Source organism: Pituophis catenifer, unplaced genomic scaffold (genome assembly GCF_029215685.1).
Source record: "Pituophis catenifer annectens isolate HBS135680 unplaced genomic scaffold, rPitCat1.0.hap2 SCAF_1, whole genome shotgun sequence".
In the NCBI taxonomy this organism is placed as follows: Eukaryota; Metazoa; Chordata; class Lepidosauria; order Squamata; family Colubridae; genus Pituophis; species Pituophis catenifer.
This window is the reverse complement of record NW_027256881.1, coordinates 274,882,528-274,949,476: the sequence shown is the minus strand read 5'-3', so window position 1 is coordinate 274,949,476 and position 66,949 is coordinate 274,882,528. Positions and strand designations below refer to the sequence as shown.

At 38.3% G+C, this 66,949-nt stretch overlaps 2 protein-coding genes across 2 annotated transcripts; both read right to left on the bottom strand.

Annotated features, from left to right (window-relative positions):
• Positions 1-18,113: 18,113 nt before the first annotated feature.
• On the bottom strand, positions 18,114-51,433 carry CRY2 (cryptochrome circadian regulator 2). The gene is made up of 12 exons (XM_070931227.1): positions 51,203-51,433; positions 45,845-45,953; positions 38,816-38,958; positions 32,471-32,655; positions 30,570-30,658; positions 28,796-28,936; positions 27,398-27,709; positions 25,427-25,578; positions 24,953-25,155; positions 24,179-24,268; positions 23,710-23,843; positions 18,114-18,317 (listed from the first exon to the last, which is right to left on the bottom strand). Exons 1-12 carry the CDS (start codon positions 51,394-51,396, stop codon positions 18,300-18,302), a joined length of 1,770 nt encoding a protein of 589 aa, XP_070787328.1. The 5' UTR covers positions 51,397-51,433; the 3' UTR covers positions 18,114-18,299.
• Positions 51,434-62,569: 11,136 nt separating this feature from the next.
• SLC35C1 (solute carrier family 35 member C1) lies at positions 62,570-66,331 on the bottom strand. The gene is made up of 2 exons (XM_070931226.1): positions 65,577-66,331; positions 62,570-64,068 (listed from the first exon to the last, which is right to left on the bottom strand). Exons 1-2 carry the CDS (start codon positions 66,160-66,162, stop codon positions 63,509-63,511), a joined length of 1,146 nt encoding a protein of 381 aa, XP_070787327.1. The 5' UTR covers positions 66,163-66,331; the 3' UTR covers positions 62,570-63,508.
• Between the last annotated feature and the right edge of the window lie 618 nt (positions 66,332-66,949).

Here is a 66,949-nt window from a genome sequence, read left to right as displayed (position 1 = left end):
ACTACTAGCAGTGGAATAGCTGGGGTAAAATGATTTAAGTCAGCCTTGCTCAATGTTGTGTCTCCAGATACCATGAGTTATCTTACAATTACCATAATTTTCAGGAAGCTGAAAGTTATTGTCCCAAAATATTTGGAGGTACCATATTGGGGAAGACTGGCTTAGAGACAAATGATTACCAGCTTTTAAAATCAAAGTATGTCCCAAAACACAACCCCAAGAATTTTGCAACAGATTTAATCTTAATTAACCTAAAAAAAATACTTTGACTACAGTATTTTACTTACCTGAGTTCTGCCCAAACAAAAGTAAATATTTTATTACATTTGCCTTTTGACATTGCGTCCCTGTATTTCTGCCTTATCTCTGTTAATGAAGCTTGGTATGCTTTTCTAAATAACTTCCATGTATTTGATATATTATATTTTCTATTCCTGTCTGTTTTTCATTTTCAGTCTTGCTTTTCCCATCAGAGCTGCCAGTTTGGATAAGGCCCATAGACTTTCTAGTTCAATCTGACAGCAGCCAAAGCTCGGGCTCTTCAAAAAAGGATGCCAAACTCTTGAATATAACAGGATGGGATAGCTGTCTCCTCTATGCCCAGATTGTAAGTTTCCCAGCGGCTTCCCTTGCCCAGCATTGGAGATAGTATAGTGGATCAAATAGGCAATTAGACTGATCCAGTAAAACAGGAATGGGCTGACTTCAGGCTTGTGGGATCTGTTTTATTTTCCATAGAACATAAAGCTCCATCAACAGAGTCAAGTATATAAGAGTAGCCACAGAGACAGCGGCAGATGCAAATAGGGTTTGGAGTAGAACCAATTATTTCCAGCAAGCCCCCTTCTATGCACTAAAATAACTTACACAAGCGGTACAAATCTATATCTGATGTTCTGTAAATCTTAAAGTCTAACACAAAACTCTAATAATCAGCTATCAAAAATCCTCAAAGAGCAATTCAGTTTTAGGTGCTCAAATACTTAATATTACATATAAGCAATATTAACACTAAGAAATAAATATAAAAATATCAATCATCCTTAATACTTTTTTTTACAAATTGAGTTTACTTATTGTTGTTCTATTCTCATAATGTATTCTAGATCATTCAGAAACCTACTAAGAAACCCTGATCTACTTTCTGCTGTCAAACTCATGAGCAGGGTGTACTGTTATTTTCCTTTCATGAAGCTAAATTAGCTAGAAGAGCGTGCACACATACCCCAAAATTATCATTGTCCCTAGGTATGTTTTATCATTTCGCATATCCATCACAACAATGGCTTTGCCATTACTTCCGACATTGAATTACATTGGACAAATAGACTTTCCAAACTCAGATGTCAGGCCCAAGCAACACAACACATAACCTCTCTGGTGTTGCTGTTATATAGATGTTGATTTTACTAAGTTTACTATAAGACAGTAAGTAAACATTTCTCTCCCTTGTTCAACATGTATTCCACTGACTACTTGATACTGTACTGTAATTACAAAAGAATGCATACAGCTCAACTAGGGGAACCCTGAAGCCAAGGCTAACAAATATCAGAGCAGGAGGCTTTTTTATCCTGAAGGACTAGCAATAACCTATGACTAGAGAACACTCCTGCTCATCATTGACCAGCAAAGATAATCCTCTGGCCAAAGAAATATTGTTATCCCAGCTGCAGCATTATCTCACACCCCACAGGCTGTTGCTTACATGCAGCCTGCCCTGCTGCTGCTGTTTCAATAGAGACTAGATCATGCACACTCAGTATTTTCTTCTTGCTATTGATTGTGACAAAGCATTTGCAGAGATTGCCAGTTGCACAATCAGCAAGATTGCTGATGTACATACAGGTTTGTTGTTGTTTTTTTACAGTAGGAAAGGTTTCTTCATTTCCATATCTATCAGTTGCAGGTACTTCTTATAGTCCTTGATGGAGTTTGGGGTACATGATTGCGGTTCATTTGAGATCACTTCAAAAAAGTGTCATTGCCTAAAACTGATGCTAATTCTCAAACCGTTTGGCCATAGGAGTTTCTAACCCAAACCCCAGCCTATGATGTTTACTGGCTAAAAAACAACTCACTTTGGATCTTCCTTGGTCCTTTAGTTCCCACAAGGATTCACAATGGTTTGGAAAAAGCTATTAGAAATCTCCAGGGAATACAAGCCCCTTTTTATAGCAGGGACCTCCGTATGTGCAACAGATAGACAATAAGGGCTCTTCCAGTAAATGATAGGACTCCTGCCGGTTGGAGTAATCAACTCATTACTTTACAAGCATAGTCCCAATAGATCTGCATGCAGCAGATGTTTCTAGTCTGAAATATTGCGCTGAGGACAAGGGTGACAAAAGACAAATGTTATATTTTCTCCTCCAGTCATTCCTCTCTCCTTTATAATGTTTTAAAAAATAGTTCACAAATTCCTCATTAAATTAAGATGTTTATTTAGCTCAAATGCCTGAAATAAAACTTGAACTCTGTCTGATTGAAGCTTCTGAACTGACTACAATAATAATTTTGTGGGGAAAAATATTTAAGATTTAAGCTGACTTCATTAGCCTAACCTGCTTCCTGAGAAAATTTTCCCAGCACGAATTACTCTGTTCAGTCTGTCATTTCCAGCTGTCACCTTGCCTTCCTGATAAGAAAGGCAAACTCAAAAACTTAGGAAAAATAATTGCTTTCTGGCCTTAATATTGCTATATTAAAACCTCCTTAAATCAGAGTTTTAATCCCTTTTTCTGCATGACTTTGGAATTGCACCAATGTTGAAATGTGTGTATGTGTGTGTATACACACATATATACAGGCAGTATATTTATATATATACTGTCTGTATATATTCCTTCCTTTAGATCTGTATTAGAAAAAAAAATAGGGTATATTGAGATGAAAGAGAGAGAGAGGGGGGGGAGGGGAAATAGCTCATTTTCAGAAATTCATGCAGAAGCATGAAAAAGAACATACCAGTAGTGGTAGATTGGCTTGAGCTAATACACGTCAGCATCACTATAACAAAGTAATGTAAAGAAAATTGCTATATTGGCAATATAGTACGTCACAGATGCATTTGCAGGAAAAGGAAATATAGTGTGACTGAGTACCCAAAATCTTCTTTTGCATTATCCCTTCCAAAATCATCCAAGGGTCCTTTAAGGGAAAAGTGTTTTAATGGCAGGAAAGTAAAAGTTCTGCTGTTATTTGGTATTTTTATTTTTATTATTACTATTTTATTTTACTCTCTGAACCCCTGCAGTTTAGTGTGGGGGGGGGTTTTACAACAACTCAGAGTGGGGACCATAATAGAGTAGAGGAAAATACCAAATGTCATAACTTAAGTCTTACACATTTTCATTGAAAAAAAGACAGGCAACAGTCAATACCAATTAAAACATTATGAGGCAAGAACACTGTAACCTGAGGATTTGGGCAAAGATTTAAGATCACATTATACCCCTGATCTTGCATTTTTACCTTTGTGTTTTTATTTTCAGAATTCAAATCTCCTGGTTTGTGACATCAGCCAAATGTGTTTCATCATTGCTATAAAATGGACATCACTGGTTATAGACTCAGTATTATATATGGGCTGGATTCACAATTGTACAGAGCCTGTGTTAAACTAATGACACCTAATGATTCCCCCCCAAAATTATTATATCTGCTTTGTTATATCTGTCTCGTCTGGTTTTGGAAATCTGACCATGATATTGTTTCTTGCATTTCTAGATACTGTTCTTTTCATTAACATGCAAGGAATCCCAGGAGACAAATAGTGTATCCAGGAGAGTGATTTGGGGCCAGGCAAAGACTATCATGGGAATGGCTGAGCATTGCTCAGAGCCCCAGTGGCACAGTGGTTAGAGTGCAGTACTGCAGGCTACTTCTGCTGACAACCAGCTGCCTGCAATTTGGCAAATCGAATCTCACCAGGCTCAAGGTTGACTCAGCCTTCCATCCTTCCGAGGTGGGTAAAATGAGGACCCAGATTGTTGGGGGAAATATGCTGACTCTGTAAACCACTTAGAGAGGGCTGTAAAAGCACTGTAAAGCGGTATATAAGTCTAAGTGCTATTGCTCCTTGTCTGACTTAACTAGTTTTGAGAGTAACTTTCTGCTTTCTTATTTGTATTTTTAATGGCAACTTTAACTGCAGACCTTACAAGATTCTTTCCTCTTCTTTAATTTCAACTGCAAAGAACTTTGTAACAAATGTAACTAGCAGCTTTAGAACTACAAGTGAGAATACAGAAAGCTATCATCCACATGTGATACTACTTATTAAAAAAAAACCTTTGCAGAGGTTTTAAAGAATTCCCATGCCTTCTATAATTTCCAAGTATAGTTTAAAACAAACACATATTGAATTGCTGAGCTACAAGGTTAATTATGGGGATTTATTAAGCTCTGAATTTGGAATCTATATCTTCTGTGTAATAAAGTCTCTGTTACTCTTCCTGGGTCATCTTTTTTCTAAATTCTTCTTTTCATTTAAAACAGATAGAAAATTAGCAGCCCCCAGAGCAAGCCTTAAACGTGACATACATTTCCCATTATGTTTCTGAATGCCACTTGGCACATTTCTGGGAAATAAAATGGTAGGCCCTGCACTATCTTTTAGCCAGAAAACAAATATCAAAGGTTAACTGGGATCATAGTGAATATCCTGGATCGTAGTGGGGATATCTCCATCATAGCAACCATTTTGCAGGAATACCCGTCATTGCTCTTAAATTCCAAAAAATTGGAATTTTGGATTGCCCTCCAATCCAAAAAAGTTAGGCATAACTGTTTTAGGAAGACAACATATCCTTAATGTTTTCTAGAGGAATCATATTGGCCTTCAAAAGAGAATAATAGGAATGCAAGCTAAGCACATCACATATACACATGGATTTATATCCCGTTAGCATGTGGAAACCCATTGCACAAAGAGAAGATTATTGAGCTGACAATAATACATCAAATACAAATATTATGCTAAATTTGACTTGAAAAATTAAAGGGCAACCAAGATAAATGGCAAGATTCATGAATTACAGTTTCCCTCAGTCTGGTGCCTCCAAAAGACTGGAACTACAGCTTCCAGAATTCTCAGCCGGGAAAGCTAAGAATTCTGGGTGATGTGATGCTAGGATATTTGGGCACATACCAGCTTGGTACAGCCTAATGTAGCATATTAGCAGTAGTTCATAATAATAGATCAGCTCTGTCTTTCAAAGGTTAAATATATGGGCATGGGAAAATTAAAGCCAACCTTTGGGAATACTGATGCTTAGACCCCTACTTTTGCAAAGTATTTAATTAGTTTTAAAGAATTTAATTAGTCATTGTATAAAGAAAAAGGTTACAAATTACAGGGCCATTAGCCATATATAGAGAATGAAAAAACACATTTTATTCTCCTTCCTTTTAATGTCATCCCAATAAGCAGTTAATTTGGGAGAGGATTTGGAAGCACTAGAGTATGTCCTACTAATGCAAACTTTATGGTCACATTAAGGACAAGTTTAAAACAATGTCAAGTTAAACTTCAAATGTGAGTGCTTCTTGTTAAGGAAAACTATATAGCCTCACATTCAGACCATGACATTTATTATTAAGAAAATGTAATTTCTACTTTCCCTGTAGACTTAAAGCAAGATGATTGAACAAGAATGTGGTTTATAAAACAATGCATAATATGGAAATTCCCTCCCCCCCTTATATTGTAAGAAAACAAATCATCTAATGAAAGTTATTGAAGGGTAATTCAGTGCAAACAAAATGTACTTTTCACACAGCAGATATTTATAGAACGTGCTGCCTCAAGATACATGTTGTAAGACACCTAGAGTTGTCCAAGTCGACAGCATATAAAAAATTAAGCAAAATCTGAAAACATAGGATAGCTGATTATTTAGATGGCTTGAAAATGGAATTAGACAAATAAGAAATGTGTTGCTAAATAGAACCTGCAGATATATGGACAGTGTCAATTTATGCACAATATTAATAATGTTCCAGTGTGAATGCTAAAACTTCACAGTCAAAATGGTTTCATTCATAAATAGGATAATTGATATTATCATGCCTGGAAAACCCCCAATAATTTTAGAAATATATAATATTTCTGTCATAATGGGCTGAAAAGGGTCATCCAAATAGTTCAATGAGGATCAGAGAATGTTTGGTGATCCCAAAATGTTCAATGTCTGATTGGGATAGAGGATCAGAACAATCACGAGAGAAATATAACACAAGATAATACAGCTGATGGGGTGGCATCTAAAACGAAATGGCTACTTGAAAATGATGGGAAAATAGACTAGCAGGATATAATTCCTTGATTTAAATAATATACAGATTTTGAAAGGCCAAATACTGCAGATATGGAAAAAATCCAAGAAAAGTTTAAAACTTCCATTTTTAGTTTTGAAAAACGTAGCATGGGATAAAGGGAAGAAAGAGTTTAGTTCTACTTTTGTTTTGTACTATATTATTGATGAGCTGCAAAAATAACTTCTGAAATTGAACATAATTTCAGTTTACTACATAAGGACAATAAAAAAGAAACAGAGTAAAATGACTACTGAGTGTTAATATTAGAACTCTCTCTCTCTCACACACACACACACACACATATATATATACAGTTAAATATGCCAACAATATTTTCAGGACCACTGAAAGAAAAGTACTTCTCAAGTCACACATAAAATTTTTCATAACTCAGGGTTACCAGATGTAGAAATCTTGTTAATAGAGAAGTAGACTGTTTTATGGAGGATAGGTTTACTACTAATTGTAAGTGGAGCCAATGAGACAGAAAAAAACAAAGGTTGAAAACCAGGTTCATATTCCTATTTAGTCACAGAGTCCCTAGGTGATGTTGAGCCAATCACACACTCTTGCCCTTACAAAATTATTATAAGAAAAAAATGGATGGTAAGTATTATGTATTCTTTACAGTTTCCGAAGGAACCACAGGAACATGTACAGATGTACTCCCTCAAGTCAAGTTTATCCATAGGTTTCTTGATAAAGATATAGAAGTACTTTGTGACTGATTTCTTCAAAGGTTTTATTTCAACTTCTCAGTTGAAATCCATTTGATTCTCTAGTATTCTCCTAACCAAGTACTAATTGGGTCCAGCCTTGTGTACATTTTTTTTTTTAAAAAAACAGGATATAAATTAAATATATCTCCATGTTCAACAACAACTTTCCTTAAAAAACTCTGGCATTGTTATTGGACTGTCAAATTAGAACTAAGGAGATCTGAATTCAAATCACTCAATCACCAAGAAGATAGAGTTTGTTTAGGCTAACCTATTTCATATGATTATTCTGAGAAGAAATATATAGTATATATTGTATATATACAGACGTACATATACAGACATACATTCACACTCCCTTGAATTCCTGTCAGGAAAATCAAGTGAAAAGTGCAATATAACTGTATAGAAAGATTGTAACAGGACATTGGATAGAAGATGTTTATTGTTTTCATGTGCTCCTCTGGTTGGTCAATCTTGGAAGTAGGAAACTAGATTAAATTAAGTCCATCTAGGAAGATGGTTCATATGTTGAGCAGAGAAACGTGATAGTAAAGATTGCTCTGCTTATTCTCAAAACAATTTGCCATTTGATAAATTTCTATCCTACTTCGTAAATCTAAATAATGATATGGGCTGCCTTTTTTTATCTCAGATCTCAGTACTTCTTTTGTTATTTAAAACCACAAATAAGAAACATACTGATACAACATGCATGGCTAGTTCTTAACAGCAAAGTTCTTAGATGAAGATAGAATATGGAGAAGCTTAGTAAAACTTCTAAGCATCCTTTGGTCATCTGAAAAGATAAAAGATCTTGAGATCTTGAGAACAAGTTAATTTTCTGAGATTTTCTAACACAAATATTCCTTTGCTGCTACTGTTGTTGTTGTTGTTGTTGCTGTTGTTGTTGTTTGTTGTTATTATTATTATCCTCAGAACCAGTGACTAGATAACTGAATCTACTGGAATCATTGGAATCATAGAATCCTTTTCTTTGGCCTGATCCACCTGGTTATTGTAATCAGTTTAAGTTAAAGATATTGTAAAATCAAGCAGTATGATTTATCTTTCACAATCTTTTCAGCCCGGAAACCATTTCTCTCTCCAGTGCACACCAATCTGGAAATGCATCTAACATCTACAAGCCATTCTCATAAAGACAACATCCAGATCCATAAAATAGTTTAAAGCAGACATCCATTTAAAAAAAAAACCAGTTACAATTACAAACAGTTACAGAGGCAAACATTGAGGTGCTGACCAAATGCAACATGTAATTTCAGGAAAAAATGTCTTGGAGGCAGGTACTTCTTCTATTCAATTTTAGATAAATGGTTTAAGATCTGACTGTATTACCTGCTGAAGCAACTGCTAATTCCTTTCAAGCATTATGTTCATATCTGGCATTATCTCAAATATTGTAGTTCCTTTTAACTAGCATTCCATTTGCCTCCAAACCTGAAGACGACTTAATTTAAGTATTTAAACCGAAGAATTTTCTGAAGAACGGTAATATTTCTCTGGGGTAAGAAATGATGAGTGCTTATGAGAGTGAGAAAGATTTGTAGCAAACGGCAGGAGAGAAATGTGTGGAAAGGGAAGGCCAGAGCAGTGCAAGAAACAGTTATATGCATATTTTCAGGAATACGTGTGTAACGGTGTGGGATGGCAACAGTGTGGGGAGGAGAGGTTGTGCTCACGAGTTCATTGAAGCAAGTCTATGCAGAGCCATTTAAATGTCAGTTATATTCAGAGGAAGGTGAAGAAGGAGCCTTCCTCTTCCTCTTCTTCCCACAAAACAAATCAGCAGGATAACCATGATCACTATCTCTTTCTGCCACCCCAATTACTCATGGCTCCTCTTCCAAAGGCAGCTGGGCTGCTTTCACTTCCTTCAAGGAGTCCTGTGTGCTGGCCAATCGGGGACCCCCACCTGTTCGGAAGGAAGAGGGGAGACATGGTGCTGGCACCCACTTGCTTGTTAATGCCTGGCAAGGCTCAAGCTGGAGTGGCGAGAAAGAAAGGGGAGGTCAGCTGCACATCCCCACTGGCCTTCCGATTCGGCTCTCCGGACCCCCAAATCTTCTACCCTCCCTACCCCTGCTGAGGTATGAATGAACTAGCAGGGAGCGGGAAATCTCCAAACGCCTTCCCTTTTCATCTTATGGATTGGAGCATGGGTGAGGAGAAGCCTCATTCATCTCATCCCCTATAATAAACATCAAGGCAATAGATAACAGGGATGGGGCGGGAACCTCTCTCTCTCTCTCTCTCCCTCCCCCCCTCTCTCAGCAGCCCCACAGAATGAAGGGGAACGGGATGCCCGGGGGGGGGGGAAGGTAAATCATGGAAAAACGGGTTAGAAAAGAGATGGCAGAGTAGAGGCTGTTGCTTCCTTCCTCCCCCACCCCACTTCCCACCTTTCCTGCCGCTACAGCATCTCCTTTCCCAAAGGCTCCCCCGGGGATGGCTGAGATGGGGTGGGGGGACGACTCCAGTACCTGAAACTGGGGGGCGAGGCGAGGTGCAGCCCCAAGAACGGGGAGGATCCGGTCGGGGACGTGGCTCCTTTCTCTCTCTCCGCCATTCTCCCTCTCCATGCAAGCGGGGGTTGGGGGGTGGGTGGGGGAGGAAGAGAGGCGGAGGGGAGGATGCTGATGCTGGCTGGCAGGCCGGTAGGCGGGCAGGGCGAAGGGAGTGTTCGCAGCCAGACGGCGATTAGTTACCGGAGCGGGCGCGGATGGTGGCGGTGCTGGCGCGGTGGCGAGAAATGGGGTGGGAGGGAAGAGGGTCAACAACGGTTCGGAGCGGGAGGGCGGGAGAGCGGGGGGGGGGGGACGGAGAGGGGCAGGCAGTGGTGACCACGAGCAACTGCAACAAGACGGAAGGTCGCCCCCACTGCCAGGCTGGAACACAGCAGCCCCGTCCTCCCCCCCTCTCTCCTTCCTCTTGCCAAGAGCAGGTGAAGCTATTGCTTCCCCCCCCGCCCCCAAACCTCGGCCAAGCGGGTAGTCTGCAAGGTTGGGGGCGGGTGTGTGTGAAGAGAGTAGAGAAGAAGCACCTGTGAAGGAGAGGCAGAAAGGTGGGAAGCTGCTGTGGGGGCCTGAATGGCTGGCGAAGGTGAGTGGGTGGGTGAGGAGAGGAGGAATCCGTGTCAGAGAAACAGGTGGGGGAGAATTGCGCGAGGCAAGTGGGTTGAGGACCCAAGCAAGGTGAGAGGAGACCCCTAGCAGTGGTGACGGTGGTGGTAGTGGTGGCAGGGAAGAGGCCTTAAAATAAATTGTTTTAATTGTATGCTGCCCAGAGTCGTTTTTCAGAGTGAGATGGTGGTATATAAATTTAATAAACAAATCAAAAGCTTCCAATGCTAATAGCAAGAGTATAATAAATGCCTATGATCAAGTCATCATCACCATCCAACAGCACAGACCAACCTTGAATCAACAGTAAGAAGGAAATCACCCATGCTTGCCTCCCCCTAAAAAGACACAGCTCTGCTTCCATGAAATTTACAGAATTAGTACAGGGGAGAAAAGGCCAATGTGCAAACATGCAGCAAGAAGGAAATAGGGAATATCATCTCTAACATCTATTTATTTTTTAGATATAGATCTCACTGGTCCTTTAGAAGCTCAAGGCGGTGTACAAATGCTTCCTCCTCCAGGTTTTGCCTCAGTCTTCTGAAAGAAGGACGGGTCCAAAGTTTGAACCTGGCTCTTTTCAGTGTAGTCTAGCACCTTAATCCACTATACCATGATCCAGCCCTCTTATCAAGGCAACACACAACACTCTACTATCCTACATTGACCACACCACAACCTTTTAATTACACCACGAGGCTGAGATTAAGCAAAGAATTGGAGTTCAGCCCCAGATCACCCATATCTTTATGATCTGGGTAAATCAGAAAGTTGACTCTACCATCTCAGTGTTGCATTCTATATGGTTCTAATTGACCAGAAGGATCATTGATGTACCAATGATTTTTTTTCCATTGCTGGATTGATATTGTCTATAAAGGTAAATGTAAAAGTTCCCCTCGCACATATGTGCTAGTCATTCCCAACTCTAGGGGGCGGTGCTCATCTCTGTTTCAAAGCTGAAGAGCCAGCACTGTCTGGAGATTTCTCCGTGGTCATGTGGCTGGAATGACTAAACGCCAAAGGTGCATGAAATGCTGTTACCTTCCCACCAAAGGCGGTCCCTATTTTTCTACTTGCATTTTTTACGTGCTTTCGAACTGCTAGGTTGGCAGAAGCTGGGACAAGTAATGGGAGCTCACCCCGTTACGCGGCACTAGGGATTCGAACTGCTGAACTGCCGACCTTTCAATTGATTAGCCACTGAGCCACTGTGTCCCTGATATTGTCTATACCCATCTTTAAATTGGCAGAAAACTATAGCAGCATAGAAAGCGCCATCCCTGTTGCCGGTTCTAATCTTACCTTTACTGCCTATGCCTCAATAAATAAATGAACAAGTATAATTTTTGACTAATGTCTTTAATTGGGTTCTTTCAGGGAGTCAGATGTTTAGACTGGATTTGGCATTTTTATCCACTTATTGAGTCCTTCCCAGGAACCTGGGATAGGCAGATGCTGTTGTTTGATAGTCTTAAAGGTATCATCACAGGTTGTAAAATATTCCAAGTAAGGCTGCGTCTTTGCAGTTGACTGAAGGAGATTTTGTCAATGCCGATGATGTTCAAGTGATGTTCAAGTTCAATTCCAAGTGTTTTGGAATTGCATCCAAGGCACCTATTACTGTTAATACTATCTTCACTTTCTTTTACCAGAGTCATTCTACTTCTATGTGCAGGTCTTTGTATTTTGTGATTTTCTCCAGTTTTTCCTCTTCTCTTTTGCTGTCTCCAGGTATTACAATGTTCTCTGTGCAGACTTTTTGTCTTTCTTATCAACAGTTAAGTATATAGTATTGTGTGACAGATGCTAATATTATTACGAGTTTCCCAAGTGGTTAATATAACCCATTTCTCCCAAAGTCTCCTGCAAATGATCTTAGTATCTAAAAGCTACATTAAATGTATTTCTTTTATTTCAGGCTAAACCTATTCTGAAAATCATAGAAAGTATCTGAAGTGCTAATGCAGTTTTTAATTTCTTTTTGCACAAATCCTATGATTTTAATATCAATGTAACAGTGCTCTCATCATTTGAGGCTTCTGGACTCATTTGACATTTTAAGAACATGTGAATTGCCCTTGTTGGACAATCTTTACTCATTCACGAAATGGAAGCCGTAGCGAACCTAATAACTAAGAAGCAGTAATTTACCATCTCCTAGCACTGGATTTTTCTTTTCACCTTTGTTCTTTGTCTAGGCAAGTGGGCACAATTCCAACAATATACTAAACTACACCCACTCATCATTTTCATTGTTTAAGAAAGGTTACATGGCTCAGAAGCATTATTGGAAATAAAACTACAGGTAGTTCTCCACTTATGATCACAATAGAGCCCAGATTTTTTGTTGCTAAATGAAACATTCGTTAAGTGAATTTTGCCCCATTTTACGACCTTCCTTGCCCCAGTTGTTAAGTGAATCATTGCAATTGTTGTTAGTAACATAGTTTTAAAGTGAACCTGGCTTCCCCATTGACATTGCTTGTAAGGTTGCAAAAGGTGACCACATGTCCCCAGAACACGGCAAACGTCATGAATAAGAGTCAGTTGCCAAGTGTCTGGATTTTGATCATGTGACCATGGGGATGCTGCAACAATTGTGTGAAAAATTGTCATAAATCACTCTTCATTGCCATTGTAACTTCGAATGGTCACTAAATGAACTGTTGTAAGTCAAGGACTACCTGTACCACTGTACACTGAATCTTTGTAGCCAGCTCTCCATTTTTCTTAATTTAAAATATTTTTAAATGTTCGAAGTCAGATGAGTGAATTTATCAGGCACCAAAGGATGTGTCTCTGGCAACATTTATGCTCCTGTGTGCCATGTTGGGCCATCTATCATTTCATATATCAATATTTCAACTTTTATTTAACGTATTACCTTCTCCTGGAACACATGTTTTGACTTCTGACTAGCTGATTTACTTACTGGAAGTACCGGTACCAACAATTTAAAGCTTAGGAAGTTTCAAGTCATTATTCTTTGACTTGTATGAACCCAGCAAGCAATTTCAAAAATCATTGAAAATTACTCCAAAGCCTTGGTTGCTCATGACAATTTCTTTGCAAATATTTGCTCCATTCCTGATTATTTCAAGACAGTCAAGAAAGGTTGTTACTCTTGACTTAAAAATAATAATTCTGGGATTCCATTAATAAATTCTGTGGTAAAAAGATAAATGCAGTAAGAATGTAAAAAATAATCCAAGCTTTCAGCTATTTTTAAAATTTGCTCTGAAAGTATAAGAGTTTGGGCATTCTTCAAAATTTTAGCTCACCATAGCAGCTGCGAAGCAACTTAATTGCATGGTATAATCTGAAGAATTTAGCACTGTTCAAAAGATGGAAAACAAAGTTGGATGATGGATATGACGAAGGCTTGGGCAGAAACAAAGTGATTAGTCAAGACAAAACAATCTTTAATTTCAGAGTATTTTTAAAACCGGTTATTCAAGCTACTTCTAGCAGTGAAAAGCATTTTTGCGTAGCTATATTGTGTTCTCAGTTATCCATTTCTTTTATTTCCCACAGTTCAAATTTCAGCTCAAATACAAATTCCATTTGAGATACTTCCTCCTCAGGGGTGGGTTCTACTTACCTCCGGTTCGCAACGGGAGCACGCTTCTGCACATGTGCAGATCGTTCATGATGGCATCCGGGTGGGTGGGCAGAGCCTCCCGCTGCCATTACTACCGGTTCGCAAGAACCGGACCGAACAGGGAGCAACCCATCACTGTTCCTCCTGTATTCTTTAAGTTTGTGTTTCTCAATCTTGGCAACTGTAAGATGTGTGGGCTTCAACTCCCAGAATTTTCCAGTCAACATGATGGCAGGGGGATTTTGGGAGTTGAAGCCTACATATATTAAGTTGTCAAGGTTGAGAAACAATGATGTAAGCCATCATGTTTGTGATAACCTTTGAGTAATTTAGAGATTAGGAAGATTTTTTGGCCTTCATGGAGACCAGTGGGGCACAGGTACTGATTGTGATGTCACTTGAGTAAGCAACAACATTGGGTGAATTTAATGGACAAAAAGGATCCTTCTTAAGCCTCTTATGCCTTAAATTCCCACAGCAGGACAACTGGCCCAATTTTGGAAGGATTAAGGGTTTTGTAAGAAGTTACTAGGGGTCCCTCAGTTTGGTACAGTTTATTGACAATAAATACAAACAACATTGATTCATCCACTGAATTCATTGTAGAGAATAAAACATGTATAATATAGTTACTGTACAACATCTGTAAAAAGCGACAAAACATTTTGAGCCGAAACTGAAAATTTAAATTTATATTGTAGAACATGCATCTCCTTCCAAGTAGTTGTAAGAAACAGGAATATATTTTCAGGAGACGGCATCAAATAATGCAGATTAATTATCCTCTATGAAAGTCAGAAATGATAGTTTAGCAATTAATAATAGCAACATGAGGTCAGATGAGATATTTTGACCTATGCAATTTTATCCAAGGATTATACTGGATACATAGTATTAAAATGGTTTGTAAAATTGTTGATGTTGTTCAATCACTTGTGTCTCTGACCTGATGGACTCAATTTTGCCAGGATTGTCTACAGTAACTTTGAGTTTTTGTAAACTCTTGTTTGCATCATTATATATTTTTGGGTCATGGTGATCTCTAACTATGCCTTTGATTATTCATTATTGCCTTTGATTTTTCCAAGCATAAGGGTCTTCTCCAATTATTCTTGCCTTTACATTCTGTATTCACAATATTATATTTTAGTGTCATTATTAGTGTTTTCAATGAGCAGATTTTACTTCATCTAGCATGATTTTATTTCTGGCAATCCAAATCAACTATTTTCTCCAGCACAGTACATTTTTCTTCATTCAGTCTTTCTGATAGTCCACCTTTCACAAATGTATGAAAACTGATATCTCTGCATGTCAAAAATTATGTCAACCTGTTAGACATTCTCCCAAGTAGCAGCTACTTATTTCATGGCAACAGTCACTATCTCTCTGAATTTTTGAGCCTAGGGAAAAAACTTGGTTACTCTCTCAATTTCTTCTCTACAGTATTGGCATTGGGTCAACATTACCTGACATATTCTTAAAATTTTTGTTTTTATTTAATATTCAGTTGGCTTTTGGCTTCGATTGGCTTTTCCAGTCTCCTTTCATCTTCAATAATCAAAGAGGAATTATCAAATTAATCCAATTAAGGTGACAAGGTTTACAACCTTGGTACACTTTCTCAATTTTGAAACATTTTGAAACATTTTGTTGCTCTATATTTTAGTTGCTGCTTCTTGGTTATCATACAGATTCCTCAATAGGGAGATGGGATGCCTCAATATACCAGTTTCAAAGGGGTATGCACCTTGTGCTGTATTCTACACAGTCAAAAGCAGTAGTGTAATCAATACAGTAAAAATTAATGCCTTTTTGGAATTCCCTTCCTTCTTTAATTATGCATTGGATATTAGAAAGAGGAACTCTTCTTATGTATGTAAGGTTTCAGTTGATATCAAATGAATCCTTTAACTCTTCCACTGCAATGTTCAGTGACCCAAAACTCCCAATTTTGACAGCTAAGTCCCTTAGAAGCTCTCTGCTAACGAGATTGAAATGGAGGATACTACTGACATGGCTCCAGATCCGTGAACCAATTTCATATTTTCAAGGATAGAGATACTGAGATGCTGTAGGAGGCAACAATCCTGCTAAGGCTACACTAAAAATAAATATGCAGAATTTTTGAAGGAATTATGATGTTTCTGTCCAACAAAGGGAAGTTGGGGCTGGCTGGGGAATTCTGGGCGTTGAAGTCCACGCATCTTAAAGCAGCCAAGGTTGAGAAACATTGCGTATGGCATATAGGCCTTCATAAGCAATTTATTCACAATGAGAAATGATGACAAAATCAAAATAGAGACCTTTCAGTTTCCCAACATCACAGTAATTCCATGCAACTCAGCATCAAATTGGGTCAATCCATGCCACAAACTTCTTAAAGAGAAAGAGGAATTTTATGGCAAAATTCCAAAGGTCAAAAAACTCTTCCAAAGCCAAACAGAACTTTGAAGAAGCTCACTTAGGATAGAGGAGTTCACAATTTATTCAATTCCGAAAAGTTATGGAGGAAGACAAGAAACTACACAAGCCAGTGAAGCCATACATTTTGATCTCAAGAAATCTTACTCAGCAAATGACCTGCTTTTGCTTTCAAATAGTTGTTTTTTCAACCAGAAGAGGTAGAAACATGCTTTAGAATATATTTAAAGCCAGGATTGTATATATGAGTAGAATACTGTGACTAATACTATTTTTTATGTTTTTGAAATCTATTGTTCTTTTCATAGCAAAATTACAGTCATGTGAAAAAGAAAGTACAGGTAGTCCTCGACTTACAACAGTCCACTTAGTGACCGTTCAAAGTTACAATGGCAGTGAAAAAAAAATGACTTATTTTCCACACTTATGACCGCTGCAGCATCCCCATGGTCACATGATCAAAATTCGGACAGTTGGCAACTGACTCATATTTATGACAGACACAGTATCCCAGGGTCTGGCAATCACCTTCTGTGACCTTCTGACAAACAAAGTCAATGGGGAAACCAGATTCATTAACAACTGTTACAAGTAATTTGTAAAATGGGGCAAAACTAGCTTATTTGAGTCGACTTACGACCACAATTGACCCCAAATTTCTACTGTTAAATGAGATTGTGGTCGTAAGTCAAGGACTATCTGTACACCCTCTTTGAATTATATTGTTTTACCCATCAGGATATAGTAAAAATAATCCGGTTCTTAGCAGTTTTTAAAAGTTGGTAAAGCATATCAGCACAAACATCTAGTAACAACTGTTAAGTAGAGTAGTGGAGGGATGATGATTTGGGCTTCTTTTGCAGCCACAAGTTTCAGGCACTTTGCAGTCATTGAGTCGACTATCAAGTCCTCCACATACCAAAGTACTCCAGAATCAAATGTGAGGTCATCTGTCCAATAGCTAAAGCTTGGCTGATATTGGATCATGCAACAGGACAATGATCCTAAACTCACCAGCAAATCTACAACAGATTGGCTGTAAAAGAAAAGGATCAAGGTGTTGCAGTGGCCTAATCAAAGTTCAGACCTCAACTTGATTGAAATGCTGTGGCGGGACCTCATGAGAGCTGTGCATAAAGAAATCCCCACAAACCTCAATGAACTGAAGCAATGTTGTAAAAAAGAGCGGGCCAAAATTCTTCTAACAACGATGTGAGACTGATATTGCTGTTAAAGGTGGTTCTACAAGCTATTGAATCATAAGGTGCACTTAAGTTTTTCACACATGGCTTCTTCATTTGGGCTTTCTTTTTTGTAAAATAAATGATGACATGATGGTAATATGTCATGTGTTGTTGTTCATCTGAGGTAGTATTTACTTACTTTTAAGAACTGCTAAGGACCAGGTGATTTTTACTATGTCCTGACGCATAAAACCATAGAACTCAAAGCAAATATACTTTTTTTCACATGGCTATAGGTGTTCAATATATCTTTTTTGTTTCAGAATAACATGATTGGAAGATAAACACACTAGTAAACATTCAATTTACTATTTTTAGTACCTTCAAATTGGTCACTGTTGTTCCAGTACTGTGCTTTTATAGAAACAATAAATACTGGTTTAATGATATTTTTGCAGATGTGATTCCATCTATATCATCTGTACACATGTTTAGTGGTTGCATGGAGTGTTTAAATGGAATTACTAGGAGCACCATGAAATATTTTGCACGGTTCATCCAAGTTCTTCCTAATAATGACAACAGAAGTAAGGATGTGCTAAATGAAGCAAAAAAGGATATACCATCTGCAGTACCTTGAATAAACTTGCAAATGAGCAAGTCTTAGCTCCAGATTTTCCTTAAACCAATTCCCTAATCTCAAGAAAGGCACGTATTTGTTCACTGAGATTTTGTTTATTGACCAAACTTTTTCACTGCCTCTTTCAAAAGAGATTTAGAGTCCTTGTGTATTGTGCATTCAACATGCTCAACAAATGAAATTGCTGTTCAGTGTTGTGATTCTTCATACGAAAATACTTCCCTATTACTCCATTAGCCATTCTGTGACATTATTTTTGTCTTGTCAGTTTCCATATTCAGTCTGAAAAGAAATGAGAAATCCAAGGTTATTTAGCAGTTTGCTCACAAGCTGAGAATGTAAGCAGAGAATACAATGAAAACATCTTTATCTACATATATTTATCACTATCTGATAAATAATAGATAAAAACTGTGATCCAAATGAACTTGTTCATTTATGGAAAGGACTCACCAGCTGAAAACTATGTAGAATTGACTGTACCTGCAGTCAATTCTCTTTATTTGAGGATTATATATTTGCAAATTTGCTACTCACTAAATATATTTGTTACTATAAAATCAATAGAGTACCTGCAGCGCTTTCATTTGTGACTATGCAGAGTGGTCAAACAAATGAGTCATCCAATGCACAAGTTCCCAAGTGAGGTTTCAATATTCACTAATTCAGTGTTTGCAATGACTTTATAAAACACAACTCCAGGTATAGTCCTCATTCAGCAATCGTTTGAAATTACCACAGACCTGAATGGGAGGACTTATGACCATTCTTCATAGTTGCATCCATTGCAAGAGGTCACATGATTGTGATTTGAGTGGTTGACAACTGGCTCACTATTACAATGGTTACAATGTCCCATGGTCCCATGATTACTATTTATGACCCTAATTCCAACAAGCAAAGTCAATATGGAGAAGCTGGCAGGAGGTCGTAAATGCCAATCACATGATCAGAGGATGCTGTGACTGTGTGAAATTCTCCTATCAATAGCAACAGATACTGCCCGTGACATTATGTTTTACAATCACATCCATTTAGCAATGGAATTGCCGGTCTCAATTACCCTTATTAAGCGAGGGCTACCTCTACCATGAATAACGAGCATCCTCTCTATTTTGAAAAGTTTCAAATATGTAAAAATAAACAGCCCTATCCACAAATGTACATTCTATATAAGTCAAAACAGAAAAGAAGACGAGATGAAAGTTAAAATATTTGGCAGAGATTTTAAGATGTACAAAGAGGAAGTAGTAATATGGATGTCCCAAAGGTACTTTTTCAGGAGGCAACTATACTTTCTCGTTTTTTTCTTTTGAAGACATTTCGCTTCTCATCCAAGAAGCTTCTTCAACTCTGACAGGATAGTGGGGAATGGAAGGATTTATATTCCTTGCAGACAGCTGATAATTTGCATCCTTTAGAGGGTCGTTGAAGCACTTGGAGGTTTATCTGTGTCCTCAGGATCACCTGAGTAGTGCTCCTGGTTCCTGTAGTTTGCAATTTTTTCCTCTGGAAATCCACTCCTACTCCCACACCATTCAAAGGGTGTTGTATAGCTTAAAGTCTGTAGAGATTCTCAGTCATCAAAACATCATCAAAAAAGCTCAACAAAGAACATTCCTTCTGCGCCAACTCAGAAAGCTCAAACTGCCCAAGGAGCTGCTGATTCAGTTCTAGAGAGAAATTATTGAGTCTGTCATCTACACCTCTATAACTGTCTAGTTTGGCTCTGCAACCCAACAAGACAGACACAGACTTCAGAGGATAATTAGAACTGCAGAAAAAACAATTACTACCAACTTGTCTTCCATTGAGGACCTGTATACTGCAAGAGTCAAAAAGAGGGCTGTGAAAATATTTACAGATCCCTCGCATTCCTGGACATAAATTGTTTCAACTCCTAACCTCAAAACAACACTATAGAGCACTGCACACCAGAACAACTAGACACAAGAACAGTTTTTTCCTGAATGCCATCACTCTGCTAAACAAATAATTCCCTCTGTTTACTAAGAGGGAACTATTACTAAGTCTGCACTACTATTAATCTTCTCATCGTTCCCACCACCTATCTCCTTCCACTTATGACTGAATGACAGTAATTTTGTTGCTTGCATCCTTATGATTTATATTGATATTGTTTCCTGATTGCTTATTTGTACCCTATGACTATCATTAAATGTTGTACCTTCTGATTCTTGATGAACATATCTTTTCTTTTATGTACATTGAGAGCATATGCACCAAGACAAATTCCTTGTGTGTCCAATCACACTTGGCCAATAAAAAAATCCTATCCTATCCTATCCTATCCTATCCTATCCTATCCTATCCTATCCTATCCTATCCTATCCTATCCTATCCTATCCTATCCTATCCTATCCTATCCTATGGTTTTTTCTTTTGAAGACGTTTTGCTTCTCATCCAAGAAGCTTCTTCAGCTCTGACAGGATAGTGGGAAATGGAATGATTTATATTCTTCTAGTCTTCAAAAGAAAAAAAAAAGGAAAGATTTCCAGAGGAAAAATTGCAGACTACAGGAACCAGGAGCACTACTCTGGTGATCCTGAGGACACAGATAAACCTCCAAGTGCTTCAATGACCCTCTAAAAGGATGCAAATTACCAGCTTTCTGCAAGGAATATAAATCCTTCCATTCCCCACTATCCTTTCAGAGCTGAAGAAGCTTCTTGGATGAGAAGCAAAACGTCTTCATAAGAAAAACAAGTCCAGTTGCCTCCTGAAAAAGCACCTTTGGGACAACCATGACCTGGATGACTGAGAATCTCTACAGACTTTTAGTAATATGGATGTCACAAAGCAGTGATTAACAGTCTAATGCAACCAAGAAGTTATTTATTGGAAATCTGAAAAGTAGGAGATAAGAAAGAAAGCTGGAGCTAAATAAGGAGCCTAATGGCAAAGAGAGTTTCTGAAGACAATTATAAAGAATGTATAATGAGAAACGTGATGTGGCAAAACCCAGAAAAGCAAGAAATGAATAAATAACAATGACAATATTCAATCCTTGCAGTAGAGGGCAATAAAACCACAGCAATTTTGTAAGAATGAGCATGTCAAGGCTGCTAAAAGTATAGAATCACTGAAAACATTCCAAAATCTCAGGGAGAAGGAGCAATGAAAGCATTCCCTAGGAGAAAAATGTAATATTTATTCTAAATTATAGCACAATAATCTAGGATAGTATCCATTCCCCTCTCCCATTTTAAAAAGGAAAACAAGAAGGAAAAGAAAATGTGACTGCATAGAAAGATTACAAAAGAAGGGAAAACAACAAGAATGTTTAAAAATGAGAGAACACAAAGAAAGGATGTCCTATGCATCCTTCAAAAATATTTGTAGAATATCTTTGTCAAATCACTGATTCTCTGCCCAATTTATACATGTAATATCACTGTAAGGATAAAACAAAGTAAGCTCCATGTAAACCGTTTTGAGATCCTTAGAGGAAGGCAATATTTACATTCTCTGAATGAATGAATGCTTTATTTGGCAATCAAAAGGTAAAGACTACGCTGCTAGTATATAATCATATTTCTGCTTCAAAAAAGGAAAATCAGAAACTAACTCTCAACAGAAATATATTGGCATCAAAGAACCAAATTTGAAACAGAGGTGCCTTCTGCAGACTCCTTTTAAGTCCCAACTTGTCAAGATTTCTAACAAATATTTTTAAAACAAAAGGAATCACCTAAACCAGAGGTGGGGCACTATTTGTTTATTATTATTTATTAGTCATATTTCTATGCCGCCCACTCTCCAAGGACTCTGGGCAGCTCACACCAAAGACAGTATACTAAATAGCATATTGCCCCCTAACAATCTGGGTCCTCATTTTACCCACCTCGGAAGGATGGAAAGCTGAGTCAACCTTGAGCCGGTGAGATTTGATCCGCTGATCTGCTGAACTACCAGTCAGCTGAAGTAGCTGCAGTACTGCACCCTAACCACTGTGCCACCTCGGCTCTATGGCCCCTTTATGACTTGTGAACTTCAACTCCCAGAATTCCTGAGCCAATGTTTCTTAAAGTGGTGTTCAAGGACCCCCTAAGGGTCTCCCAAGATCCTCTCAAGAGTCCATGAAATCAAAATTATTTGCCAGCCTATGTTACAATACAATATTAAAATCCCATCAAACAATTATGAGAAGCAGTGGCAGCAGCACTGAATCCAATTTTTAATATTGTAAATATTCAAAAACATAACCCATATAAACAAAAGCTCTTTTATAGTCCTCCATAATCTTTAAAAATGGGAAGGGGTCCTGAAAGGATAACCTTAAGAAAGTTTAAGAAAGAAAGTGACCTAAGCAAATTAAAGAAAGGTTTGTCTCAGTATCCATGCTATTATTAAAAAGGCAATAGAGCCCTGAGGAAGATAGGTGGTTTAGAAATATGAAATATAAATAAACTTATTGTTTTAATGATCAAAGTGGCTATAATTGACATTTTCAAAATGAGATAGTATATAATGAAAATTAAATAATAAAATTTCAGATCATTACAAAAAATGCTCATCCCAAGTAGGCTAGTAGACTAAAAGAAAAAGGATATCAGCTGAATCAACTAACCTATAACAATGTGTCTATTTTTTAATAATAACTGCAATTAAAGAAACACAAAACAAAAACTTTCAAATGCTAGTAGAAGTCATATTTTTCAATATTTTATATGGAACACCAACTCTCTTAACTTCTAGTATTATGTTGATATCGGTATTAATTTACATTCAGATGTTAGGAAATCTAAGAAAAACCAATAGTTCCTCAGATTTTCCCTTTATATTTTCTATATTCTTTGTAATGTCTAAAATAGAACAGTCACAACTATTCCTGTGCCAGCTCTCAACAGGAGGAAAAATGTTGACTCTGAATGTTGCAAATAAACAAGAAAGATCAATATATAAGGCCTTTGCTCTTTCTGATTATTTTGTGCTTCAGACTGTTCACAAAATTGTCACTTCTGATTGAGTTTTTAGAAAAATGAAATAGAAGTATTTCTTCCTGACAAGCAATTCTGATTGCACAAGGCATAAATGTACTAAGAAAAGAAATAAATTTAGACTCAATATTTAATAGTGGAAAGACGACAATCCTGCAAATTTTCAAAGACCCTACTTCGTAACCCTGAGGGTAAATCTAATGCAAAGGTAGCAATCTGTGGACTAGGTGCAACTTTCCTCTTCAAGCCTCATTTTGTAGTTTCCATGTGCCTGAATTTCTGCAGAAAAATGCAGAATTTGAATGGATAATTTAATTGCTGAGCACATTGTAAGCCGCCCTGAGTCTTCGGAGAAGGGCGGCATATAAATCAAATTAAAAAAAAAAAAAAAAAAAAAATTGAGCCCACACATAGAAACCAGAGCCATTAAATTCTGTTTATGAAGTAATGCACTTATTTTCTCTCAAAACAACATTCCAAAAACTAAGGAGGCTCAAAATTTTACCTTCCTCCTCAATCCTTTGGGCTGTCCCCTTTATCATCTTTACACTGTTGTCCCAAAGCAGTAAAGGAATAGAAATCGAAATTATTTGACTGGGTCATTGCATACCCCAAATATCTAACATTCACAGAACAACAGAATAACAGAGTTGGAAGGTACCTTGGAGGTCTTCTAGTCCAACCCCCTGCTCAGGCTTCTATAGCTACTCACTTGCAAAAGTTCTTGTTGTGGGTTCTTTGATCCCTGATGTACCATCATCCTTGCTCTTTTGTGGAGCTCTTCACTGTTTTCTTCCCTAGCATAACATTTTCGTTTTGGAGATGTACACTGGGACTGCCTTAATACTGTAAAAAGACAAGTAGAAGAGGTGCCATTAGACCTCTCCTCATCTTCTAGAATCTCAAAAGTTGTCATTTAGGCTTTCAAGTTTTTACCGTGCTAGATAGAAGGTACATATCCCAAACTATATGGGAGAAAGTGCTTTAATTGTAGATTTCTGTTTACCATTTTGCTTCAGAGTTTCTCACTGAAGGTGGTACCATGTTATTTCTCTTTCACTTTTAAGCCACTATTAGAATACACAAATCATTCCAAGAGGTTTATTGAAGCTATATTAAAAGTGAAAGTGTGGTCTAATGCCACTGAAAAGTTGCATAATTTGTGGAAAGCACTTGCTCACTTGTATTGCTGCAGCTTCCATGGGCTGAAGGAAGGTCTGTGGTTATATTACTGAAGTCTTCTATACAGGATGGGACAGAGGCCAATAAACCTGAAAAAAAAAAGGACATCTCTATTAAAGAGCAGGCCTACATTTTCACTGTGTCTTAAAGTACATTCACATACACACACACACACATTAATGAAAGACAAAATTTATAGCTCAAGGTTGAACTCTGGGGTCCTTGGTATTCTCTGAGCTTAGTTGCTTTCTTGCAGATGTTTCATTACCAAACTAGGTAAACATCATCAGTGCTAACAGAGAGTGGGCATTGTTATTTCTTGATTTTTTTAAAAAAATTGATTTATATGCTGCCCTTCTCCGGGGACTCAGGGCGGCTTACAATGCGTTAAGCAATAGCCTTCATACTTTTGTATATTTATACAAAGTCAGCTTATTGCCCCCACAAACTGGGTCCTCAATTTACTTACCTTAGAAAGGATGGAAGGCTGAGTCAACCTTGAGCCTGGTGAGATTCGAACTTACAGTAATTGCAGACAGCTGGTGTTAATCACAATGCTATCAGTCTGCTGAGCCACCAGGCTCTTTTGCTGGTCCAGTGTTAATCTTGGTGTTAATCTCTGCTCATCGGGGTGTTGATATCAAATAAAAAAAATCCACTCCCTTTTAGCACTAGTGATATTACCTAGTTTTGTGTGTGTGTGTCCCAGGGCTGATGAGTCTTGAGCAACATACAAATGTAATAAATTATTACAAATTATTAAATATACATACAAAGGCCTCTGTAGCGTGAGAGCTGCTGATAAATCTGCTTCATGCGTTCAATGTTTAGTCGACTGGTCTCTGCGTGGTTCACCATGGGTTTGGGATAGTCTACCCCAATTATACATTTTGCTGCTTTTTGAACCGAACCAGGCGCATTCCAGGGCTCGTAGATATAGCGTGATGGAAAACCTTTCAATTGGGGTAGATACCGCCTATAGAATAAATCAATAAGGACTATCATTAATTATTGTAAATAGTTTATGTATGATGCCAGCTAGCCCAATTATGTAAAAAGATGAGCTTGTATTCTTATTTAATAGATGTTTTACTCTACTTATGCAAGACAGCCCCTGTTTGGGAACTGACAATCAAAAACTGTGCTACCAAAGGGGAAAAAAGGGGATAACAGGGAAAAGGAAGAGTAAATTTTCATTTTGGCTTTAGTGTGACAAAAGCTGTGGTGACTTCAGCCCATATGCTCACCTAATGTAGTCACCACTGGGATCTGTACGACGCCCAAACCCAACAGGACAGTAGCAGTGAAAAAACTGCTGGAAGAAAGCACTGCAGGAAAGCCACATCCAGCTACCTGCATTCACACTGAAATCTGCATCCAGAAGCAGCTCATCAAATACCTGTGGAAAGAGAAAGAGAGAAAATGTGAGGGAAGACTTTCACGGGAAGCTTGAGTGGTCTGAATCAAAGACTCTCTTCAGTGGCTGGTACAATTTTGATGTGAGGGAAAGAAACAGAATTTTAGACCGTGGATGTATCATGTTTGTTGTTGATCTTATGTCAACTGTTTTGGAAGCCTTGTCAGCTGTACAAAGTTCTGATGTTTAGTGACCCTGATCCTGGAGAATGAATCCAATTAACTGCTGTACATTTTATGTTGTATATTTTATTTTTATATTACTCTCCTCCCAATGAAGCCAAGAGCAATGTGTGCCTTGTCGAAGTATTAACACACATTTTCCATAAAATTTCTTGATAAAAACAATCTGTGTTAAACCAACCTCCATAAAATAATAAAACATTATTATTTATAGCAAATAACAAGCATATTTATAACAAATTTAGATTCAAGACAGTCTAAAAAAAACAGCCTGATCTTGGGGCAGTTGTTACCTTGCACACATATATTGAAATGATATTTTGAATAGGACAGAGGAGAGGTGAACAAAGAAGTCTTTAAATGACAGAATAGAATGAGCTGAGGCAACTAAACTTGTTCTAGGAAAAAAATCCATAACTGAGGTGCCACCATCACTGAGGCCCCATTTCTATCCACCATTCTGCAAGCTAGGCCCACTTCTACTGCTGATCTTAGTGCAGGGTTGGGAAGCAGGCCTTTAAATACCTATATTCTGAACTTCTTAGTAAGACTATGCTATCCTTTGAATTTGAAGGCACAAAATGCTTCAGAAGCACTCATGTACCGTAATGTCTGTTTGCAACTCCTTAAAATAGTTGTCCCTTCCCTAAAATTGTATCGCTCGGATTGCAGTATGATGTGGTTTAAAGTGTTTAAATATTTAGGGAGTTGCGGATAGATACATTAGTGTCCCACACATTTCAAAGGATATTTTTGTTACTGAATCTGAAGCCCTGCACTGCTCTACTACTTACATCTTAATTGACTTAATGTCAACACAACCGGACAGTGCAGCATATACATCAGTAGTATACATTCACAATTAACTACCCCAGTAGTTAATTGATCAGCTGATTTCTGCAACTCGTGGACTATTTTCAACGGTAGACCATGATGCAGTAATTCAGTCATGGAACTGATACAGCCTGATTCCTGAAAATAAGCTACTGTATTAGGCTCCAGTTAGGCAGAGTTCGCACAGCAATGGAAAATGGATATTATATATATATGTGTGTGTGTAATTAGAGCCATGGTGGCACAGTAGTTAGAATGCAGTATTGCGGCAAACTCTGCCCACAGCCAAGAGTTCGATCCTCACTGGCTCAAGGCTGACTCAGCCTTCCATCCTTTTGAGGTCAGTAAAATGAGGACCCAGATTGTTGGGGCCAATATGCTAACTCTGTAAACTGGTTAAAAAGGGCTGTAAAGCACAATGAAGTCCTATATAAGTCTTAAGTGCTATTTCTATATTAACACCATGAACTAAGTATCTATAGAAACACAGAAACTATATATAAAAAAGCCTAATGCCACTAAACTATATTCCAGTTGAATTTGATTTCTGGGAATTTGCCCAGAAAATGTTCCTATCATTTCTGCTAAGATACTATTTTCAAATCTTTCATTCACGCTTTCATTCCTTAAAAGAGACTTTTTATCAACAGGATTCTTTAAGAGAATACTTTTCCTTTATAAGGGAACAACTGTTTCAATTCCATATGGGCTATATAACCATCCTTTCTTAAATCATCATCATCATCATCCTTCAGTATTTTTTATCACTTTCTGACATGACTCACCCTCACTCCAGATTCCCAGCTGATCCAAAGGTCACCTCTGGTTAGAAAGCAGGCTACCGCATGCCGGGCCAGGTGGTGAATCCAACCTTCCTGTCTCAGTTGAGTCATAACTGCATCAATCCAAGGGAAACCTGTCTTGCCTTCTGCCCACTTTGCCAAAGCTTCAGGATTCCTGTCCCATGGGATTTGGATGCAAATAGGATTGCCTTCCATGCGATCAAATTTAGGATTATTTGTGGCAGCTGTGTAAAAAAATTCCCTCCAGAGTAATTGGCCATAGAGCGACAGAGGTGGAGTGTTGTTCCGCTTTACCTAAAGAGGGAAAAAAGATTATGTCATATTGGATGCATTTCTGTCAGTCACCAAATCAATTCTGAGGTAATTTTGGTTCCAAATTAAACCTACCCAGGGAATAAAGTTTTAGGAACCTTTTAATTGGAGAGCCAAGTATTTTGAGGCAGCAAGCCACTGAACGCTTTACCACATATTTGATAATCTGATAAGAAGATTTGCTTAAATCATTTTTTTGTCTACTGGAAAGCAGGACATTCAGAATAATAAAAGCAAAGCACTTTAAAATATCTGATGCAAAAGGTAATCCTATGAATGCATGTCTAGAAAGTATGAACTGAATAATTAATTGCATTTAAAATCCATTGTTTTAGATTTTATGTTGCTGTTGTGTACATATTTCCTTATTTTCTAAAGGGACAAAATACACACATAATTTTAAAAGAATATAATTTTAAATGTGGTTTTGTTGCATTCATTCATTCATTCATTCATTCATTCATTCATTCATTCATTCATTCATTCATTTTCCCTGTGACAACAACCCTGTGAGTTGGGCTAAGTGAATGACTGGTCCCAAGATCACCCAGCCAGCTTTCATGGCTACAGCGGAACTAGAACTCACAGTCTCCCATTTTCTAGACTACTGACTTAACCACTAGACCAAACTGGCTGTCATTCCATCATTGTACACATCATTGGTGGGTTGCTCCCGGTTCTGTCCGGTTCTTTAGAACCGGTAGTAAAAGCGGCGGGAGGCACCGCCCACCCACCCGGATGTCATAATTGACGATCTGTGCATGTGTAGAAGCTCCCGTTGTGAACTGGTAGTAAAGGTAAGTAGAACCCACCCCTGGTACACATACTTGTAATTTCTTTATTTTACTTATAACTCAATCATATACTGTAACTTAAAAGCAGCCTAAAAGATATGAATACTCCCAGGTAAGGCTCAACATTATAGTAAAGTAGAAATAAATCTAAGGAACATAATACCTGGAAGGTGTGCATTGTTACAAGTAGAAATAAATTGGGAATTAATATATTCTACAAATCATTTCATTTCCATGTGTCCACAAATCTTCTTTCCAATTCGCATTTCCTCACCTTTTTGTAAAGTTCCCAAAGCCGATAATAGAATAAGCGGCAAGACAAGCAGCCAAACCGAAGAAAGGGACTCAACCCTGTGGGGCTGGCCAATAACGAACTGGCATTCATCCTTGGCCGTTCATAGTTTGCAACCCATGCCTTGAAGACATCAGGACAGAATAAAATAGAAGTGAAAATAAAGAAACAAAAAAGAAAATAAAATATAAGAAATTTATATAATTGATAAAGAGGATTCGGTATTTCTTGATTAAAAATGTTGCTTGCTTTTACGACCAAGCTTATAAATATCTTCAAATATTTATGCATGGGACTAGGAAAGACATTTTAGCAATTCAAAAATAATGTCAGAGCCTGTAGCAATATTTGGCATACAATATCTGACTCAAATTTTTTTTAATATAGGCCCCATGTTTCATCACAGAACTAAATTAATCCCTATGGTTATCTAATAGAACACGATTTCTTGCAACACAACCAACTAAGATCAAATTAAATACAGAATAAAGGTTGAGCTAAATTGCGAGGAAAAAAAATATATGAAAGATTAGTTTTATAAAGGCATCAAATGGATACTCCAGAGTCTTGGGTTTTACTTTTACCACATACTGAGGCATAGCTTGAATCTTGCTCAGATGTAATATACAATTTAATCAAATTTTCAGGGAGGTAGCAAGATTTATACTGAATTAGAATCATTGCCTGCAAATTATATTCACTTGCAAAGACCTCCGGACTTTTCGTCGGGCCCTGAAAACACATCTATTCCATCTAGCTGGGCTGGCTTGACCCCATCCTTACGGTTTTAAATTTATAATTGGTTTTAATTGGGTTATTTTAAATTGACGGCCAAAAGTATTTAATGTTTTTTAAATAGTTTTTAAATTTTATATGTTGTGTTTTTACTGTTGGAGAAGGGCGGTATACAAATTAAATAAATAAATAAATAAATAAATAAATAAATAAACAAACAAACAAACAAACAAACAAACAATTTGCAAATAATAATAATAATAATAATAATAATAATAATAATAATAATAATAATGATAATAATATTAATAATACTTGGTTGATAACCACTCAGGCTTTTGAGCACATGGCAATAAGGCCAAGTGCTTATTTTAGGGTTCAAAAAAATATAAGACAGGGTCTTATTTTCGGGAAAACATGGTAGGATGCTGGCAGCAACCCGTATCTACCATTAGCACCAGTCAACGGTATTTGTGACACATTTTTAAATGATCAGTTGACTGAGTTTCATGTTTAATGAATAAAAGAGATGATAATAATAATAATAATAATAATAATAATAATAATAATAATAATAATGAGACTCCAGTTAAATATCTATAATAGAAACATTATGGAAAAAGGATTTGAGGGGAGGAAAGCACAAATATTATTTTGGATTACGATATTTCTCTTACGATATATCTCAGCCATTAAAGCAAAAGGATTCTATGCATATTCATTAGTACATGACACATTTACATCTCAAAAATATAAGGCAATGCAGCTTGTTCTAAAGCCAAATGACTTGGAACAGTGGTTCTCAATCTGGGGTACACAATACCATCACAAGGGATCCGTGAAGGTTTGAAGAAATGTTATGATTTAAATTTTAAGTCAAGTCTTGGCCGTCAATGGCCATGGTCTGTGACTACAAAAGGTACTTAAAAGGAGTCCATTGTGAAGAAAAGGTTGGCAACCAATGACTTAGAAAACATAATCCTTCCCTGAAAGGTAATTTTGCAAAGATAGAGATGGTTACCTTTCTTTCCAAATGCTTATCCAGACGAGTTAAGGCTTCAGTCTCCCCTCCCTGCCAAACAGCTGGAGCAAGTCCCTCAGTGGGAAAGCCTGAGTGAAAAAGGAATGCATCTATTAACTTAAAATTCAGGCAGCATGATTAATATCTCAAGTTGTCTCAGAACTGTTTGCCGCCATGTTTGCTAAATCACATGCAGAACTGTTTAACTTAAAATGAATAACTGGAACTATCAGAGTACATCTTTAGAAAATAAACCCCTCATCTGATACATGAATGCAGAAGCTGCAGTTTATGCTATTAAAACAGAGAAATATCTTGCTCTTTTTGAAAATCCTTTTATTATAGGGTTTTTTTAAAAAAGCTCTTATTGAAAAAAAGATAGGGGGTTCCGAATCGAAATGGCAACAGTCCCATAAAAAATCCTGATTTAATAATGGTAATTAGGGACTGCAAAAATAGCCAGAAATTATCTGGGTGCAAATACATACAATAATAAAAATAATTTTAAAGATCAACTTTCAACTGAAACCAAATCTTTTTTTGCTGGATTAATGAACAGCCAATTCATTTCCTAGCAGAGAGGGAAAATTAATTTGTTTCCAGAAAGATCAACAGCTACATTTATCAGTGACTGGAAAAAGAGAAAAATGTACTTGTGATTTATGGCTTGGAAGATTAGAAAAGGATTAGAATTGGAATTCGAATTAGAAATGAAAAGAAGGAAATTATGATGTAAGTTTAAAGAAATAGGATAAAATATAAATGCATTTATAACTAGGGTAACATACATCAGAAGCTACTTTATAATCAGAGAATACATTTTAACCATCTGCTGATTGCGATATAATATTATACTGTATGGTATTCTATTCTCAACATTTATATAGATCCAAATATAATGGAAAGATAATAAAACTTAAGAGAAGATTTTATTAATAACAGCAATGGTTGCTGAACCATACCATTTTTTGGACTATGGTCAAAAGATTAGCAGACAATTAACTACCTTGTGAATTTCAAATAAAAAGGAATGATAGTTAAAGCCAGTCAAACACGCTAGAAACTTCTGGCTTCCTAAATAAAGTTTTATCAACTGGGGAACATAGTAATATTAAAAGTTTTTTGAAATGTTATATAATCACAAAATGGAAATCAGAGCAACACAAAATTGTTTTAAACATTGCATACTAAACTTAATTGCAAATACTGCTTATATTTTATTTCCCCTGACCTATCAATTTATTCATTTTTCACTACCTAAAAATTATGCTGCACTTTCACACAATTCTGGGTTTAAGATATTATTCCGTTTGTCACTGTCATTTTATTATATTTTTATTTTCTGTTGCAAATTTCTCAAGCCTTCTTTTGAATGCTGGGATAAAAAAATCACTAATAAACACTGTTTTGCTCAATTATATAAAAACAATGTCTAGTCACTGAATTATTAAAATGTATAATAAAATATAATATTAAAAATATAATATAATGTAGAGTAGAGTAGAGTATAATTGAGTTTTTTTACTCTTTGTTCAACACAAATAATTGTGATGACCTAATGGAGGATATTCATGTAGCTGTCTATAATTGCAGAAAAGTGAGATGAGTGGCTATATAAACAGAATGAATGAATGAACAGAATAATATGGGCACCACTTGAAGACCTGAAGGGATGGGTTAGGGACAGATCATCCTGGAAAAGGGCTATCCATGCAAGAGTTAACACTGATTATATCTCATGGCATATAATCAATTAATCAATGAACAGCTGATCAGTTCATTTTCTAAACTTCAGAATGTATAGATAATGCAAAGATTGCTTTGAAACCAAAACAAGATCAGATTAAATATGGAAGGCACTACAGCCCATCTAGGAAGTGTTCCAAACCCACCAAAATTACCTAGTTCCTCTAGAGATGGTACTCCATAGGTTTCATCGTGGTTCTTTTGGATCTCTGTCTTGCACATTTCCATTTGTTGGCTTGTTATGGTGCTGACTGGCTTTTTCGGCAGGTCCATGCGACTAATGATGGCCTGAAAACGTTTGTAAGTGAGGGGTGGTTTGTGTCCATTCAGCTCAATAATCCTGCAGGATAAAGAAAAAATGAAAGAACAGTTTTGTTTAGAAATTTGTTTTCTATTATTTGCTTATTTGCTATTACAGATCCAGTCTAATGAGAAAAGGATAACCAAAAATGCAGCAGTTCTGGAAAAAACAACATCCAGAATCAGAACTAACAGAATAAGAGGTAGAATACCAATACTGATTTATAATACAAAATAAAGTATTCACAGAAGTAAAATTGGAAGATCACAAAGGTCTACCCAGGGCAAAGAAATCAAAGCTACTTTGCCAGAAGTAGCTCGGATTATAGAAGCAAATCAAGGTGAATCCAGAATTCCTACAGAACCATTCTCATTCTCAACTCAATGAAAGTTGAGACTGGCATGACTTTATCTATGTATTTGGTGTTTGACTCAGGGTATTAAAACTGGAATGGTGAAAAGTTTACAATGTCAGTCTTTATTAAACACAAAGCACGAAACGTCTTGGAGTGTATATCTCCTCTCCCTCAACATTATGCAGTGTATTCAAGGACTTTTGACTGTACATTTATATTGTTTCTTTTTTGGAAAAAAAAAGTTGTTTCAAATATTGTATAACACATTGAAAAGAAGCTAAACCAGAGTCTATGATGGCAGCAGCCAAATTCGTTAAAAATAGCAGAAATATATTTTTAGGTTATTTTTTTAAGGAAGTACTGTTTATATGTGATCATGAATAATTCAAATAACTTTGTGAACCTTAAAATAACACTTTAAAAATTGGGTCTGCATCTGATTTTTAAATTTTATTTCGGTTGAGCTAAAAAAAACAGAATGGGTTCTGTGTGTTTCTCTTCCTTCCAATCTAGATGTAAAGGGTTACAGCCCACCCCCTCCATACCCTTATTTCCAAGAGGTAGCACCTTTATAAATATTTCTGATGCCAGTATGTATATGAACTACAGAAAGAGAGAAAAGCAAAACTGTTTTTGTCATCATCTGTGGTTTGACGGGTTTGCTTGGGGATATCTGTTTTATTTCCAGGACTTTATAATCTATAGTTTACACTCTTTGGGTGCTATGCATATATATTACGACGTTTATTATAAATCCTGTAATGTACTATACTGAGTATAAGACTGTTTCATTGAAAATACTCATACGAGGAGCAGTATACAGTCTATTGTCTGAAACTAAAATGCATTTTACTAATATTAGATACGTTTAATATTTAAATAAGAGACTTCCATTTAGTTTGCTGCTGAAGAAATCTGGACTTTAAATTTACCTTAAACTTATTTCATCACACTAAATGATGTCATTATTTGATTTGATTTGATTTTTTGAATGCCCTAATTCAGCATGTCATCATTTCATATTTCATGGAAACTGGATTGACAAGGTATTGCTGCCCCCCAATTAAACGATTAAATCTACATTTCCGTGTACTAAAAATTCTACCACTTCTTGAAAACCAGTACAATAGCTCAAAACCAAGAATAAAAAAGATACAATGAGCAATGTACTGAAACTAAATCTGCAGTAAGTTATATATTCTTTGACTAACATTCTAAGTTTCAGGAGTCTAGTGATTTGGTTGCCCCTGCTTTTATGAAACACAAAACTATCTTTACATAGTTCAAACTGGAATAGCAGAACTGGGGGGGGCGGGGAATTCCTGTATAAATAGGGAAGTGTCAAAAGCATGGGGAACTGCATCAAAGAATTCTCTATGTAGTTTACAATTTTTGCTCCTAATAGGAAATTCTGTCACCCATTTAACCAAAGGATGAATTTTTGACGTCACTGCTAGGTTTTCAAATGCAATCATCTTCAAATTCTCGATTCCTGATCCAGTTCTAAAGATAAATGTTTTGCACTGAAGCAACAGATCTGTAACAAACTCCAGAATAAAATACAGCACAGCAAAGCAAAACAAGAAAGCTTAAAAGAAAAAAAGAAAAAAAAAACCAGGTCAGAAAAGAAAGTGTTAAACAAGAATGAAGCTGCCGTCTTATATAAAATCTGAAGCAGCCAAACAGCTTTCTGCCCAGCTCCTGCAGCCAATCCTCCTCGTCACCCATTTATGCAAACGGCGCTTTCAATCCAGACATGTGCCTGACTTTCCTCCAGGGCGGCACGTGTGATGGGGAGGAGCTCCACGTTGCTTAGTCTTTTCAATGAGCTACGCTCACATGCGTGGCTTTGTGACCCAACTTTCTAACAATGCAGAGCATCCACAAAGGGACCGTGTCTTTCAACCCAAATGTCAATCCCTCTTTAGATAACAAAGCTAAAAGCAATCTACAAAAACGAGCATTAGGTGCATTATAGAGCAATGGTGTGGCTATTGAATACAAACGAGAAACCAGGTTAAAGAGCATGTTCTAGTTTCTGCAACTGCCAGCATATTGATCATGAAAATGTAAAGTCAAAGCCCTGCTCAATAGGAGTCTTTAGGGAAGCCTCTTTCAGCTGTAGTTCCTCAATTTTACTATGATGGACTATGAAAAACAAGCTTTGCTGGGATACCCAAGCAATTCTAAAAATTAGAACTCTAGGAAAAAATTCCTCCTTTTACAAGAGCAAATATGCTCTAGGAGGAAAAAGCTAAAAATAGACAGGTAGTACAAACAATATAAGCATTTCTCATTTTCAAAGGGATACAAAAACTTCTACAGCTGAAGAAAGAAAAGCTCACAACTGTCCCCACCCCCCCATTATTTGCAATATGTTGCTTCATCCACAGAAACCCTACAATGAAACAGTACAAGGCTTATTTGATTACAGGTTTCAAAGCTGCATTCTAAGCAGCTTCTTAACTGATTAACATTTAATACTGGTAAGGGATTGCTATTCTCAATGACCACCAAGATAGAAATTTTCCAGACAGCCCATCTTGGAGGGAATCCAATATTTAGACAGCAATACTTTATAAGCCAGAAGTGTGATAAATTATGAGATGGCTTACAGCCCTGCACAATTTTAGTATTGTGGCCTGCAAAACTTAAAAAAAAACAAACCTCTTTAATTGCACAAAATAGATCATTTCAAGAGCTATGCCGGCCTAATCTGCACCAATTGAGGGTCTCACTCTCTAGATTAATCCTTCCCTTAAAAAGAAATTAAAAATCATTAAGAAATAGAAAGAAAAATGTTTATTTTTATTTTCTCCTGAAAAATAAAAAGGGCTTCCTAAAACTTTCATTTTGAATGATACCTAGAACAATGGTGAAAGAATGTTTTCAACCTTTCAATCAAGAAATAAACTAATAGGTAAACAATGAAGTCTGTCTCAATGTACTAAAATATGCATCTTTCTCCCCATCCATCTACCCACTTTTTCTCAACCATTTCCCCCTGAAAATTCATACTCTGCCTTACTGTTTGAATAAGTGGAGACCTTCATGGAAAGTAGGGTTGGTTTCTTCTGTTTTCAGTGTTAATCCTTTGCCTGTCTGCTTTTCCTGAACAGACAGAAATCATGATATGTTCTAATTCCTCAACAATTCAGCATTTTGCTATGCTGATTGTAACATTTATATGATGCTACAATAATGTTTATGGCGTAAGATGTTAGACAAGGAGTGCGATTCTGATCCACCCTCTGCCATGGAAGCTTGCTAGCTGACTCTGTGCCAGTCATTCTCCCTTAGCTTAGTCTACTTTTGAAGGGGTTTTAGAACATAGAATCATAGTCCTGGAAGAGAACTTGGAGATCTTCTAGTCCAACTTCCTGCTCAAGGCAGTTTTATACCATCCCAAATGGTTGCCCAGTCTATTTTTGAAAACCTCCAGTAATGGCACACCCACAACTCCAGGAAGCAAAATATTCCATTGATTAATTGTTCTGTCAGAAAATATCTCCTTACTTCTAGATTGGATCTCTTTTTGACAAACTTCCACCCTCTGGTGCTTTGGAGAATAAGTCAGTCTCCTCTGTGACAGCTCCTCAAATACTGGAGGACAATTATCATGTCCCCCCTCTCCAATCCTTCTTTTCAATAGGCTAGACCCATGATGGCGAACCTATGGCACACGTGCCCAAAGTGGCACGCAAAGCCATGTCACCCGGCGCGCATGGCCTTGCTTGTTTGTCTTCCGGGTTTCTGGTGTGCATGCACACATGACAATCAGCTGTCCTTCATGCGCGCAGCAGTGCTGAAAACCAGTGTGTGCATGCGCACTGGCCAGCTGATTGTCCGGTGTACATGCATGCCAGAACCTGGAAGTTCGGCTTTTCCAGAGTGCAGCCCCAACAAGCACGCGAGCTCGATGTTTCCGTGAAACCGTCGCCATCACTGGGCCAGATGTATCTAGCTCCCTCAACCATTTAGCCTCCAAACTCTTTATATCGTTGTTGCTCTTCTCTGCACACTTTCCAGGCTCTCAACATCTTTTTTGTATTGTGATGATCAGAACTGGATGTAGTATTCTAAGTGTGTTCTCACCAGTGTGGTATTGTTTGGGGGGGGGGACAGAAGGAGGGATTGCTATGTTCATTCAGCAAATTCTCCCAATTTCTGACTTTATGCTGCTTCTAAATTTCTGGAAAATTTACCTCTCTAGTCAGCCAGCACAAACTTGACCCTGCCAATGATTCTGCAAGAAAGCTGACAGGATCAGTTCTGTTTCAACTCTGGCCTCTCATTATGCAAGACCTGAGGCGTTCCTACAGATTTATTCGGTGCACATCATTCCCAAGGCAGGGTGCTGGTGGTGGTGGTAGATTCAAGCCAAATGAGCACCAGTTGGAGCCGCCCTGCATCGTTTGTTTGTGTCAGTTTTCTATCCCAAACAAATGAAAATATTGGGAGGAGAGAATAAATGAACATGTTGCTGTTAGCTCTGCTCCATAAAGTTTTGTCTTCTGATATCAACCAGCTACTGGATGACGCAGACGGCTGGGCTTGGCTCTTGGCTCCAATCCAATTCTCCACTATTCTATGATGTATCTAATCGCTGGATTACTTCTGCTTGTCTTTTTCCACACGTATTTCAAGTTTGAAAACTGGCACAGGCAACAACATTACTTCACATATCTTCCTATTGAACTATAGATGTGTTTGTGTTCCAGTAGACTGTTCATATAGAGCAGGCTGGAATTAAAGAGAGGAAGGTAGACAAGCCATGGTCTACAGGAATTCCATCTTGTGGACCAGCCTCTCTATCCAATAGCCTGCAATTTCAACTGCTACATCTGGATGGCCAAGACAATATAGATATATGATTCGTACACCATAAACCATGCTATCTACCACCATAGACCCTGCTATCTTTCTTCATGAGCTAGTTTGAATGATTTGCAGCATGATATCTGGATTAATTTGAGCTCCTTTTTCTTGGGGTTTTCAATACTGAAGGTAAGGCTGTCCAGTCAGGAATGACTCAGGATTGCACATCCTCCCTAACTGGACTTGACAAGACTAATATGTGGTCTCTCGCATTCAATACAGCTTATGTTGAATTTAGTATTCTATTCAAGTGGAGCTAGTGCTTTGGAAATGGAGGAGTTTCATATGACTCCGCTTCTATGAACAGATCATTCTCTGTATAAACTACAGGTCTGAAAAATTGATTAAAAAGGTCAATTCCTGGCACCTGATGGATATGGATGTTTTCCTGAACTCATGGAGAGATTTTCCCACGTTGTCTATTGATGACACTATTAATACCTTGGATACTGACCCAGAGATGGCCCAAACTGACACTATTAAACCTTTGGTTTACTAGGGAGTTGGCAGCTATGAAGTACAGGATATGGAACATTAATTGCAGTTTAAGTGAAGAATACTTAAGATGGATCAGATTGAACATGGCAGGAGGCCATCAGCATCCACTATTCTTTAATAGAAAAGGCATATTTTTCCAATGGCAACAGTAGATGCCTGGACTTTAGTAGATTGCAAATTTGCAGCAGGTATAACTTCTAGTTCTAGTATTTGCAGACATAACATACTTAGTTTGCATTTTATAAATATAAAATTAATTTCTCCTTATTCCTTTCCCATCTTTCTCAGAATACAGGAGTTTGCTATATATGCAAACTAGCAACTTCTGTATCTATAGGACCATAACAGAGAAAATCAAACCCTGACCCATTTTACAAAAAAATAGTCTCCCAAGTCATCTCCTGTACCAATCCTCAATTTTGTTTTGTCTTCCCCTTAGATGTTCATATAAAGAGACTGGTGTCTTACCTATCTAGGTCATAAAGGGTGTGTGAATTCTCTGTTGTCACTTCTACTCCTGCTTCCTTAGCCAATTTTACTATAGCTGCATCTCTCTCTTTTCCAAAAGGCTCTGAGTCATATTCAAAAGTGAGATGGGTCACCCCCCATTCCTGTAAAAAAAGCAGAAAATATCAGATAAATACCAATGCAGATCATTAAAATGTGATGGTAATATTCAAAACAAAATAATGACAATAATCCAACCGTAGAACAAGGGGGGGGGGGAAATCCTTTTCTAAAGATTTGGAAATAGCATGGGTTTTTTTCTCCAAAATTCTCCCATGACACTCTCTTTGTTTCTTTTTTATAATTTTTATTAAAGATTTTTTAAAAAGAAAATAAAAACTAATGCAAATGAATATAAAGTAAGAAAAAGAAAACTATCAAAGAGAAATCTAAAAGTGCAAGAAGGAGGGGGAAGTAAAGTAGAAAAGAATGAAAAAAGAAAGAAAGAAGTAGCTTCCAATAATCTTTGCAGCAGTTATAAGTACAATTATATATTTACTTCTTACTCTTACAACTTAACTCTCTTCTTTCTATGATCATCTATAAAGATTTAGATGTTTAATCATCAAAACCATAAATCGTAAGTTCATTTTTTTCTATTTCACGCAAAAAGTCCATAAGGGGTTTATGGACATTGACTTTTCTCAAATCAAAGAAGTTGATTTAGCCATCTTAGCAGATTTCTTCATCTTCAACAATCATTTCTCCATTGTGAGTATTGCTGAATCTTTCCATCTTTGTGCATACAATAATCTCACTGCAGTTATCATTTGCAAAAACAAAGTACTATGACTTTTTTCCCAACTGTTTGTCCATCACAAAAGAAAGACCTCTGATCTCAATTCTATATCAATCTTTAAAATCCTCTGAATCAGTACATTTATTTGAATGCAAAATTTTCTAGCTTTTTCATATGCCCACCAAACATCATCTTCTTCCTTCTTCTTGTTCACATTTCCAATATAAGTTTGAAGTACTTTTATACATTCTAGACAATTCCTTGGGTGACATACTGTATAACCCCTTTAAACATTTCTGAGCACCTTTCTCAGGTTTTCCTCATGCATCAATTTCTCACATCACATTGAACATTAAAGTTTAACAGCAACTTTAACAGAAGTCTGAGAGATGCACCAAAGACTTTAGAGAATTTTATAAAGATCTGAGGTCTCAATGTGTGCAGTCAGTTTAAAGAAATGGTGAATATTGATGTTAGCATTCTCTCTAAGAACAAACTTCATTTTAAAGCAAAAGTGCCTATTCAAACGAAAGTAGCAATAGTAGTTTCTATATAGTGGAGGACCCTTCCATAAATATGTAGAAGCCAATAAATTAAAATGACCAAAAGATCTTCAGCAAGTGTGTAAGATATATGGAAACTTGGAAGCATAGGAGTACTACAAGTTCCACAATACCTCTAGCCATGTAAAAAATAACTTGCCCCAGCCCATCTCAGCCCAACTCAACTCAAACACATACATGCCTCAGGGCAGTGGTGAAATCCAAATTTTTTTACTACTGGTTCTGTGGGCATGGCTTGGTGGGCTTAGTGTGGCTTGGCAGGGGAAGGATACTGCAAAATCTCCATTCCCGGGGACAGTTTTTGCCTGTTCTCTGAACTACTCAAAATTTCCACTACCAGTTCTCCAGAACCTGTCAGAACCTACTGGATTTCACTCCTGCCTCAGGGTTAAGCAACCTGGTTCTTTTTTGTACTACAGGTTCCACAATACCTCTAGCCATGTTGGCTTTAGCTGATAGGTAATATCTGGAACATTGGAAAGATACCAGCTTGTCTGTCCCTGATCTACCTGGTGCAGATTGATGATGGGGACAGGTGTCTTTCCAGTATCACTAACACAGTCCATGTTATCTCTTAAAGGCAAGCCAGAAGATTTTATTTCTAAATGAATCCAGGGTTATTGATGAAGTATTTAGCTCCACACACCAGCCCAAACCTAAGAGGGTTAACAGAGAGTAGGGGCTCCACTCTACACCTCTGACTAAAAGGAAATAAATTCAGTTAGTGTATGTGAGATTATTAAATCAATGGTTGAGGAAAGCTGAATCATATAATGATGAACTTGCCTACTCACAAATAAAAAGATAAATAATGGGGGAAGTTTTAAAAAAAAGCCTCCTTAAGCCATTAAATGCTCCCAAAGGATGCTTCCAATACTGTAATAGATACTATTACAGTGTATCTATTATACTATACTATTTCATGCTATAGAGTATGAAAGCATCTCTGAGACTGTCAACTACTCATAAATGTGGGATCTTTTAGCTTTCTGTAAACACTGAGGAGAAAAAAAGAAGTCATTGTCTTCCAGTTCCAAACAATTACTGTAAGATTCCTGTTTCAAGCTTAGCAACAAAAATCCATGGTAGTAGTTTATTAGGTTCCTCTCTATAAGTTCATCTTATCAACATGTATTAAGCATTGAGTAATATAGCTATTATCAACTAATAACAGCTGCTTGGCCTGTGCCCCCATAGAAGTCCATTGCATTGGGGGCAACTGACAGGATACAGAAGATTGTCCATCATCTCGGTTTTTAATTTTAAACTTTTTATTCTACTTTGTTCTTTGCATTTTTAAACTTTTATTATATTGTAAGCTGCCCAGAGTTTCTGTATCAGTAAAAAGAGTGAGATTAGTTAGTCATAGAAATCCAATAAATAAATAATATAAATAAATAAACAAATAAATAAATAAGCAATGTTAACCATGCAGTTCTCTGCACCAACAAGTAAAGATAAGCAACATGTGGTTTTCTAGAGAGGAGCTCTATTCCATTTCTTATTATCCTTGAATGCTGGCCATGTTGGCTGGCAAATGCATCTAACAATATCTGAAGTATCAGTGATTGCCTGTCTCTGAAATATAGCAACCAACAAGACACAGAAGGCTCATCAGACACATAAGACACGTATCTCATCAGCATTTCTGAAATAAAGATCACCTGTTCAATTTCTTCCACTGATGGTTGGCCAGTTTCCTATGTTCTTAGAAGAATGGTTGGGTTAAAATAATCTCTGCTAAAATGGAGGACCACTTTGGGAGATAGACAAAGAAAACCCAACCTTATTGATTTTTCTGAATTGTCTACCTTTTTATTTCAACCAAGATATCTTTTTGGATTTCTCTGGGCTGAAGTTGGAAGCATGGTATTAAGTGGATGCTGTCCTACATAATGAGTTGATCCTATAGCGCTAAGCCATGGAGTGATATAAGATTGCATTCCATCCCCCATGCTATTTATGAAGCCACCAGGTAAAATCACAAAGAAGTTCAATTGAGGCACGATAAGTAGATTAATTACATTCAGTTCTATTTCTTCCTGTAAGAGTCAGATGAGACTGTGCTGATATTGGACCTCTGCCTTGGCCACTATTAAGCCAGATAATGAGATGAAATGCTTACAAAACAAGAGTAACTAGAGGGTACCTAAATGAGAGATAATCTGATTATTTTTAGATGGGCACATCTAAACAGTACACATAAAAAAGGATAGTCTTAGATCCACTTTTGTAACTGAAAACTGAGATAACAACTGCCTGGATTATGTTTGTCCAGTAGTAACTACCCAGTTGTTAAAATTATTCCTGTCTTTGCATTCCAGTCTGGGATGCTTTGGAAATGAAGAATGCTTTTTGCAATGCATTTAGGTGAACCTGCACCAAAAGCCAACTTGGAAATTGCAGCTTGAACCAAATGTGATAGACTGAAGTTTATTATACTTCTCAGCCTTGGCAACTTTAAGATGTGTGGACTTCAACTCCCAGAATTTCCTAGCCAGCTTGTGGGGGGAGTTAGAGAAACTACTCTAAAGCATTAACTATACAGTATTGATTTACAAGGCTGAGAAATACTGTTCTAGAACATTCAAAAGCAAGATAAAAGATTTCAAGAACGTTTACAGCCCCTTCTAACTTTTTGGAACATTTCAGTGCTCAAAAACATTAGCCCAAATATTTTTGCATGTAAGTCTTTATCCAAAGGGAAAAAAACCCTCCACACTTTTCGAATATATACTAATATCTTCACCTTCTCAGCTCTGCATGCCTTTAATGTACACAAATACTCTAAAGAAACAACAGGAACATTGCTTTGATTCCTGTGGAGACCAAACAATGGAAATACATTTTATGGTGATGCACACATACATATCTACAATTTGTCCTAAAGAAGCTCTGTGAAGTAAGTACACATATTCAATTAAACAGCTGCAATCACAGATGAGGAATAGTTGGCATGTGTGTTGCCTTCTAATTAATCTTTTATTTATTGATTAGCCCTTGGGCCATATCAAAGTGCAGAGTTCCAGAAAAAAAAAATTACAAAAGTTTGGTAAAACAATTTAAATGAAATTGGAATAACGCACAATTTAAAATGAAATTAGAATAAAATACGATCTAAAATGAAATCGGAATAAAATACAATAATTTGAGATACAAATTAAATATGATTAGAATTATAATTAACCTTCTAATTAACACCTTTACATCCTCGCAGGAAGCAAGGAAGGATACAAGGGAAAAGGCTGGGAGACCAAATGTAATTACACTTCTTTCAATTTCTTCATATAATATAAATAGATAAGCATGCATGCAAGATAATATTTTAAGTGTCCTGGATATATTACATTGTATCTAGTCCACAGATACAATTCAGTACAAGAACAATGTATTTACTGAAAGTTAAAATTTTAGTCAATGAGTAAGGAAAAAGGATGATCTAAATCTTTAACCCACTCATTTACATGTTTCTTAATCAAACAAATGGCATCATTAAAGCCCCTTTTTCTATTACTGGGGACCAAAATAATCTTTTATAATCTCAACCAGAATTAAAGTTTAATAATACTGAACTATTCATTTAACAAAACAGGGAATATTTCAGCAACAAATTTGAAAAAAAGCCTAACCAACAATTATTGGAGTATGTATGTCACAATGTTAAGTTAAATTTCCTACTGGGCTATAAGAAAACTCTGTAAGACAAAACATAAAAAAGCAAAACTGGAACCAAAAATATTGATGTCAGGGTAAATATTGAAGTTAATCTGAATGGCTTAATCCTATTCTATCCCCACCTCCCCAAGTATATTAAGAATAAGAAATAGTGTGGCAAGTTTGCAACTATAAGAGTGAACACCAGTATTAAAATTAGAAAAACGGAGAAGCAACAGCTCTTAAAATGAAATCCTGTTCCAATGAACTCCTTTTATTATATAGAACAGGGCTGTAAAACTCCTGGCCTACAGGCCGGATGCATTATGCGCTGGCCATGTCCAGTTTAGCGAAGGGGGAAAAAGTCCCAATATGTCATGTGATGCCACTGTGACAATGTGAGTTTGACACCCCTGATATAGAGAAAGACTAGTAGGAAAAAGTATTTTTCAGAAAAAGTTATGAGTCAATTTTTCTACTTTTGCAAAACACTAAATCCTCAATTTAAAAGATATAAATTCAGCAGACTTTGGATCCAACAGATAGAATCTGTCCATACACTGTATGGTTCTGATCAACCACATAGATTTCTCCCATGATATATGGCTTTGCCATGCACCATATTATATCTGCAAAAATTCCACCTACCATTTTATGCATGTATAAATCTCACATACAGCTCTATGTGTAAAATCTCCCTTTTCCCATCCATGCATACAAGTAATGTATAAAATGCAAAAAGTTCACAATATACTTGTGTAAAATGTGATTCCCATTTTCTACGTGTGTAAAAACCCACTCAGATTTAATGAATGTTCTGTCTTTAACAGACACCGCTTCCTCTCGTAGTCCATTAAATCAAGGATTTATAGTACATATGATACCCATACCTATTTTCAGATATAACATGCCACAGAATGGATCTGAATTAGTTTGCCACTGAAAGAGGCAACATGGTTTCTCTAGAGATCTTAAATCGCCATCATTTCTGATAGCATGTAATGTTAGCTAGTTTGATGGGAGCAATTATCCAGAACATCCCTATAAACCCTAATATATTTTACTTTGCCATACAATAAGAATGAATTAGATCCTTTGTAACTTAATAAGCGAAGAAGCTTTTTTCTAATGGAAGGAGAATAAAACACAAGTCAGCATTCATCACTGAAAAGTACTGTATGCAGCATCCCTGAAGGCTTGAGAGAGTTAAGCAATCATAGCTAACATTACCCAGATTTACAGTTTATAAATCCATTACTGTTGGAAAATTTTCAAATTCTATATCAGAAGCATACTAGGAAAGAAGAAGGGAGTGAATTCTGGGCTCATTTCCAACCTGTTACTATTGCAATGTTATTAAAAACATTTGCTCCTAGGCTTTTAAGACAAGAACATCTGATAGTTTATACAACTGTGTATATATGCACTTAGGCAATTTTTCATTCCTTTTCCATCCCACTCCTTCTTCTGTTCTTATGATTTTGCCTAGCCCCATCACAAAAATAACATATCCATAACTGAAAGGTCAAATATTTAGGCAAACTGTATCTACAGTATGTGCTAAAATAAAAACGAAGCACTTATGTTAGGCAGAATGAATATTTGAAAGATTATCAAAAGAGCTGTTAATTTAATAAGAAAAAACCTTTTAACTCTATTTCATAAAATATTAAATGTTTAGTATTTACTATTTTAAAAATAAATTTAAAAATAATTCCTTTTTGAAAAAAAAAAACCCCATTCTAATATACTCCCTTGAAAGCCCATCTTATTACCGGTATTTATTAGAATGCCACTACACAAAAACCATAAAACACTCTATTCATGGAAGCATGAAAGAGAACAGCTGGCATATATAGAAGAGCCATATTATTATATATAAATACATAGGTATAGATACCATGATTTTAATTCAAATCCAAAAATAATAAAATATTATTAGTATTAGCAGTATAAGTTAGATTTATTTTTCAAATTTTACAAGCAAATAATATTCTACCCAAACAGGATTTTCAGATGTAGTTATAATCTTACTTTAAAGAGTCTTGGAAAAACATCAGTTGGCTGCCCTCGTACTACAAATAAACGAGAATTAAGTTTTCTTAAACTGTTGTCCAAATCTTCAAGAGACTGGAGCAAAAACCTAAAGAGAAGAAACAAAATGTAATCAGCAACTGTATCATCCCTTTGAGCTAAAAAAAGGTTATAAAACAAATGCTATAAGAACTACTGCTTCATAGTTGAAAAGTATAATAAAAAATCTTGAAAGCCTCACTGGTTCTGTTACCCTCCTATTATTCTAAAGAAAATCAAGGCAGGGCAATCTTGAGTTTCTTTCTCATTCATTCACTCACTCCTCCCTTTTAAAGCTAAACTGGTGTTTATATAACAGATGTTGAATGCCATCTTCAAGGTCATCTCTGTACACTTCTACAAATTGTCTAGCAAGGTACAATTAAGAATCCCTTGCAAACACCTCTTCTTTTTCCATATCTTTTCAAGAGGGAAAAGTTGTAGAAGAAAAGGGAAAACCAAGTGTTTTACATGGTAAGAAGTTTCTCAATCTGAAAAATGTCATAAAAAGTACTTCAATGAATAATACATGCACACTTCTAGTACCTAGAAAATATGGTTAACATGAATATGATCCTAGAGTCGAGAGCTTATCGATTGATTCTGTTGTCGGGCCTCTTTCATTTATTTGATGGGCTCCCCCTCTGCCTCCTGCCATGAAGGCAAGATACTAGAATGGATAATTATCAGCATATAGCAGCACAGGGATATGTGTGCATTTTTTTTTCAGTGAAAGCCTATGTTAGGTCTTTGAATTATATGCACAGATCACTCTCCAAAATATAAAAAAATAAAAAACCCGAATGAATCTAAGACCAAAATTAAAATGGTTTAAGTCAGTTTAAATTGAGGTCAAAATAGATTCTTTAAACTTCTGTAAAACCTGTGGTAATTGGTTAGTTCTTTAAGTTCCCAAATATGACATCAAAAAAGATGACAAAGTTTTATTTTATTCCATCTAATGGTATCATCAACACCCACTATGATTCTCACAGGATGTTTTTTCCCTTTTTTAATTAAATAACATAGTAGTTTCTAACTACAGAAAATCTGTCCATCACCACATTAGATTTTCTTAATCTATATTCCCATCAAAAAGCCTGGGGAGGGCAAAACCGCCCCCCCTGAGGCCCTCCGGAGGCCGGAAGCGGCCCATTTGCCAACTTCAGGTGGGACCAGAAGTTGGCAAATGGGCTGTTTCCAGCTTCCGGGGGGGGGGGAGGCCATTTTCGCCCTTCCTAGGCTCCTAGAAAGGCTCTGGAGTCTGGGGAGAGAGAAAAACAGGCCTACCGGGCACACTGGGCTATTGCGTGCCAGGAGCGGGGGGTGGGTGGATGCGGGTTATGCATGCATGCGCAGGGTGCATAAAATTATGGGTGTGGGCACGCGTGCGTGTGATCCACCCTCCTCCCCCCATGCAATGGCAAAAAGGTTAGCCATCACTGGCCTAGACACTAAAACATATGAAAAATGGTTACAGGAATTAGGCATGGCTAGTCTAGAGAAAAGAAGGACTAGGGTGACATGATAGCAGTATTCCAGTATTTAAGGGGCTGTCACAAGGAAGAGGGGGTCAACTTATTTTCCAAAACACCAGAGGGCAGGACAAGAAACAATGGATGGAAACTAATCAAGAGAAGCAACCTGGAATTAAGGAGAAACTTACTAACTGTGAGAACAATTAACAGCTTGCCTTCAGAAGCTGTGGGTTCATCACTGGAGATTTTTAAGAAGAGACTGGATAGCCACATGTCTGAAATGGTATTGGGTCTCCTGCTTGAGCAGGGACCTAAACTAGAAGATCTCCAAGCTCTGACACATTTAATTGACTAGCTTTCTACGGTAGCTGTGCCTTGCATCAGCTCAGTATGCTTGATAGCAGGTGCATAGAAAATGAAGGTAAGTGGATTTGCATGGTTAGGCTGAGGGACAGACCAAAGCCTTCTGGAAGTGGTATGGAGAAGGGAAAGCCCAAACCTTCTGCTGATGTGATGGGGCAGGAGGAAAGCCCACATAACAGTAAGCCTAGCCAGTCAAGGCCTCCTGGCCTGCGGTGGTGGTAAACTTGTAGTGCTGCCATAGTCATAAGGTGGATGTGCTGGCAGTGCCCCAATTTTTGTCATCTGACTGCAATGGTCGAAAGTTCAGGAAGGGTTTGTATGTGCCTTTGTTGTCATAATTGTGAATGGTTGCTGAATGGACGGTCTTAAGTATATGACCCCCTGTAGTCACTCATAGCTATTTCCTTTAAAGGAAATAGAGTTGGAGAACTCAATTTTTTATAGCATTGGCTTTCTCCTAAGTTTTAATTTTTTTTCAAAATCAACAAGGATGACAAGGATAAGTAAATTATGAAATATTGAACAAAAAATTCAATTAATTATATCCTGCACAAGTCATTATACTTCTTTCTATAACCCAAATATGAACATTCATTGTTTATTCCCGAAGTTAGTCAGGCATTTGTTTCTCATGATATTTTTCTTGCTGAGAAAATCCTTCTCTATTTAAACTTTAAATCAACTTCTCTGAGGATACATAGAATTTTCTTCTATGCAAAATAATCCTGTTCTACCTACTAAATGACTAAACTGGTAAGAAAGAGCTAACCCATCATTTATACCCAGAAATTCATATGTAGAGACCCAATTAAGAGTATACTGAAAATAAAAGAACTAGTAGAACAGGAATCATCCTTAAGAAAGAAGGCAAAATCACACAACAACTGTTAGCAATGGGATGACGGACTTCTACTGCTGCTCCATCTCTCACTTTCATAGGTACAAAACTGAGAGATGACTTTAAAATGTGGTGGTATTCTGTGATATAGAAAAGGCATATTCCTGTCTAGAAATTATTTCCAAAACTATTCCAGCTTAGAATAGGGTATGTATCAGTGTATAGAATTCGTTTCCAAGTAAACTGTTTATAAGCCTAAAATGATATAGAACCATTCAAGTTAAACCAGGAGCTATGTATGGCGTTTAACTGGTTCACACTCAAAAAGTAAAAGCAATGTGCTATATTTATATCCTGCCTAATTGGCTTTTTACTGGAACTGCTTAAATGTGGCTCAAAATAATTTAATGCAGTCTACTAAGGACAAAGAAACAGGAGTAGCAGGTAAGTTAAGCATGCCCAAAGCTAGTAACAGAACAGATGGGGGGGAGGGAATATTAAAGCTTACTACAAGCTTTAATATTCCAAGCTACTTATAGAACTAACTTCTGCACATCCTGTTCAGCAGTTATTTTAGGTCATCAATGGTTTATCCTTCCTATGTCTTGTATGGATCCTTTTAAATCACTTCATCTTCTTCCATGGTAATATCTATGCTACAGAATAATTTGCAATATGAATTGAAGTATTAGTTCAATTCCTGAAGTATTGGCCCTTCTTGCCACAGTTTTGGAACCAGTTCTTAAAGCTATAGCATTATTTAGAAGCTGAATATATATATGGATGTTTCTTCTGTAAGTACCAGAAACTACCCTACATAGCTAGCAAAACCAAAAAAGCAAGAATGGCACAGATTTCAGAAAGTAGTTTTAAGATTAATTTGAGATACAGAATCTTGAAAAGCATAGGAGGAATTTCTCAGCCTTAGTTATAGCGGCTTAAGGAGAGCTTCTTCAAAACAATTTTTCTGGTCTGAGATGCCTCTTCGGTGATGAAATATTCAGACACATCAGTAAATAATTGAGAAAATGCAGGTGTGGCTCTTTCATAACATAATTCTCATGCGTGCAGATTGTTGTTCTTTCCTTATGTGTCACTTTGAAATCTGTTGACATCTAGAAGTCAATAAATTAAGAAACCAATATAGGTGCATAACCTGAAGATCCAGGGACATATGCAGTCTTAAAAAATTCTGGATATTGTTTTTTAAAATCAAAGTTAATTTTAGCCAGGCAGGAAGGAAAATACTAAATATGTGACTAGGGAATAATCCTATTAACTGTGTTTAATTTTAATTAAATGTACACTTATAGCTTTTGTAGTGACTGAGAGGCTGAGTGTGGAACAAGGATGGCAATGAAATACTGAGCATAAGAGAAACTTGTGCACCCCTGGAATAAGGGGAAATATATCTGAGGCAAACTAAAGAACATGTCCTGTGACAAAAGACATGCGTTCTTTATATGAAATTCAGTATTAAAGTATCACAGGGTTCTATAGCCCAAGAACCATTAGTCTACAGAGTTAAGCCATCTGTTTAACGCAAAAACCAAAAACAGAGCCAGTTTGATCTAGTGGTTAGGGCAGCAGGCTAGAAACCAGGAAATGGTGAGTTCTAGTTCTGCCTTAGACATAAAAGCCAGCTGGGCCAGTCACTCAGCCCAACTCAACTGACAGGTTTGTTGTTGTTGTGAGCTTATTTTATTGCCTTCAGTTATTTATCAAAATAAAAGGCAGGCTAGATAGGATGGATAAGTAGATCTGAAGCATCCTTACCAAAGAACTACTCAGCTCTCATATTCAAACACACTAAGCAAAGTTAGATCCCTCCATCTCTCAAGCTTATTTGACTCCGGTTAAGGGTTCCCAATTCTACTGGTCCTCTGATGTCTGATTTCCAACAGGAACCAGACGCCAGGCATTTCTTCCCTGGGGCAAATATCACCCCTCTTCTCTGACCTCTCTGGACAGCAGCAGATCGGGGAAGTGTCATATTGCGTGGGCTTGTTATTTACTCCGCCGCGCTGCTCTCCACAAGCGAATCATCCACAAGGCTCTTCAGCTCATCCTACACGATTCTCAACACGTGAGCAAGAAGTTGGCGAAGGTCAAAAGAGACCAGTAGGCGAGGCAGGAGGGTAATTATAAGGCAGCAAGGTCCATTATTCACTCGTTCATAAAACGATTACTCGCCCCACTTCTTTCCCTCCCTCCACCCAATGCGGACAGATCTGTTGTCCCTATTTCATTTAACCTTTTCCTATTGAATCGCGGCACACAGGATGCACCCACGACCCCCTCTCAAATCACTGCGCTTATTTTAACAGATCGGTCACAGCAATAACACTTAAGACTTATGTATACCGCTTTACAGCCCTTTCTAAGCGGTTTACAGCATCAGCAATATTGCCCTCAAACAATCTGGGTCCTCATTTTACCGACCTCGGAAGGCTGGAAGGCTGAGTTACGCACGAACTTTCCATTCGGAAGGGGCTGCGCTGCATGAACGTGACCACTCGTGTCATGTAACGCGCAGGTGGCAGAGCAACCTGACCCGCTAGGTCTCGATTCCCCGCCACCCCACCCCACCCAACTCGGCGGATGCGCAAGGAGAAGTACCGGCCGCCTGACTCCACTCACCTCCAGCGGTTGATGCCCACCGCGGAGGACGCAGCGAACCAGGGGTCCAAGATGTAAATGCAGCGCACGGAGGTCGCTTCTCGGAGAGCCGCCTGCAAAGCAGGGTTGTCGTGAAGACGCAACCCCCGTCGGAACCAGTGGACGGAACAGCCGCCGCGGCGCGGTCCAGGGACCGGACCGGACAAAGCAGCCATCGTCGGCTCAGCCACCACCGCAAAGGCAAGGTAGACTCTCCACACTGCCCGGCGTCTAAACCCTCCCACCTCCTTTGCCGGTACGACAAGCCACTTCCCGAGCGGCTGCTTTTCCTCCAGTGAGCATGCGCAGCACCGCCCCCCCCTCCCTCCAGTAGCTCATTGGCTGCCTGAACCAAATACACTGATACAGTACTATAACATACTGTGTTGGCCTTAAGAGCCCCGGACTGCGGGGGCGGCGTAGCACGTTTGCGCGCTGTGTATCAGGAGGAGGAGGAGGACTGGGTTAAAATGGTACCACGGGCGGGGATTGGAAGTAGAATTGAAGGCTTTCACTTAAAAAAAAACATTCCTTTTTGTTTCTGCAGAGCTATCGGATCAGAATAAGGATGAAAAAAAATCTGTATGGCTACCGGAGGGCAGCGGAATATTCAACCTTTGTGTACCTTTGCGTACGGTAAACCTGCAGTCTACCGCACGTCCGGATTTCTGCAGCCCAGATTTGGCAGCTTTGCAACAGAGAGGCTTTTCTTTCATTCATGGATCCTGGAATGACTGGAGCGTCAGGCGCCCTCTGGAGTCTCAGCGTTGTCTTATGTTTTATTCTTAAAGGAATGCTTGAAATTATTGGAAAAATGTGTCCAATAATTTCTTGGCTTTGTTTGCTTTAAGTGGAGTTACTTTCAGTCTTCCCCCATACGTTTCATACCTAAAAATAATTTAAGAGTTCCCTGTGTTTATACACTGTTAAACAAGGGTTTGTTGAATAAACCACAGCTGGATGAGTTTGTATGCAGTAAATCATAAATATGCTTTACAAGAAGTCCAATCCAGTGCTTATATTCCATTTCCACTGCTTGTACATAGTAAGAATTTGTGTTTATGATACTGGCACATGAAAATGAAAGGTTGCGATCTTCTGTCACTCTTCAGCATCTTATCCTCAAAAGTATATTGTTTATGACATTAAAATCATGTTTTCAGATATTACATTGGTAGGCCTGCCTGTCATACATTTCTTTAATCTTAAAAATGCTACTTATGGCCATCATAAAATCCTTACTGTGATCAGTACCCTCAATCTGTCCCAAAGAGGCCTGAGGAAATGGATTACTATAGACCTTCCTTGTGGTTCAAAATATTTGGAAGGCACCTGATTAGGAAACTAAATGTAACTCATATGTCTATTAAAATATGAGTTGTTTACTTCCTAATAAATAAGATTGCAACTAAGTTGGAAGAACTAGACCTCTTGGTAATGTTATGCATATATGAAATGGTAGTCTGTATTGTTGAAAAGGGTTCCCAGTTTCCTATTGTGTCTGGTACACTATTTGTCTTTCACTTCCTCCTATAGTTCCAGTATTGATTATAATTAGTCCCTGTTGAGCAAGAGAAATTCTGGAATCTTAATTGATGTATATGATGCACATATATACGCGCAGAGAAAGAAGTTCTTTATGATTCAGCCAATTCATTTGGAGAGGTATTTATTTATTTATTTATTTATTTATTTATTAAATTTTTATACCGCCCCCTCTCCCGAAGGACTCGGGGCGGTGAACAGCCAAAATTAAAAACACACAATACAAATATTAAAATACATTAAAACAAAATTAAATTATCTTAGGCTTCTCCAATTTAAAACCCCGTTACCCATAAAATTCACCAATTAATTTTTTTTTTTTTTTTTTTTTAACCCAGCCCGGCTTGCTGAAATAAAAAAGTCTTCAGGGCCCGGCGGAAGGTCCGGAGGTCCGGGATTAGTCGTATCCCTGGGGGCAGCTCATTCCAGAGGGCGGGTGCCCCCACAGAGAAGGCTCTTCCCCGGGGGGTCGCCAGCCGACATTGCCTGACAGACGGCACCCTGAGGAGACCCTCTCTGTGGGAGCGTGTTGGCCGGTGGGAGGTTATCGGAGGCAGAAGGTGGTCTCGTAAATAACTGGGTCCTAAGCCATGGAGCGCTTTGAAGATGAGAACCAACACCTTGAAGCGCACTCGGAAGACCACTGGAAGCCAATGCAGCTCGCGCAGGAGAGGTGTCACGTGGGAGCGCCATGCCGCCCCCATAAGTACCCGCGCGGCCGCATTCTGCACCAGTTGGAGCCTCCGAGTGCTCCTCAAGGGGAGCCCCATGTAGAGAGCATTACAGTAGTCAAGGCGGGAAGTAACGAGGGCATGAGTGACCGTGCATAGGGAGTCCCGATCCAGAAAGGGGCGCAACTGGCGTATCAGGCGAACCTGATAGAAAGCCCCCCTGGCCACGGCCGTCAAATGCTCTTCTAAGGACAGCCGTGCGTCCAGGAGGACACCCAAGTTTATTTATTTGATTTATATTTTGTCTTTTCTCCAGGAGCTGAAGGTGATAAATAGAGCATATTTTTCTCCTCTCCCCCAACAAAATGCTGTGAGGGCTGAGAGTGACTGGCCTAAAATAAAACAATGTGTTTGTGGAAACTGTGGAAAAGGGTCTAGAATGCGAGTTTCCAAACTCATAGTCTAGCAACTTCTATATCATACATAGGAGCCTGAGTGGCGTAGGACGCTAATGCCTCCTACTAAGGCAGCATTTAACATCCAGCTGCCTGCAATTACTGCGAGTTCAATTCTCACCAGGCTCAAGGTCGACTCAGCCTTCCATCCTTTCTAAGGTGGGTAAAATGAGGACCCGGTTTGTGGGGGTAATAAGCTGACTTTGTATAAAATATACAAAAGTATGAAGGCTATTGCTTAACGCATTGTAAGCCGCCCTGAGTCTCCGGAGAAGAGCGGCATATAAAAATAAATAAATAAATAAATAAATAAATAAATAATAAATAATAAACAAATAAATAAATAAATAAATAAATAATACTTTAGCATACTCCCAGTTAGGCTAATTACTGAGAAGAGTCAAAGGAGTCAAAGTCAAAATCTAATTGACTCTGCACAAATTAAATCAAGAGAGTGGAATAAAGTGAATAATGATAGCATATCAAGCAAGTTCTCTTCAGGACAGTGAAAAGCTTAGGAAACTTATGGTTGGAAGATCTAGAGACCCTTTCATATGAGCCAGAAGCCCTGTTAACTACATCATGGGTCTATGTACATGGGCAATACTGTACAGCATATTCCATTATATATGATAAACATCCAGTTTAGGGGAGAGTGTAGTTGTCTCATGATTCTAAAATAGTTGTCTGGCTAATGTATTGTTTCCTCTTCTGTTTTCTTCGCATGGCACAGGTGTCTGAATAATGTAGCCTATTTTATGCAGAGGCTAAGGAACATCTTGCAAGGATATTGGAACCAGAGTAATCTACACTATATGATTTACAAGCAAACCTGCAGGTTACTTGAGTCTTTCATTTTTGATGGCCATATTGACGGCTTTTCTTCTTAACACAATAACAGAGGAAAATACAATATTCAAAATAGCAGGAAGAGGACACATCCCTGCAAACTACAGACCTATTTCTAATCAATTCTGGCATCATTCTTCAAACTGATCTGTATATCTGTGTGCCAAGTAAACATTTCCCAGTTTTAATGCATACTGGTCAAAAATATGTTTAAAAGTACGAGAACTCATCCAAGAAAAAAAGGTGATTCCTGACATCAATAGATGGTCCTAAAATATTGCTGTGAAAATGCAGTTTCTTTCCATATGTGTCATGTAAATCTTTAGCACTAGTAACAAGGGGCTAATCTGTAGGATCAGCTACTGAGAATTTCCTGTAGCCATAATGTCATCTTGAACTTGCCTCCAGCTCATTGGCAAGTCAGTGGTGACAGGTGGACCTTTTAAAACTAATCTTTATTTATATATACATTGATGAAACAGTGGGAAATGGACCTGCCTTATAGTACTGTATAATTTAACCAGATGAAATTGGCAAATGTTCTTTTCCCCTTCTAGCTCAAGTGACAGGAAAAATGTCAACACAATGGTGTCCCTCCTTTCCTTCTCAGTCCAGGAGAAGTAAAGAAGGTTGGGAATCCCACCAATTAGGGCTTGTAATAACATGGACCAGAATGGAATTACTAGGCCAGTGATGGCGAACCTTTTTGCTGTCGCGTGCCAAAAAGCAGGGGGAGTGCGGGCGGGTCGCGCATGCGTGTGCCCACACCCATAATTCAATGCACCCCCCATACATGCACGCGTGATCCCCCGCGCTCCCCCTGCTTTTGGCAAGCGATGGCACGGTGGGCCCGGTAGGCCCATTTTTTGCCCTCCCCAGGCTCCAGAGGCTTTCTAGGAGCATGGGGAGGACAAAAACGGCCTTCCCACCCCCTGAGGCTGGAAACGGCCCAGTTGCCGACTTCCGGTGGGCCCAAAAATCAGCTGGCTAGCATGCACATTGTGCTGGAGCTGAACTAAGGCAATGCTGGCATTCCCACCAATATGGCTCCGTGTGCTACCTGTGGCACGCGTGCCATAGGTTCGCCATCCAGGTACTAGGCCATTCTGTGGATAAAGCAGGGGAAGGAATTGAAATCTGGAAAGGGATTTCTTAAGCTAGCTTTAGTTCCAGTCAGACTGTGCATGGGAGACATGCCCTTTAAGCTGCTTTTCTGCAGGGCAAGAAAGCACAAAGACAAGACAATCTCCTGTAATGTTTTTGAAAGTAGCAGACTTTCTGGAGTGAGAACAGCAGGTAGATACATCTTTGTCTTCCCATACTAATTGTGATCTTCGCTTCATAGCCTAGTTGTTCAGAAATCAAATGTTCTGATGTAAACAGAGCAATACATGTACACACAGCTTGAGGAATGTGTGTGGCAGGGCTGACTTTTCATCTGCTTGCTCAGTCAGAGACTTCTATCTGGCTCAAGTTAGGAGGGGTGAGTTAAATGAGATGACAGCCAAAAATCAATAATAATATTCAGGAATGGATACTGGCTTGAAAGAATGAGTAGAACAGGTGCAGGGGTTTAGGTAAGGGGCTTCACTCACCAACCTTGCAATTTCCTGTTAGCTAATGGTTTTATTCAAAAGTGCAGTCCTGATAGTTAATATTTTATTGAATAGTGCAGTTAACCTTAATACACCCTTGCTTTGACTGCTGGCTTCCTGGATTAGGCCCGGATTTAATTCATATTGAAATATGAGCGAGTTGTTGATTTTAAGTTTTATTTGCAAGTTACAATAAAATAGTGTTTGTTCTCTCAGTTGGTTTCTGAGATAACCTTTTTCATTAGGCAAAGTCAATAACAGTACCATAATATATCCTCTTCTTCTAACCCTTGTTTTCACAACATCTTCAAGTCTTGCCAATAACAGCATTGTTGCTTCTGATATGACTTTAAAGTCATAGAATTATAATTGGAAAGCGCCACAAGGAAAATCTGGATCAGTGTTTCTTAACCTCAGCAATTTTAAGATGTGTGGACTTCAACTTCTAGAACTCCCCAGCCAACACAGAACTTCCATGGTTGAGAAACACCGATCTAAATCCTCTATCTTCAATGTACAGAAAACCAATTAGACTATTCATAGGAATATAGAGTTCAGCCTGTTAAAAGCCTCTGGAGATAGTGAACCCCCAATTTCTATAAGTTTAGTTTTCAAGTTAAAGGAATTCATCCAAGGGATGTATTGGATTCACACATCTTTGTCTACTAGAAATCATAGCTGATTTGATTTGTATAATAGTTTATATTAGAGTATAAAATGTGGTTGATACAATACAGTGACTTGGTTCACACAGCATGCTTAATCAAAATCAAACTAACCTATAACAGGGTTTAATGTAAGATGAAAACCCAGTCACTATATTGTTTGAAACAAATTCAGGAAGCTGATAATGAAAAAGACTGAACAGGTGGAGATAGTTCCAACTGCTACTTGATTATGAAAGAACTCTGAGATCTTTTGAACTACAACTCCCAGTATGCACAGCCAATTGAATTCTGGGAGTTGCAGTCTACATTCATTTGAAGGCTTCGGGCTGTGTCAGGTTGATAACACTTTTTTTTTTCCCAGAGGAAGACTTTTTATGTTAAATAGGTTTTCTTTCTAAAATATAAATAAAATTATAGTGGACAAATCCCAAAATTAAATAGATTTTAAACATTTTGGAGAGTCTATTTCATGCATTGTAAACATTCAGAGCAATTATTCGTTACAAGAAAATATGTTTCTTGTTGCCCCAATTCAGTACATAGAGTTGAACAACAGAAAACAGAAATCTGATTACTTGCTCTCTAATTAGATATTGCTATTAGGAAGGCACCATTTGTCATGAAGTAGTAGTTTAGGTGGTGAATTTCATTCCCTTTTTTTTTGTTTAAAATACTCTCCTGCATTTTTGTGGATAATATTGCGAGATATTATCAGCTTTTTTTTTTTTTTAAAAAAGTACAATATGCAGACCTCCGGCCTTCCCTATCCTTGCCTAATTGTCACTTTTCTCATGCAGCCTAGCACATCTGCTGATCTGCCACTACAGGCCGAGCCACCTGGCTGTGTGGGAATTAGCACTGCCACTTTCAGTAACCATTAGGCCAAAAACATAAACAACAAATTAGGAGGATGAGCAATTTGCAGCAGTGTATTATAGGTAGGCCACAGTCAGTAAGGATGGGATCTCATCATTCCTGTACTCTGATATTAAGCACAGGAGCCCCCCAGGGTTGTGTGCTAAGCCCTTTCCTTTATTCCTTGTACACGCATGACTGCACCCCACTGTATAATACCAACGCAATTATTAAATTTGCGGATGACACAACAGTGGTGGGGCTCATTAATAAGAACAACGAGTCTGCTTACAGGAAGGAAGTACAAGGGCTGACATTGTGTAATGAAAATAATCTCGCACTTAACACCACAAAAATTAAAGAACTTATAATTGACTTCAGGATAAGGTGACCAGATTTTAGCATTGGTAAAGTGGGACACCCACCATTTTGTGGGTGTGGCTTGGAGATCATGTGACTGGGTGGGCGTGGCTAGCTGGTCATGTGACCGGGTGGCCATGGCTATGTGTATAGAAAAAAGTCATTTCTGACAGGTCCTCGCACTTTTGACTGGTCCTCACACTTATGACCATCCTCACATTTATGCCCGTGCAGCATTCTTAACAACCATGTCACTCATTTCACAACTGCTTCTCTTCACCATGGTGATAAGATAGGGCAAAAAACGTAAAATGTGAGGACAGTCGTAAGTTTGAGGACTGGTCAAAAGTGCGAGGACCAGTGAAAAATAACTTTTTCAGCCCTCTGATTAGTCCATGTGCATAAAAGGATACAGCAATAGAGAGGGATGAAGGAAGGGAAAGGAAATTAGAGTAGGAGGGAGGGGAAGAGAGGGAGGAAGAGAGGAGGAGAAGGAGAAAGGAAGAGGAAGTAGGGAGGAGGAGAAGAGGGGGGGAAGAGAAAGTAAGAAGGAAAGAAAAGAGAGAGGTGGTAGGTTTGAGGAGAAAGATTGCTGTACAAAAAAAAATGAAAGGGAAGAAAGCCAACCCCAAACAAATATAAAGATATTAAGATAAAGAATGAACTGTTAAACTTTAAAGAATAAAAGAGAACAAATATGAATAAATAGCAATAATTAGAAACACACATACAAACATACAATGTATTTTCTTTGAACAGAATATTTGGCTGGTTCACAAATTTAAACAGTGTTTAGTCATTTCAATTAAATTAACAATTTCTATATTTCCTTTTTGCCATATTTATTCCTCATCTATTTTTTTAAAAAATATTACCCTTCATCCTCATCTCTAATCTTAATCAAATTCAATTTTTCCCTTCTATTCTATATTATACCCCTTCCCATTGTCATCTATTTTTATATCCATCCTCACATTGGTTAATTATGTAATTATGTAATACAGTTATTTAATACAAATTCAACATTTTAATATAAATCAATTAGTTATAACTATCTTTTTTGTATATTCATCAATATGAACATGAATATTCCAATTATTTCCATGCAATCCAATTTCTTACAAATCAATTAATTATATTTACCAATAATAATAAACCAAATAATTTCCCCCATATATTCCTCCAAACCACAACTTAACCATTTCTGCTTTCAACACAATATACAATTAATAGTATCTCAATTATTACAATTCCCTAGTTAAATAGAGCTTTTTTTCTTTTGTGTTTTGAAATCTTGAACTCTCCTCTTTTGCCCTAAATTTCCCATTGTTTGCAGTTTTGCACCTACCTTTTTTGGTGAGGAAAAAGAAAAAGAAATAGAAAATCTCTCTCTGCCTCATTTTGCCACGTTGCAGCAAAGACCCTGCTTTCTTTCAGTTTCGCATAGTTAGGGGAAAAAAATCTCCAGCACTCTGCAGCTAGCAACTACAGAGCCCTGAGCAAAACAGCTGAGAGCAAATCAGCTGAGAGTCGGGAAACCGATCTAATCAACTTGTGCTAATTAACCTATGCTGAAGCTTTAAGGGGCTGTTTTTTCTATTTTTGCAAGCATCGGTCTACTCATTTGTTTTCTTTTAACACTGATCAGCTTGAAGCCCTGCGGCAAGAGTTTAAACAATTTTTTTTCCTCTAGCCATCAGCTGGGACTCAGGAGGCAGCCAGGAGCAACCCACCACTGCGCCGTTCCCTTGTCGTGCATTTGTTCCGAAAATCGGGACTTTTTTAAAATGCCACGGGACGCGGGACAAATTGTTTAAAAGCGGGACTGTCCCGCCAAAAGCGCGATGTCTGGTTACCTTACTTCAGGAGGAAGAGAGATATACATCTACCACTACATAAATGGTGAGGAGATGGAGGGGATGGGTAGTTTTAAATTTCTGGGCACTTATATCTTGGAGGACCTCTCATGGACTATGAATGCTTGTGAATAGTGAATTGTGAATAACATGCTTGTGAAGAAGGCACAGAAGAGGCTGTACTTCCTGAGAATGCTCAGGAAGATAAATCTCAGCATCTACTTCTGTCCTACTATCGCAGCACCATTGAGAGTGTCCTGACATACGGCATTCTTGCATGGTATGGGAGCAGCTCTGTAGCAGACAAAAAAGCTCTACAGAGAATCATTAAAACTGCCCAGAATATTATTGGACTCCAGCTACCAGCCCTGGACAACATCTTTGAATCTCGCTGTTTGAGGAAGTTGCATAACATTGTCAGAGACTCTTCCCATCCTGCTTACAATCTTTTGGGACTGTTACCTTCTGGCAGAAGATACAGAACAATTAAAACTCGGACCACACGTTTTCTGAATAGTTTTTATCCCAGAGCTATAATTGCACTCAACAATGAACTAAAGGGCCACCATCAGTGAGCTGTTGGACAGTATTACTTGGTCTGTTGTGTGGATGTTTGGGTGGTTTAGGGGTGGGGAATTGTGGTGGGTGGGAGTATGTGTATACTGTGTATACACATACAATGACAATAAAGTTGTTGTTGTTGTTGTTGTTGTTGTTGTTATTATTATTATTATTATTATTATATAAGCGTTTAGAAATCTGCTTAGAGAGAGCCTCAGCGTAGGCTGAGGTTGAGAAAGGTACTGTACGACAGCTGGAATAATATGGAAACATCTGTAATTGGTTGTGATAAGGAAAGATTCATAGTAGCCACAGGGATATGAGATTTTACCCAGTATTTACACTCTTCTATTGATTGTTGCCATGCCTTGTTATATTGCCGTGCCTTTAAATATTGCCTATGTTAGACTTTGCGGTTAAACATATTCTTTTGCTTTGCTCAATAAATCCTTTCAGCTTCAATTATGTCTTCCTGGCATTCAAACCCACAAGCCTCCTGCCTGCATTTACTGTGGCAAGACAAAGTGTAATTGCACTCTGTATCTGTACGCATCTGGCTTGCTGGGGACCAATGCGAGACTCTTAATAGGAAAGTCAGATTTTATATGCTTGTATCTTTTTCTGACCCATTTATTCAGCTTTGAAAGAATTACTATCCTGCTCCTTTACTTTTCATCTTGCTGGTTTTATTTGTATAAATTTTCATCTCAAAAGAAAATAAAACATTCAAAAGCAGTTACTGTTTGGTTAAATCAATAATTTGGGACTGAGCGTATACAGTAAACTCTTTATATAGAACAAACAAGTGTGGAAACCTAGCCTCTTCAATTAATTTGGGTTAGGAAATGCTTATGTTTTTCCACTACTGTATATTGCACAATGAACAGTTCCATATTGGGCAGCAATAATCCTTGGTCTGATACCAGCTGACCTTAAAAGACCTAGAAAACATCTCAAGAAATGGTGGGCAGATGATGTAATCAGTTCAAAGGTGTTAAGTGGAAATGATCTGCAGTACATTAACAGCCATTGGAAAACAGTTGAAGAGGAAGGCAGCTGATTTGGGCTGATGATGGAGAATGGTAATTGGGGTTCCAGTTCTCATATACTGAGATGAAAGTGGTTTGGTGCTCCAAGTTGCTGACTAGTTGAAATAAAAACCTAGTGTAACTACCCTGCAGGGTTTGAAAACTAAGCCCTTCTTTAGGATGAATCTTCTGCTTTGAGGTATGGGTAGTTCTCAACTTTCAACCGGTTGCTTAGTGACTGTTCAAAGTTACACCACCTCCCCAGAGCTACTTACAGCCTGGTTTCAAGCTTACGACGGCTGCCATCTCCAGTGGACATGTGATCACATTTTGGGCACTTGGCAACCAGCCTGCATTTATGGCCATTTGCAGCATCCTGTAGTCAAATGATCACAATTTACAACTTTTTTTTTTTTTTTGCCAGAAATATACATTTACTTTTGGCTTCCAGCAGAAAAAAATCCAATTGATTGGGCCTGCTTAATGACTGATTCAAAAAAGATCATAAAATTAGGGTGGTGACCCGCTTTATGATCTGCACAACTTGTGGCCATTCTTAAGTTGAGGATTATACATATTTATGTTTGCCTTTATGTTTATCCAAGCCATTATTGGTTAAGGAAATAAAGGCAGTTTTGTTGAATCAAACTGAATGGCCATTAAGCCCAGAGTCTTCGTAGCACAGTGGCTAACCTAATGCATCCAGAAAAAGTATAAGCAGTCTATAAGGACAACAACCTCTTTAACTAATTCTCCTTCAGGGTTGGTTTTAAAGTATTTTGCCTGTGAGTCAGGAGGCAATAGATCATCAGTGCCCTCTGCTCCACTTCCCTATCATTTCTACTGTTGCAAACAAAGCAAAGAGCCATTCTGAAAATAACAAATCAACATTTTATTAAACACGTTTATCAGTTTGCAGATCTACAATGGGGATCTACACCTCCCAACACAAAATTAGGAAAGCGAGAATAAGGTAAGGACACTAGCAAAGGTCAAAGGCAAATGGAATTATACATTCCATTGAAATTTGGCTCCTGAAGCCAAGAAGGCCCTCTCAATAAGGAGAGTGCATATCAAAAACTAATGCACTCACTCACGAAATGAGCTTTAAGAGCAAGAACATGCCAATACTTTTAACTTTGTAAGAGTCCGTTAATAACTATTGACATCTGTTTCTTCAACAATGCTGGGAAAAATAGTTGTGACTCTCTAAAGACATTTAGATCTAAAAGAAACCAAACCAGGGGACCTTTCAATGCCCTTTCCTATTTTCTTTAGTTCAGTTCCTTTCCAATTAGTCTGTCCAGAGGAATGATAAATGTGCTGAAAAAGCACTGGCAGAAAAATGCTTGAGAATGCTGGCATCGTGGCTTTCCACCAGGCAAGCTGCAAGTCTGTATTTCTTGCAACTTGTTTGCCCCACAAGGGCAGGAGAGCCAGCAATCTAAGAGAACTCTTCTCCTGCCTCTCCAGGAAGCACACTGGACTGCTCAGTGTGATATGTGAGGAGACAAAGAGAAACATACCTACAAAAGACACATATAACTTCAAGCCAGTAGAGCAAGGACCCATCTATTCCTACTTGTTTAAAGTCGTTTTTAACAGAACCCCCACCCTCACCTTTACTAAAGAGAAGGTGTTTGCAAAAGAAAATCACTTGTAAAAAATTTGTCCTTTTCCAGTGATTATTGTAGCAAATATGCAATCAAATGTGATTGGAAATCTCGGCCTATCTTCTATTTTCTATACGGGTAATCACAGGCTACGCTTGCCTAGAAACATTAAGCTGTCTCTTGCTAGTTAAACTTCATTTTATTCCTTGAGTGAAATGCAAGACTGGTGAATTCAGACCAGATTGTCATTTTTTTCATTTGCTTTAGGAAGAGGTTCCACCTGTACCTTCTTCATCTCCAACCCTTTTACCCAGGTATATGCAAAAGAGCCTGCTAGAACCATCATGTTACTAGCCCACCATAAAAAGCTCTTGATTTGTTCATAATAGCCAACAGCTAACACTGTCTGGGCACAGGCTTTGGCAGTCCCAGAAACATTATGTGTAAGGGGGCTGGTATATTTGATCTGAAGTCCAGTCACATAGCCGATAGCAAAGCCAAATATCCCACTTAGAGTCATCATGCCCCAGAAATGGATGCTTCCCAATTTATCAAAGTGGTATAGTGTGAAGAACTCATTTGTGAACAACAAAAGGGGCAAAAACAAGACACAAGCATTGATATTGTTATAGAAAGTCAGACGCCAGATGCTGCCATCTACAGCAGGAAGAACTTTTTTAGTGTAAATAGCATTCAGTGAGACACAAAGGCTGGCAAATATTCCAAAAATGATGCCTGCCCAGGACAGAGTGCCTTCTTCTCCCTCTTGATCTATCCCAAGCCAGAAGCCACCTGCAAGGTAAAAGAGATGGAAAATATACTGATTGGACTACAAAAAGCAGGAGGCAAGCCTCATACTAAATGTTTAAAACTTCAGATATAATAGACTAATTTTTTTTTCAACCTCAGCTACTTGAAGTGTGGATTCAACTCCCAGAATTCTCCAACCAGCTACTCTTAATACTCTTGGTGAATTAAAAAAATTCTAGTTTAGCCATCCCTGGAATTTCCCAATATCTCCCATCTGAATATTAATCAATGTCTGAGTTGAAATCGCTTGCTGAGATTGAATCGCTATTCATTAAGACCCCTCACTCCATAATCTTCTGTCAAAGAGTGTCTGTTAAGTTTTAAAACTCGTTACTATAAACATATCCCAAAGTTGCTTTTTCAAGAGGAAACTGGACTTCGTTTTTCTTTGAAGACGTTTTGCTTCTCATCCAAGAAACTTCTTCAGTTCAGAGCAAAATGTCTTCAAAGAAAAACAAGAAAGTCCAGTTTCCTCTTGAAAAAGCACCTTTGGGACAACTATGACCTGGATGACTGAGAATCTCCATAGACATAATGGCTGTATGTGTCTTTACAAAAGTGAAGCTTTATATTCTCCAGCATAAGCCATTAGATTGTATATTAATAGTTAGCAAGCTTAAGCAAACTAGTAACAAAAGTTAGAATAGAATCAATTCTATCTAGTTCTCTTCCACCTGATATTAATGAACAAGAAATGTTACATTAGTTTAATTCCAAGCATTATTGAGCAGGAAAGATTTACCAGACTAATTGACCTACAGGTTTTGTCCTGTAAGTTGGGAATATATATCAAAGGTGTAGCCTTGCCTTTTCCATATGTTTAATTAACAAACATCCCCATTCTCCTACACTCACAATCAGTAATGGAGATCTGAACTGTTTGCATATTTCATCACCAGGAAACACCACTTTTTCAGGATGCAATACTGTATTTACTTCCTTATAACTTCTAAGATTCTATAGGATTGCTCTGTTCTTTTTAGAGCCACTCTGGATGTGGCTCTTATTATCTATTCTAAAGGATACTAAGATGTTCTTTAGAGTAGATTTTTGGCAATTTTAGACAAGGGTTGTGAGGAAAAGAGTTATTAAATCAAGAATGATAATGCAGAAAGCCCAATCTCTACTGACTGCCATGAGTTGTGACCATGATAACCAATAAAAATAAGGAGTAAACAGCTTTAGAATACAAGCAGTCTCTCTATATTTGCTACAGTTAAACTGAAATCCTGCAAGCAAACCATTAAGCAAGCAAATGCCCCATGTTGCATTTGACACTTGTTTTCCTGGGTAAATCTCACTGAATTCTAACGGACTTATTCCCCAATAAATAAACCTTGGCACACAATAGATGGTGCACAGTGTCAACTTCCATCATTCCCAAGCAGTGGTTAGGCTGGTTGAGGATAATGGGAGAGGAAGCCACATGCTGGGGGAAAGTGGCAGCCACTGGATTGCTCCGCTGGGGCCACTGGGAAGGCTCCACTCACCGATGATAATCCCACATGAAAGAAGGGCGTACAAGGATGTGGTTTGCTTCAGGAGCAAGTAAGAGAGGAGCACATTGAAGACGGTGGTGAGGGAGCGGCCCACGTTGTAGAAGGCCACGCCAACGAATTTGAGGCACAGGTTGTTGAAGGTGATCATGCCAATGAAGACAAGGGAAAGGGGCAGGACGCTGCGGGAGACCTTGAGGTCCATCCGGATGGAGGGAAAGTCCACGTAGCCCGGCGGACAGCAGGAAGCCAGCAGGCTGAGCAGCTTGCAAATGAGGACGGTGACAAGGCACTGGTAGAAAGTGACGAAGAGCGGCGCATCCAGGCGCAGGGAAGGGCTGCCCAGCAAATACTTGTTGAGGAAGACCATTGTGATAGAGATGAACCAGTAGAGACAGACCACTAAGGCGATCCGGGCGGCCCGCAAGAGGAACGGAGGCTCCTTGCTGTTGTTGTTGCTGCTGCTGCCTTCGCTTTCTTCCTCCTCCTCCTCCTCTTGCTGTTGCTGGAGAAGCGGCTCCGACGCACCGCCGAGGGCCATCTTCAGGATCGCAGAGCGCTTCAGCTGGACCCGGTTCATGTTGCCAAGCCTCTGCCGGAGCCCCGCTCCCCGCCGAGAGGGAGCAGAGGGCTGCAAAGAGCTAAGGCATTTCAGGTCGTTCCCGAGGATGTTCACGTCGGGTGCACCTTCGGATTTAGGCCTCCCCCGAAGCCGCCCGGAGAAACCTGGCCGACCGCTTCCTTTTTCCTTTGCCTTCCTCCCCGCGGCGCATCCCAGTTGCTGCGCCGCGTGCGCAGACGAGGCGAGCCTTTCCACGCTTAAAGGGGCCGCCGTCGCCGATTGCCGGAAGCAGCTGCGCGCCTTTAAAAAGCCTGTGCTTTCGCTGAAGCGGTTCCCCGCTTCTGGGTTCTCCTCCCCCGAGACAACCTCGGTTGCGCGCCCGGTTGGCGGTCAAAGCCCGTGAGATCGCTTGAAGCGCCGGTGCGGGAATCAACCGCTTGCTTGTGTGCCTGTGCGCATTTCTCCCGGGCAGCGTTGCGGGGAGGATCGCAGCCACTTATTTATTTATTTATTTATTTATTTATTTATTTACTTACTTACTTACTTACTTACTTACTTACTTACTTACTTACTTACTTACTTACTTACTGGTTCGATTTATATGCCGCCCTTTTCCGAAGACTCAGGGTGGCTTACAATGCGTTAAGCAATAGCCTTCATACTTTTGTATATACCTGCTTAGTAGGGCTTTTTGCCCCCCCCCCCCCTAAGCGGTGTTCTATTTTATACAAAGTCAGCTTATTGCCCCCACAATCCGGGTCCTCATTTTACCTACCTCGGAAGGATGGAAGGCTGAGTCAACCTT

What these genes read in the sequence shown, in the direction of transcription:
- CRY2 (XM_070931227.1), bottom strand. Translation starts at nt 51,396, where the DNA reads ATGGCTGCTTTGTCCGGTCCGGTCCCTGGACCGCGCCGCGGCGGCTGT. An exon ending in ACCCTTTATGACCTAGATAG is followed by an intron (nt 32,656 to 38,815) that starts GTAAGACACCAG and finishes TTTATCCTGCAG; the next exon opens with GATTATTGAGCTGAATGGAC. An exon ending in ATAAGCATTTGGAAAGAAAG is followed by an intron (nt 28,937 to 30,569) that starts GTAACCATCTCT and finishes GATGTCTTCAAG; the next exon opens with GCATGGGTTGCAAACTATGA.
- SLC35C1 (XM_070931226.1), bottom strand. Translation starts at nt 66,162, where the DNA reads ATGAACCGGGTCCAGCTGAAGCGCTCTGCGATCCTGAAGATGGCCCTC. An exon ending in TTCATGTGGGATTATCATCG is followed by an intron (nt 64,069 to 65,576) that starts GTGAGTGGAGCC and finishes TTTACCTTGCAG; the next exon opens with GTGGCTTCTGGCTTGGGATA.